The 60,948-nt window shown below is 52.5% G+C and overlaps 2 protein-coding genes across 6 annotated transcripts; one reads left to right on the top strand and one right to left on the bottom strand.

Moving 5' to 3' along the window:
- Positions 1-581: 581 nt before the first annotated feature.
- NOD2 (nucleotide binding oligomerization domain containing 2) lies at positions 582-35,683 on the bottom strand. Of its 5 annotated transcripts, none has more exons than XM_019794108.2 (12): positions 35,580-35,683; positions 29,176-29,642; positions 22,091-22,196; positions 17,780-19,595; positions 14,013-14,096; positions 13,713-13,796; positions 11,348-11,431; positions 9,372-9,455; positions 8,580-8,663; positions 6,932-7,015; positions 3,237-3,320; positions 582-1,746 (listed from the first exon to the last, which is right to left on the bottom strand). In XM_019794108.2, exons 2-12 carry the CDS (start codon positions 29,632-29,634, stop codon positions 1,674-1,676), a joined length of 3,042 nt encoding a protein of 1,013 aa, XP_019649667.2. In that variant the 5' UTR covers positions 29,635-29,642; positions 35,580-35,683; the 3' UTR covers positions 582-1,673. The 5 variants fall into 5 exon arrangements, with proteins under 5 accessions (XP_019649667.2, XP_034528419.1, XP_034528422.1 ...); XM_034672527.1 differs by lacking the exon at positions 582-1,746 and adding an exon at positions 1,761-2,575; XM_034672528.1 differs by lacking the exon at positions 29,176-29,642 and having other exon boundaries at positions 35,580-35,661.
- A 7,429-nt stretch (positions 35,684-43,112) lies between these two features.
- SNX20 (sorting nexin 20) lies at positions 43,113-51,386 on the top strand. Its single transcript, XM_019794107.2, has 4 exons — positions 43,113-43,270; positions 46,354-46,492; positions 47,958-48,109; positions 49,364-51,386. Exons 2-4 carry the CDS (start codon positions 46,363-46,365, stop codon positions 50,030-50,032), a joined length of 951 nt encoding a protein of 316 aa, XP_019649666.1. The 5' UTR covers positions 43,113-43,270; positions 46,354-46,362; the 3' UTR covers positions 50,033-51,386.
- The last annotated feature ends 9,562 nt before the right edge of the window (positions 51,387-60,948 follow it).

Raw genomic sequence — 60,948 nt, 5'->3', positions numbered from 1 at the left:
CACCACTGCTAACAGCCCACAGGCAAGCTCACACGTGGGAGCTCACGGAGACGCCGCAGCATTTCACGAGCCAGGCCCACACAGAACATTTCCAGGAAGCCTATCTCACTTCGGTGAGGAGCCACCTGAGCCCTTGCTCATTAAATGCAGCTGAGAATGATTTCAATAAGGCCTGCCCAGGAAGCTGCTCACGGAGGAGAGCTGTTCCCGAACCTTCTCTATCCTCCTCTTGCTAAAGACTCCTGGAGGCACTGGGAGAGAATCAAGGGAGGCCCAGGGGCCTCCTCCCATTCACCTTTCAGCCATGCAGGGTTAGACCTTTCTAAGCCGAAGCCCAGAGCGTTTTGTTTGCAAGCCTATTTTTAAGACTTGCTTTTGCCCTAAACAATAAATTTTCTGGTCAAAACATCATTCTTCCCCCTCCAAGTAGAAAACTGTGCTTTAATATCTGGCAACATTCAGGAATGTTTTTTAACTATTTGGTCACAAATAGCCCCATTGGGGGCTCTCCACAGTTTTCTTCTCTGTGACTATATACAGCATAAAATTCATGGTTGTGTTTTTTATAAAAACAAACTGGGGAGAATAAAACAAAGTGGTTTATAAATATTAACCAGTTTTCACAAATAATAATGTTTAAATAATAACACTTGCACAGCACCTGACAGTTGACGGAGGCTTCAACATGCATCGTTTGGGGGGAAAAAAATCCAGGAAAACATCTGCCTTATAAGGAAAAGTCTTTGATTTTGCCCTTGTAAACTTTTGATCCATAACTTCATATCACATAACACTGAACCATCTCTTATGAATATATTTTGGAAGTCTGCTGTCAAGAGTCCGGCTCCCAGGCATCAACCAGAGCCCTGGTGGGACTGCTCAAAATTCTGGCCCGGGCTGATTTTAAAAAGTCGCATTTGGGTGGGGAGTGGTTTCCGAAGGCTTAACTGAACACTCATTGACTCCACCAGAAATAAAAGTGTGCATGTGATACTGGCTGTAGCGTGGTCTTATTTTTCTTGAAAATCTAGAATGTCTGGGGGAACAAACGGCTGTCACATGTCCCCTTTCAATAATGTCTTAAGTATCAGGAAGGACAGCAAGTCATTTATAGCCCTTCCCACCCTGCGTGTGTGGGGGTGGGGGTCGGGGTGGGGGAGGCTATAAATATCGAAGCTGAGAGCACCAGTATTCTGAACCCTTCCCTGCAAAGGAAGTGCCACGTGCCAGGGTCCAGGGTGGGTGGAGGGACCAGACAGGGGGAGGGACAGCCTGGAGAGATGAGAACCCAGGAGTTCAAACACAGCAGGAAGTTGCTCCCTGAGGCCCCCTCTTCATTGTGAGGCGGGTGGGAAGGGGCCTCTCCTGTGGACCTAGGTCCCTACAGCAACGGGCACATAGTAACACAGTCACATCCACGGGGCCCAGTGGCCCGCGTCCAATCAGCTGGAGGAGGGGAGGAGCTGCCCCTCTGCTACATTCCACGGACTGAATCTTGGAAGAACTGGATGCCGAAACAGCCTGCGGAGAAGTCTACTCTGAAGGGTACCGCTGCTCCTTGCCCTGCCGGAACAAAGATGACCCTGGCAGGACACGGCTCTGTGTGAATGGGCTGCCGCCAGACATAAAGGCGGTTCGCCAACAAACAGAGATAAAACATAGGCCCCCAGGCTTCAGAGCAAGAGTCTGGTGTCCCTCTGGCCGAGCCTCTCAATTTCCTCCGGAGAAAAAGTGTTGCCTCGGAGCCTAAAAGGGTAAAGCGAAGAGAGGTTGGGATGAGCGCAAAGCCACGGCGGTGCTTTTCATCGGAGGCCACTACTTTCTAAACCTGGGCCTCAATGGCCTGACCCCTGGGCCCTGCTGCTGCCCTCCAATGCTGGTGTGAGCCTCGGTCCTCCAGGGCGGCTCATGAATCACGGAGTGTGATAAAGCCAGCCTCTGGGACTCCGCAGAGAAGATCCACACCGGCCCCTGCCGGCCCCGACTCTCCAAGGCCAGCGATTCTTTTTAAGGCAACAGCAGAATCCGTCAAGAATGCAATGAGCAAACCCTGATGCCTGCCCAAGCTCTGCCAACAGGAGGCAAATCACATCAGAACCCTTAAAATATCAACCTGATGCTGGCTTCCTTCCCCCCTCCCCCCACCCCGACGCAGAATGTGACACTTCCTATGACCGTGCAATGGTTTAAAACAAACACAAAAACAAAAACCCACACTCTGCCCAGGACCTGAGGACCTTCTGGCCTACAGGGATTACACAATCCTACAGAAAGGAAGACTCTTCCCAGGGCAGACTCCGACAAGTCTTTATTTTTAACTTCAATATCCAATACGTATTGTCGCTGCTGCCTTGATATGATTGTTGAGGGAGGGACTGGTCAGTCTGCATATGCGAAGCAGGGGTCACAAGCTCGCGGGGATGAGGCAGGTAACAGACGGCAGTCAAAGGGGCCTGGTCCAGGACTTGCTTGCTGCGTGTGCCGTCGCAAGAGCCCGTCGTCCAGCTCTGTGGGGTAAGCCTTACTCTACTCTGCTTACCTACTGGCATTTTCCGTGGGGACCCAGAGTTGGAAGCTTTGGGGAGAAAACTCAGCAATATAGATTTCCATGGGGGAATCTCCTAGTTTTAAAAGATTGGCTTGTAGCCCAGTGCCTGAAACACGTACAGTGGGACATTCACTCTTAACACGTCAAGCCAGGGGAAACCTTTGTACTGCCTCTCTGAGGGATAAATATGTCCCTGGAAAGAAGGAACATAAATCTCTGAAGCTGTGACTCAATGCTTTTTTCAAACACATGAAGGAACGTAGATTTTAATTATAAAGATCTGGAAACACTGTGCAACAGTACCTCCTTCCCTTCCTTCCCTGCCCCCGCCCCCCGCCCCGGCCAATGTCACCTCCACCCAGAGGCAATAGCCCTGACCTGGGAAGGCAGATGCAACGCCCCCAAGTTCTTGTGTCTGTGTCCGTCTTCCACCACATCCCCTCCTACACTGCTAACTGGAGCTGAAACATTCCTGAATACTCAGGGTTTAGAAATGAACCACTTGGTCCATGCTTGAAGACGTGAAAACATCTTCCCCAGAGAGAAATTAGATCCATTGCTTGCAGAATGTCGTGGAATGTCAGAGCCCAGAGGGAACATGCTCACATTTCCCCGCTCTCCTGGCCCCATTTTACAGATTAGAAAAGGGAGGCTCAGAGAGGTAATGAGGTCTGCCCAGGGGCCTTACCAGACTTCCAGGATGGTATCATTCCTTTCCAGGGCCCGCAGGAGGGCTTCTGCCCCAAGGTAGGTGATGTAGTTGTTGGACAGCCTGGAGAGGAAGATGAAAGGGTGAGCTTCAAGGATGCTTGGTTCTCTTCTTGGGCCTGTCCAATTAAAGGAGGCTTTGGGAGTTGGCAGCCCACCGAAGCCCACCGGCCCCCTTGACATGTCCCTCTCCTGTCTGAGATTCCCAACGAGCTCATCCACAGAGGCTCAAGGCCTAAAAGGAAATGCAGCCCTCTCTCTTCCGTTCTCCAGATTCGTGTATCTCGTTAAGTAGCTACTCCCTTAGGAATAGCTCCTTAGGAAGGGGCTATGGCATGGGGGTTATGGAGGTCCTTTTACTCCCTGGGTTCCAATCCAACTTACACCACTTCTTTGTTGATCTCAGGCACATTAATCCCAACTTCCCCATCTGTAAGACAGACCTAAGAGTGCACCACATCGTGGAGTCTGAGTTAAACAAAAGAATGGCATATTCTGTGATGCATTTGGCACCGTACTCAACTGATAGGAAATAATCAAGGAATAGTAATATTTTCATTTGGTGGGGGGAACGGGGAGCACAGGGACATGGATTTGAGAAAACACGAGGTTGGCAATTGGGAGGGGAGAAGGCACACTGTCAGGGACAGCAGGGGAAGAAGTGCCACCCCCGCTGTTCTTTTAGCTCATAGCTTGGCCTTTGAGACATCTCCAGGACGTGTCTGCCACCGCCACGATTTCAGGACCACCCAGGAAGCCGACCCTAAGCCAGTGCTGATCATAACGGCCAATATCTGCCGGACTCCTACTACTCTCCAGCTCATACCTCCATGACCTCAGTGACGTTCACAACCCTAAGAGCAGGGTCCAATTCTTTTTTTTTTTTTTTAAGATTTTATTCATTTATTTGACAGAGAGACAGCCAACGAGAGAGGCAACACAAGCAGGGGGACTGGGAGAGGAAGAAGCAGGCTCCCAGCGGAGGAGCCTGATGTGGGGCTTGATCCCAGGACTCTGGGACCACACCCTGAGCCGAAGGCAGACGCTTAACGACTGAGCCACCCAGGCGCCCCGCAGGGTCCAATTCTTAATCCCATTTCCGCTCAATGCTACTGAAGCACAAATCCAAGGAGGAACAGCGGATAATGGTGGAGCTGGGGTCCAAACCCAACCGGCCAGGTGCCAGAACCCACACACTTAGCCAACATTTGGCAGTCACTCTGCCTGGAGAAAGAAGGACGCAGGCTTTTTTTTTTTTTTTTAAGGTACATAAGCAGCTCATTTTTTTTTTAATTTTATTTATTCATTTGAGAGACAGAGAGAATACCAGCAGGGGGAAGGGGCAGAGGGACAAGCAGATTCCCCAATGCGCAGGGAGCCAGATGCGGGGCTCAACCCCAGGACCCCGAGATTGTGACCTGAGCCAAACTCAGATGCTTAACTGACTGAGCCACCCAGGCACCCCAAGAAGCTGATTTTAATGGGGAAACGGTGAGGGATGATGGAATTCAGTGGTGCTTAATTCTAAGACTCTTGACTAGGCAGTGTGGGACAAACCCTGCGGCTCTCCCCTGGCAGCTCTTGGGGTCGCCTCGGGCAAGTCTGTGACAGCAACAGAGGACAAACCTGCCATGTCCACATCTGATCAATACTAAACCAGGTATTGCCAGAGGTCCCCCCGTGTGCAAAGCCTGGTGTCCCCGCTTAGACAAGCCAGGCGTCCCCCAGGCCTCCCAGCCTGGTTTCACCCACGTGACGAGTGGAAGTGTTTTCCCCAAACATTTGGCAACGTCCTCGCCCCTGCAAAGCAACACAAACAAGTGTTGCCAGCGTGGATGGCGGGCTGGCAAGGGAGCAGACACTCTCCCAGATGCAGCTGTCTGCCCGCCTCTGAAGGCGAGCGTGTGCCACGGGCCACATTTGCCACAGCCAATGCCACCCTTCCTGTGGCGCAGGGAGCCGCCTGAGGATGCCCTGACGTCCCTCTCCACTGAGACCTCTGGCACCCCGGCAGGTGTGGCGCCAGCCTCGGAGAGCCCACGCACAAGCCCATGATGATCCCTAGCTGAGCTCCTCCTCACACCCGCTGTCCCTGTCGTCGTGGGGTGGGAACCTGCCCGCTGAGCACCAGGGGTCGCCACACTTCCGGCCAATGCTGCCGCCCTCCAGCCCTCTGGCTCCTGGACCCTCCGCAGGCCCTCCAACCAGCACCCACCCGCCTTCACCAGCCTTCTCCACCACCCCCAGTCTGATCCAAGTCTCCTTCATCTTCCTCCTGGAAGACAGCAGAGCTCCTGACTGGTCTCCCCGCTTCCATCTGACCCGTCTCCCCTCTGTTCTGCACAAAGCAGCAAGAATGATCTTGTTATGATGTAAATCAGATCATGTCAAGGCCCAGATTAAAATCCTCCAAAGGTTTCTCAAGGCCCTTAGAGTGAAGCCCTAAATCCTTCCCATGGCTCTGAGGCCTATCTGGCCTCTATGTGCTCCTTCCTCCCTCCATCCTCCCCTACATACAGTCCAACCACACAGGCCCTGCCTGCTGTTCCCAAAACCACCACGCTTGTTTCTGCCACAGGGCCTTTGCACTTGCTGTTCAGTCCACCTGGAGTGTGTGTTCCTGAGACCTCAGCATTATGAGAACAATAACGTTTCTTGTTATTCAGGTTTCAATTCCCATGCCACCTTCTCAGAGAGGCCTTCCCCAGACAGCTGCAACCCTGCCCCTCCAGACACTCCCTGACACATCTTTCCCTTGAATTCTCTTTAGAGCCTTTATTATAAATAATCTTGTGTATTTGCTTACTTGTTCATTATCTGCCTCTCCCACTAGAATCTAAGAGCTAGGGGGCTCTATTCTTTCCACCACTCTATCCTCAGGGTCTCTAGTAGTTCCTGGCACAGTGGGTGCTCCAGAAATATTTCTTGCATCAGTACATAAATGGATGAACGTAGGCATGGTGGCACAACAAAGAGATGAATGAACGTACACATGAATAAACGCAAGAATGCCTGCCTGCATAAGAGAAACCACCAGAGATGACGGAAGAAGACGTCTGCCCGAGCTAGAGATGGCTCCCGGAGAGGGGGTGGGCATGTCCTGTAAGCCCCATAGCAGATGCCATCCGCAACCCACCCATATGCCCTCAGCTCTCCCCTCTAACTCTGAGGGCTGCTTGCTGGCAAAACCTCCGCCCTCTGCCTGAGGCCTCCCTACAGACCCCCGGAGCGTGCTCAGCCATGCGCAGGGCAAACCGAAAGTACTGGAAAATCATATCCCCACAAACACAGCGATGAAGGACAGGCCGTTGGTGGATAGATACCCCTGCTGCCTCACCCCTCGGTTGGGTAGGGGCTCCTGGAGCTCCCCAGCGGGTCTGAGTCCCCGCTACCCTCGGTGATAAGTGGGGTGATAACTGCCTGATGACAGACTTGTCATCCCCCACCTCATTTCACTGGCCTCTCACCAGTGTGTCCTGGGACCACCTCCCCGGTAAACCACTTGCACTGGAATCCCCGTCTGTGTCGGGGGGAACCCTTACAGTATAAGCCGACTTCTGCCAGGTCAACCTGGGTGAGTTAGCCATGCGGGAAGCTGCCCAGATATACCCCCCGCCCCCGTCCCCCAACGAGGCCAGTCATTATCATCCCGGCTCCCGCTTACAGGTTCCTTACTTCAGAACTTTCAAACGTGAATTCCTCTCAAGTCCTTTGGCAAGAGAACACACGCCTTCATCCTGGAGATGGTTCTCCTCCAGGCTGGCAAGAACAAGAGAGAAAATTCGGTTGATAGGGTAACACTACGGAAGATAATGTCCATAAGGATTAACCCCCTTGCCCCCCCCAACCCCAGGTAGAAAATCCAACTTCTGAAAATCTATGTTAACAGATAGAGTGAGAACAGGGAGAATTGGGTGTGAGGGTTTTCAATCCCGGGGGTGTCTCTGGGAGAGAATTCACCCCAGGGTTCCTCATGTCCCAGTGACCTAATAGTCATCTTCTCTTTCCTACGAATGGAAGCCTCATTGCATTTAGGCAACCCTGTGCTTGATTTAANTTTAAAAAAAAAAAAAAAAAAAAAAAAAAGCTTCATTTCCCACTCTCCACTATGGCTGGGGTCAGCCAGTGACATCCACATGGCCATTAACACATAAGGGGACACTGGCAGAAGGGGCTCCTGGAAATGCTCTTTCAAAGAGAGAGACGTCACTGGCCTGTGCCTCCTGCCTTTCCTGGATATACAGACTGAATCTAGGAACATAGAAATAGTACTGCAGGTCCAACAGCAGCCATCTGGGGCTGTGAGGCACCCAACCTTGACACTGAAGCCACAACTGCGGGTGCGAAGGAACAAAGAGAGACAGAGTCCCCGCCCCCTGCTGGCCTGGTGGAGTCATTACACCAGCCCCATGCCGGCTGCCCCCAGACTGGTTGGTCATGAGAACAATAAATCCTTTACTTGTTCGAGCCACTGGACATGGAGTTTTTCCCTCACCTGCAGCCTAATCATGGAGTAATAACTGATACATCCAAGGGTGAAGCCTGCCTCTAACGAGAATTTCCAAGTGGTAAAGTCCAGTCGGGATATAATCAATGGGACGTCAGCAGGGAGCCCTGCCGGCGGCCAAGGCCACCACCATATCCTTTTTGTGACAACGATCATAGGTTTCAATGCCCTTCTGCTTCCTGCAGAAAGCAGAATTTGATCTCCCTGATATAATCCGGGACTGCCCAGAACATGTCATACAAAGACCAGACCAGAAAGGGTGTGAAACTCAGAATCAGTTTCAAGTCAACAATGTAAATACAATTTATGATTCACCTTTTAACTTGCTCCAAACCCCGCCCCCCCCTTCCAAGGCGACCCTCACTCTACTCTCTGGTATTCTTCGCCACTCGACTTAGAAATAACAAAACTTAGAAAAAAACAAAACAATATGAGTATAATAACATATGCCGTTGAAAGCAGTCATCCCCTCATTTTACAGGTGAGAAACCTGGGATGCAGAGATTATTAGGTGACTTGCCCGAGATCACAGCAGGCCTGGAAACTCAGCTGGCTGGATTCCAGAGTCTCCGCTCTCAACCATTATGCCACACGGAGGCAGTGTACAAACCCATAAATATAATTACATAAAAAGAATTCGTACCTACACGTCAGGTTCTCTATGCTTCATGCCACCCAGGACATAGAGAAAGACAAACCCAAAAGCCCAACCGCTCAATTACCCAGCTCTGTTTTAACCGCTTCCACGGAGGAGGCCTGGGAATGAAGAAAGGCTGTTATCTGCCTCCCCAGAGCAGGGGACCCCCCCCAACTCACCAGAGTTCTTCCAGCGCCACGTTCTTTTCCAACATTAATGCTAAGGCTTGAGCCCCCCTGCTGCCAATGTTGTTGCCCACCAGGCTGAATGGAATCAAGAAACAAAAATGTGTCAGGGCAGGGAGGGACCTCAGAGATAAAGCTAAGCCAAGAAGGGCAAAATGCAGGACACACGTGGCCCAGCTTCCTAGTCTGTTTCATTTCAGACATTACTGATTGATTACAGGGCTCTTTTTTATGAAGCCCAGAAGCAGCCTTAGACTCCTTCTCGACATGATGTCCTGGGCAGCCACTATTAATGGACTGGAGTTGGTCCCTGAGATATAGCTGATGCAGCCCCCAATCTTTAATTTATAGATAGGGAATCAAGACCCGTTTCAGAATTTTTTTTAAATTTTTTATCGAGAGAGACAGAGAGAAAGAGACAGAGAATGGGGAGGAGCAGAGGGAGAGGGAGAGGGAGAGAGAATCTTAAGCAGGCTCCACGCTCAGCACAGAGCTGGACGCAGGGCTCGAGTTCACGACCCTGAGATCATGACCTGAGCCGAAATCAAGAGTCGGATGCTTAACTGATTGAGCCACCTCGTTGTCCCTGGGAATCAAGACCCTTGAGAGGAGAAGGGACACTCCAAAGTCACCCTGACTCCAAATCCAAGAGTCTTTTTTTCTCAACCCACTGCCTAACATGGGGAGCTAAAAACAAAGTTCAAGCAAATGAAGGACTTTCCAAACTGGCCCAGGCTCCTCCCTCCTCATGCTGGCTCCCCACGGCCATGCAGCCCCGAAGCTTACCTGAGCCACCTCAAGCTCTGGTGATCCCTCAAGGCTTCAGCCAAGGCCTGGGCGCCCTCGTCACCCACCTTGTTGCCCCACAACCTAAAAAGGCCAACAGATTCTGTCAGTTGGTCAGTGAGCAACTGCTATGTGTTCTAGACATGCGTGAAGAATGCCCTTCCTCTCTATGTCCCTGGCCGGAGGAACGGGACCACCCCATTCTGGAAGGGTCTCCTAGATCCCAGCAGAGTGGGGCTCCTAGGACCCAGCAAAGTGGACCTGCCTCCACCTTTTTGGAGGGATGGCCAAACTGCACTCACATTTTTCAGTCGGATTTATAGAACAGTGGAGGCCCCCTAGCACATGCCCTCAGGGACAGGGAACTGACTCCCGGTGGCACTTCACAGGGTTGTGACATTTTTCCTGACCTTCAGGTCAAACCTGCTTCCCAGTGACTGCTACCCGCAGGTCCTCAACTACCCTCCAGGACCATCCAAAACAAGTCTCACTCTTTTCCCACAAGCCAGCTCTTTCTCTTGCTCCTCCCTAGCGTCCCCCGTTCCTTCATAGTGTCAACTCCTTGACCTCCAGGGTCATCCCCCTCGGACCTCCTGCAGTTTGGATGGATGTTTCCCTTTCCAAAGGTGGGGCCCAGCTCAGACATTGCAACTCGGCTGTTTTATACATGGGAAGTCAGCCCGGACCTGGATGGGCACATGTAAGCAAAGCTGGCTGAACTAAGACGTTCACTGCACTTTCATTCATCGGGTAAATATTTCCTGAGCCCTGGCTATGGACCAACACTGCTCTGTGTCCCGGGGAGATTGCAAAAAACCTGGAACGACCTCAGTGCATCTCAACAGGAGCCCGGTTAAATAGATTACGGCCATCCAGCCCTTCGAATACTAAGCAGCTTGTCGTTTAAAAATGAGGTCATTATGGCATGAAAGATACTATTAAGCAAGAAGAAAAAAACCAATATGCAGAACAGTTTGTATCAGAGGATTGCATCTGGAGCTTTGAGCTCAGTGCCGGGTTTAGACAGGTGCCTTAATAAACACGTGTTGAAAGAGAATGCCCCACATCCACTAGCTGTGACCCCGAGCAGGAGAGAGTTTGGTGGGACTAGGGCCGCGCTTGTGTTGGACTCTGTGAGGCTAGGCATGCAGCCTGGAAAGGTGCTGATCTCTCAAGCTTGGGGGCAGCGCGCCCGCCTATGAAATGGGTTGGACCTTAAGGTTTTAGTCTCTCTTCCTACAGCCTTGGTCCCTCAAACTCCCATTTCTCATCCAATGGACCCTAGCTCACACCAGGGGAGGTAGGACAGGAGGGGGGACTGCACTGATGCCATCCTGGGGCATGGTCACTTGGCCCAGGAACCAGAGGAAGCCCCCTCGCCCCTCCCCTGCCCCCCACCACACTCCCTGGGGACCTGTGGTCTGTGGGATCGCCCTCCCAGCCCACATCTGACTCCTCCGCCCTCCCTGGAAGGCCTGGCCTGGCCCACAGCAATACGCGCTCTGAAGGACCCAGTGAAGCCCCCTTCCATCCTGGGGTCAGTCTCCAGCCTTGCCCACATCCCTCTCTTTCCCTGCTTCTCATCGATGACCGCACATCCTCTGCCGAGCTTTTTAAAATGACAGATTCCTAAGCCCTGCACCTGGGCATTTCATTAGTCTAGGGTGGGGCCCAGGCAATGGCATTCTTCAGAAGCTCCCAAGTTGTTCTGATGGACACACGAAGACGAGAAGCACAGCCGGGCCCCAGCGAGGACAAGAGGGCTTCCCACTGCCACCGGCTCATGGGCACTGCCCCCCCACCCCAACATCCTGAACTTCCTGTTTATTGAGTGAAAGACAAGCACCAAAGCAGCCAAGGGCCGCCCCCTCTCTCCCACTGCCTCTGCGGCCTTCCTGCTGAACCCAGTCACCTACCTTTAAGTCCCCCAACTCCCCCCCCACACACGCGTCCCTCTGCCCCAGAATCCAACCTACCCCAAGAACTGCAAGGAGCCGTTGGCTCTGAGCCCCTCGGCTAGCACCTGGGCTCCTGCGGCAGTGATGTGGTTATTCCCCAGCCTGGAAGAGAAGGTAGGGAGGCTAAGAGAATGCGGGACAGGGGGACGGGAGTGCCCAGAAAGCCCGGGGCTGGTGGGGAAAGTGGATCCCAGACATAGAAACGTGGAGAAAAGCTTTGAGGACCTCTCTGCAGGACGCAGGAGCCTGTCCTCTCGCTCTTGCCCGCCCAACAGTGAGTGTATGTCCTTTTCTATTCCTGTTTGGGGAACTTAGGAACGACTCTCGGTACTTCATTTCCCGGCTGCAAAGGGAAAGAAATGGGGGAAACCCGTCTTGCAAAGCAGGGTGACAGGTACGGGCAGGAGGCACAATAGGCAGGTGTCCTAGGAGGTGGTTTCCCCAGGGGATGGAGGGTGACTCACTGTCACACCTTTTCCTCCTGTGTCAGCCACCGGCTGGTGCTAGACTCCATGCCCCCTGCAGCTTTCCTGGGGAACACTCACCTGTTCTGGAAAGAGGGCAGGCCCAAGCCCCGGGAGAGGGAAGGGGACCCCCTGAGCAGGGGCTGAAGCAGGGAGGCTTCAGCCACATCTAGATAGCGCAGAGAGTTTCAGGGAGGTCCCCAGAACTCTTACAACCCCACGTTTCCTAGAATTAATTATACGCTTTCTTCTTTTTAGAGAATTTTCAGACCCTTGAAGCTACTCTAGCTCACAGTGCCATAGGGTTGTGACCTAGAGTGGCTCACGTTCCCTTCGAGAAGGAGTGTGGTGGCCTCTCACACCTCTGACCACAGGCCCTGCAGCTGGCCTGGGAAACCCAAGGTCGCCTCTGTACTGAGGACTGCTTGCCACAGGCGGCTCTCAGCCAGTGACAGGGAGACACAAGACTCAGCTGGGCAAACTTGGCTGGAGGACTGGCCGCCGCCATCTGTCCTCTCAGACCCACGCTGAAGGCCATGATGCTTCCTCCCAGTCCTCTTTCCTTCCTCCTGCCCCTCACTCAGGGTCAGACCTGCCTTGGGGTGATCCCCTGACTCTCCCAGCCTCCCCCAGCGCCCTCCCCCACTGCCCCTCATTGGCATTTTCCCCAACGAATGTCTTGTGCGTCTAATCCCTCCTCAGAGGCCCGAACTACCATTGGACAAACATACTGAGAACTTTCTGATTATTCGCCATCTTTTAGGCACTGAGCTCACTACGTAAAGCACTGACTCTATTGTACCACCTTCCTACGTAGGCTAACTCATTTAATCATCGCAACAACCTATAAGGAAGCCGTAATTATTATCCACATTTTACAGAAGGGGAAACAGAGTCACAGAGACACTGAGTTGACCCAAGTTCACACAGCAAATGAAGATTCAAATCTCAGGGATCCTGGACCCAAATCTTGGTCAGTCTGATCCCAGAGCCAGCCCCATGCTCTCAACTATCCCGCTATTCTAGCCCCAAACCCAGGCCTCAGGTCATGAGTGTGGCTCCTTCCCACTACCCCATGGCCCTCCCTGGCCTCCGGCCACAGCCACTCTCAGGGTTCTGAGTCTGGAGGAGCAGGGGGTGGTGGCAGAAGAGCCCTTTGCACAGAAAGGCACCTCGGGGTTGGCCTCCGCAGCCCTGCCTGAGACTGACCAACTGGTCAGCAGTTTAAAAATGGAGCTCCCATCCCCAAACCCAGCCCAGCAGGTAGAAAGAATGGACGAAGGCAACTGTTCACTTTGCCTTCTTTCACCGCCACATAAATCCAGGAGGCCAGAGAGAGAGAGAGAGAGAGAGAAGCCAGGCCAAGCCAGGGGCCAGCAGGAGAGGTGATTTAAGGGTGTCAGGAGCGGCTCCAGGTGAGCCAGGATGGCCAAGAGCAGCAGAAACACAGCCTTCGCAGGGGGGATTACAGAGCCGGCACCCTCCAAGCGCTGAAAGGACCTTCTGAGAGCTTTTCAGCGACTGGCTGCCACCGCAGTGGGGACAGGGGACTGCTGCACGTCTCCGCCCGCAGCAAGTGCTCAACGTCCATCAGGGAGCTCAGTAACCCCAGAGAGCTCGGGACACTCTTAGACACGAGGAAGGAAAAGGTCCTGGAAACCCTCTTCAGCCCCGGGGCCTAAAGGTCAAAGGGCAAGAAGGCCTCAGCAGAGCCAGTCCGGAGTCTGCTGGGCCGGGGCGGGGGGGCGGGGGGGGGTCACAGCATTGGCCAAACCCTGCTCCAAGGAGACACTGGCCCTGTCTGCAGCCAGGAGATCACCAGCCCAGCAGACGCCGAGCCAGGGCCAAGACCAGACCAAGCCGACTCCAATGTGCAGAAGAAAGGCAGTTTCCAGGGCCTAGGAAAGCCCCGGGCTCACCTTAACGCCAAGAAGTTCCTCTTGCACGCGAGGAGCCTGGCCAGGGAGTGCGCACAGCCATCGGTCAGTTTGTTGTTGAAGAGCCTGGAAAGTTCCGAAAGAGAGGAGCCATGGAGACAAAGCACGGCAGTCGGGGACCACCCAAGCCCAGGGTAGCCGGCTGCCTCAGCACGGGAGCCGCCCGCACCCTCCGACCCAGCAGACACTCCCAGCCCCGCTCACAGCCGCCGCCACAGTGGCACGACCTGGAGCGTGGCGGGGGGCACAGGGCCCGACGTCCACGGCCCAAGCCCGGCTTACGCTAACTTCTGCAGCTGCTGGCAGTGTATTGCGTGCTCCACGAGCTTGCAGACGCCGCGGTCTGAGATGTTGTTATCTCGCAAGCTGACAAAAGGCAAGATAAACCAATTTGAAAACGGAGCTGATGAGAGAAAAATCACATAAACAAGATCCCCAAAGAGATTTTTCACTCACGCCCAAAGCGCCAGCCTCTGGGCTTCTGGGAAACACCGCAAGCACTGAGCACCCCAGAAAAGAGGACATGCCCCCATCCCTGGCCAGGGTGCTGACCTCATACCCTAGGTGGGGGACAGCTCAGCACACGGGGACCCAGAGCTCCTGCTGAAGAACACTGGAATCCTAGGGGGTCCCCGGCCTAGTCCGAGGCGCTGTTCCCAGCTTTGTAGCCCAGAAATGATCTTCCTAGCAGCCTCCCAGAAGGTTCTGAGGTGGGCCGATGTGGTGGGAACTAGCCAGCCCCCTCCCCCACAGGAGGTGTTGGTGGGCAGCGTCCCCCAAACTCACCTGCTCACCAGATCTTCAGAAAGTGTCTCTAGAATACAGACTCTCAGGTCCTTCCCCTGGAGCTGGTGATTCTGTCTGTGTGGGGTGGCGGGGCCCAGGGATCTGTGTACATTAACAACTGCACCCATGATCCCCATCTTCTGGCAGATGGGGGAGACCCTAACTTAAAGGTTAACAACGTGGGCTCTAGAATCCCTCAGTGGAAATTCTGATCCTTAGCAGCCGCTTACTAGCTATTTGCTGTTCCCTTCCAGCTATTTGCTGTTCCCTTCCTCCGTACAAAGGCGGGGATGGTATTCCCCACCCCCACCGGCTGGGGGAGAGTAAGATTTAAAGAGACAGTACACATAAAGCCCCATGAGCACGTGGCAGGCATAGAGGCTCCCAGTAATCACCACTGCTCGAGGAGCACCTGCACAGGAACTCACCCAAGCACTTCCCAAAAGCAAAGGTATTTAATCCTCACAAAAGCCTACCATGTAGGTACTATGATGATGTCTATTAAGGGGAAGGAAATTGAGGCACAGACAAGTGCAGTGACCGCGCCAAGGTTGCACAGCGCCTAAAGCCTCTGGGCCCAGGAGGTCCGGCTCCAAAGCCCAACCCTGAGCAGACATTGCCTGCCTCTCCCCCCAGGCCTTCTGAGGGTGCCTAGAGCCGTGATTTTCAACCTGCAGGCTATGACCCGTTGGTGGGTCATGAAATCAACTCTGAAGGTCCTAGCAGCATTTTTAAAAGGGAAAAAGAACAGAAGAGGGCAGAATGCATCCGAGTTTACACCGGAAAGTCATTTTGTGAAGTTTTTGTTTCAGTTTTGATGCCTGTGCGCCTGCTTGCACCTCCTCTCTCACAGTGGGTCACAGCCAAAAAGCTGTGAAAGCCAGCAGCCTGGAGTCAGAGCCAGGGTCTAAAGAAACCTAGATGGGGATACTTTGTAGACAGGTTTCCTGGAGGCTGAGCACTTTCTGTTGGCATGGAAACATTTCAAGTGGGAGAGAGGCAGTATGGCTCTGGGGGAGAGGAGGTCCCCCGCCATCCGGAGCCTCTGTCTCTGTCTCTGTCTATCTGTCTCTCTCTGTCTCTGTCTCTGTCTCTGTCTCTGTCTCTCTCTCTCACACACACACACACACACACACACACACAGGCAAAATGCCCAAGCAGCAACCTCAAGGTCCTTTCCCCTCCCACACAGCGCTGGCAATTTCGGTATAGAGAGAAAAGAGCAGTAGGACTTGGTCAAGGTCTTTTATGGGTCTTGGAAAAATCGAGCTGGTTCCCACAGACCACCCCACACCTAGGGAATGAGAATCGCTGGGCACAGGCCTGAGAATCTGCATTTCCACAAGCCCCTTTGCACCCACAGGCTGAGCACTGGAGCCAGACCATCCTCACCCTCCTCTGAAAATAGAAGCAGACCTCGAGCCTCCCCTCAGCCCTCTGACACATCCTGGGAGTGACATGGGCTTTCCCTAACTGAGGAGAAGGGAGCCACTCATTCTCAGGATGGACTGGTCTATCAGGATCATCCAGGCCAGAGGTTCCTACCTCTTGGGGCTTCAGGCCCCCCTTGAGGATGACAGGTCCACTATCCAGAAAAACGTTCATATTTGATCAGGAAACTGACTCCCATAGAGAGGTCTCAGACTTCCTGAGTGAAAATACGGGGATTCCTCCTTCTTGGGGAAATAGAGTATGGTGCTGGCCATCTTCCATTTGCCTGGCCAGATCCACTTTCCCCTGTCTACCTGGCTCTCGGTCCTGAGGGGCTGATGCCCACGGATGACAGCAGCGGGCACCCCCTGCTAGCTCCCGGTTGGGTGGTCAAGGCACGAGCAGGAAGGGGAGGAAGGGCCAGGGCCCCCACTCTCTCAGCTTTCTGTTGCCTCAGCTCCTATCAGGCAGCCTTCTCCACACCTGCCCCCCCAGCCCTGCCTCTCCAGGCCTGCAGAGGGTGATGGCCCCTTCCCCACCCCCACCCTCACAGTCACTGGCCCCAGGACCCTGCCCTGTCCCTTCTGGCTCTTCCTGACTGCTGTTCAAGCCTCTGTAAACAGTCCCTTTATTAAACTCTCTGCAAATCACCCAATTTAAATGTGTCAACTGTTTCTTCCTGATAAATTCATAACATATATGATCTATAATATACCTGGGCACTATATAAAATATGCTACATGTTGTGTTATTATTACATTGTATTTATAAACTTATGACCACAGACCCGATGTAAGGGATCACACAGGCCACCACAGCTTCTAATAGATCTGCATACATTTGCTCCAGAGAGAAAACACAAAAATCTTGCTGCTCTGGCCAGGAGAAGTTATGCCCTCCTAATATATTCAAGGAGAGGCTTGTCCCTTGCTTAGGGTCAAATAAGATCATCTGGGTCGGACCAAAAGCCCCAGAAAGCTGTGGGTAGGTATTAACATCAAGCTACCACTTCTGCCCCCTCGGAGGTTTTAAACAGGCAGCAGGACCTGCCCTTTCAAGGCAGGAAAGGAAGCTGGGGAGCCTGCTGCAGGCTGGCTGCCAGACCTGGGCATGCCTTCTGCTCTCACCTGGCCCAAGACATGGAGAGAGGCCCTGCAGGTGCTGGAACAGACGTTCCAAAGGGGGAAACCTCACACCTCCAGACGGGGGTCCGGAGCAGTACAGGTGACAGCAAAATCTCATGTGGCCTTAAGGGCAGGCGCAACTCTGCAGCCACTTTCCAGCTCTTGGATCCTGAAATCTGCATCTCACTGGGATTTTAAAATCTCTCATGGGGCCTAAGTCACCTCTGATTTGTGGGCAGTTCCTAATAACACACACATATGACACAAAACTTTGCATGTCACTTCAAGGTTCTCGCGGAGCCCCTGAAACCTCTCCGCGGACAGGCTGCTTGTGGGGAGCAAGGACTTGTCACGGGAAAGATGTGATCTGTTCTACCCCGCTCTGCCATTTCCTGTGTCGCTCTAGACCGGGGACTCTGCTTCTCTGGGCCTCAAACGGAGGATAACGGGGAGTCAGCCCGGGGTGTTCACAGAGATGAAAGGAATTAATTCCGGGAAGTGTGTAACACAGCGCCTGACACGCAGGACACTCCATGGACGTGGCTGTCGTCATCACCATGACACTAAGGCCCAGACCGCGGCAGGGGCCCGGCTGGGGTTGCACCGAAGGGGTGGCGGGCCTGGACTCCCGAGGGTCCCCGCGCTGAGCCCCCACAGTGCATCCCGCCCCCTGCCCCCCGCCAGCCAGCACCCCCCAGCAACACTCACTACAGAGCCTTGCAGACACTGAGACAAGGCAGCAGCTGCTCCACACCGACGTCCCCGACTGAGTTGTGGTCCAGCTGCAGGGCCATGGGCCGCCGCAGGTGCCGCAGCACAAACGCCAGGGCGGCACACTCCGCAGGGCCCACGCCGCAGAACGTCAGCTTCAGGTGCCCGACCTTCAGCCCCCGCACGGCCTCCCGGGCCAGCCGCTCCTCCTGCATCTCGTACAGGCTCCGGATGAGCCAGACGAACCCGGGCATGGCATGCACGCTCTTGGCCTCCCCTGGCACGGCCGCAGGGATGGAGTGGAAGTGCTCGTGGAGGCTGCGGGACAGACAGCCCCGGGCGCCGGCCTGGCGCTGGAGCAGGGCCCTCTCGGACACCTGGCACTCGGCCAGCAGGCCCCCGTGCTCCCGGGACAGCAGCCCCGCCAGGAAGGCGGCCGTGATCTGGAGGTTGTGCGGCTCAGCCTCCTGCAGCAGAGCCGCGTCGCCACCGTCCGGGCGCTCGGGGCGCGGCACGCACATGGGGGGCAGCAGCCGGGCCAGCAGCGAGCTGCGCGGCCCGTGACAGCTGAAGAGTTGTCGGAGCAAGGACGGCGACAGGTCGGCGCTGAGCACGAGGTACAAGGCTGCAAAGAAACACTGGAAGGTGATGTGCAGGAATTCCAGCGGGGCGGCGCCCCCCGGCACGACGCTCCTGGCATGCACCAGGAAGCCGAGAGAAATGTCCTCGGGGCCCACGTGCGCCGCCTGGAGCTGCTTGGCGGAGAACACGTAGCAGCACGTGCCCAGGCCGTGGACAGCCAGGCGGCCCAGGCGCAGGAGGCTGGGGAGCCTGCCTCGAAGCAGGCCGGACCCCAGGCCGCAGGGCACCGAGCCTGGCGGGGAGGCATGCAGCAGAAAATGCTGCAGGATCAGCAGGTATAGATCCGTGCTGGTCTTTGGGGACCCCCCGCCACGCCACAACAGCTCCTGGTGGCATCTGGACACCATCCACGAGACCACAGGAAGGTGGCACAGACCGTGCAGGGCCGAGGTCGCTTTGAGCAGGCGGATGAGGCGGTCGGCCACCCCCGGCTCCCGGTGGCACTTCCTCAGGTACAGCTCGATGCCCTCCTCTGAGAAGCCCTTCAGGCAGAGTTCCAAGCGCAGGCACTTCCTGAGGAGCGCGGACACAGCCGCGGGCCGGCTGGTCAGCACCTTGCGGGCGCTCTTGAGCAGGTTACCCTGCAGGAGGTTGCAGAGCAGAGTCTGGACAGAGGTGGGGTCGGTCGGAGAGCAGTGGCGCTCGCGGTCCGAGAACCTGAACCTGAACTCGTCAAAGCCATCGAAGGTTAAGAGGACACGGTTGGGGTGGTCAAGGAGGAACTGGAAGACGTCCTGTTGGCCAAGGTCAGGCCAACAGCAGTGTTCGAAGAGCAGCGTCCGCACAGACAGCGGCTTTGCCACACACTGCAGCTGCCGGCAGCTGAATGGGAAGACGAAGAGAAACTCCTGGAAGTTGCGCCCTGAGGCCCAGAGCAAGTGCAGCCGCTGCAGGAGCGTGCTCTTGCCGCTGCCCGCCTCGCCCACCACCAGCAGCGTGTCGGCGTCATCATTGAGGCGGCCACGGCTGCTGAAGAGCTCCTCCAGGCCCAGGGTTGCAGGGTTCTTCTGCAGGGGTTCGGCCAGGCCCGCCTCTGTCCGGATCTCCAGAACATTCTCTGTGTATATTTCCTCCAGGCAAAGATTCTCTGCCCCATCATAGGTGCTCAGGAAGCGAGACTGAGCGGATATCATGGACCTCAGCTTGGACATGTACTTCTTACACGCGGCATCTGGAAGACCAAAGTGGCAAATGAGGTAGGATGGGGGTGGTGGGATCTGACAGAGAGGGGGCTACATGGGGGGGGACGTAATGTGATGCATGGAGAGAAGAGCCAGCACGTGCCAGCCCTGGCTTCTCCACTTGCAAACTACGGGCTTTGATGACAGTCACGTAACCTTCCTAAGCCTGGGACTCTCCCTGCCTTGGGAGGTGGGAAAATGGTGGTCCCTACCTTATAGGGTTTACATGGAGCAATTAGGATAATTCATGTCAAGTGCTTCACTCAGCGTCCAACACGGGGCTCAAAAGATATTAGCTAGTGGTATTATTACTACTGACATCAGGAAGAGCTGTGAATGAGAAGGAGCCTTGGGCTGGGATCAGAAGGCCTGCATGCCGATGCCTGTCCTGCCATATTGATTACATGGCCTCTTCACCCCTCAACCTCGGCTGTGTCTTTCTAAAGAAAAACACAAGGTGTAAAAGCCTGGCAGCCCCGTTTCTGAAGTCAGATCCGCCTGGGTTTGAAAGCCGCCTCCATCATTACCTTGTACCAGCCACTCAACCTTTCCCACCTTGGTATATTTATCTCCAAAATTAAGGACAATCCACACCCTGAAGGATTGTCATAGGAGGAAATGAGAGAAGATAAAATTTAGAGGAAAGTCTGACATATGGTAAGCTCTCGAAAGATGGTATTTGTTATTGCGGTACTGAGGGCTCTGGGAGGCATAAGAGGAGCAGCGGGTCCCAATCCTCAGGGTCTGTGAAGAAGTTACCTTACTTGCAAAAAAGGGACTAGATAAATGTGATTCAACTACAGGGATAGGGACGTTATCCTGAATAATTCCCATGGACCTCGCCCTGTTTGGTCTCCGGGTCACTGGGGTGCCCGGGTCGAGCACTTGGACAAGAGCCCTTGATCAAGGTTCACTTCGGCATCCTCTTCACAGAACCCTCGGCAACCGTCTGGCGCATAGGGTGTGTCCACAAGGCAGCTGCTTTTCCTTTACCGTCCTAATAACCAATGTGGGCAGATTACTTGCTGTATCAGGGGTTAGTTCCCCTTTCAAGGAATGGGGAAGTGGTAGTCCAGAGCCCCCAGGGCGGGGGGACCTTCGAGCATCATGGCCTCGCTGCTCCCAACCAAAGACCGGCCCCCTTGTTCTCAACTCAAAAGCTAACAAGTAATGCTCACAGAGCACACTGAGCATACCAAGGCTCTCTGGTCAGGGTCATCCAGAGAAGTCGCGCTATGCTTGTGTTCCGTGTTCTGTCCCCAGAGCTGATGACCCTCATTGCTTTTAATGCCCCCCTGGCTATACCAGGAACACTCAGAGTAGACACCATAAAATATATACCTTCCTCTCTACTACCCTGAGTTCTAATGCAGGTTTTCCAGACACCACCAATATAAAATTCTCCTGAAAAGCAACCATCTCTCATTTTAAAAACAAACACAGGTCAAGCATCAACTTTGGATTGGTCACCCTGGGGAATCTGGCATCATGTCACAGAGTTATGATGCATGAAAGCCGGCTGTGCTTGATGATATCAACAGCCCACACTAACCAAAGCCCAACCCGAGCACCAAGCTCCGTAAGAACCAGCCCCTGTGGGACACTGATGTCTGTGCCCTATTCTCAGGGAGATGGTGCTCACCGAGGTGCCAAGCACTGGCTTCTAGCAGTCCCTCCAGCAGGCACGCTCGCTGCCCAGAGGGTAGAGCCCAGGGTGGTAAATCGATCTGCTAGCGCCACCCACAGCTCGGGGGCCCTCACAGCCAATGAGCAATCCCTATGGTGATATGGGAACAAGACATGCGAGCCTCTCGCCCTCTCTTTACAACTGACGATCTCTTCTCCCAAGAAAAGGAGAAGCACTGGTGGAGACGGTATAAAACCAGACCCATCCTCCCCACGTCGACCCCCGCCCTCCTTGCCCCAGTTTTCATATCCGTAAAGTGGAAAAGATGACACTGATTTCTCACGGTTGCCACAAAGCACAGATGCCATGAATAAAACACCTTGCAAGGACACCTGCCTGGTTCCAGCTATGGGATCCAAGCCCCTCCGGTCCCTGAGTTGGGCTGGTGGCCACATGCAATGAGAGAGATATCACGTTATCTAAATCCATTTGGTCCTGGAGTTTCTGATAGTGAGTAGTTAAATTGCAGAAATCGAGAGATAACAGCCCTATCTCAAAAGCGTATCCTTTCCAGCACAGATAATAAGAGTTTGGCTAGCGAGGAAGACCTGTCTTTGCTTCAGAGTGCAGTAAGCTCCAGTCATCACTGTGCAACTCAGGAAATAATAAAAGCTAACCCTAATATTACACACAGTGATCCTTTCAATCCTCCCAATAGCCCAGTGAGTCAGTAGTGGTTTAACCTTGACCTCGGGAAACTGAGTTACGGCCAGTAAGTGAAATTCGCTCTTAACCATGAATCCCTACAGCCTTTCCTTCCCTTTTGGATGAACTGAGAAGAACATAATATATATATACCTTCAAAAGGCAGGGCCAACGGGACTGGCAATTCTTGAACATGACGTAGAAGGAAGGCAGCCAACCCATTCGCCTTCACTGTGGCAAGATCGAGAAGCCTCCTTGCCTATGGGGAGAGCAAAAGTCAGTATCTTTCCAGAAAGGCAGATGGAGACAGAGTGGGAAGGTTTCTACCCATCACTACAATTTCATAGGCATCTCCCTTCCACCACAATAAAAGGCCAGAACAACACCCCAGAGCAAGAGGGGTCTGAAGAAGTCACTAGGTGTTGTGTGGTGAAGCGAACACTTGCGCATACGCACCCGATCTGGCTCCCACTAAAAGAGGGAATAATTTAAGGAGAAAATAACATAAATCTATCAACCTGCAAGGACAGGAAAAACAATTCTGGAAAGCTAGAAATCATTTGGAAGACAGGTGATTCCATGGGGCCCCGAGGCTTGGAAGACCATCCCTGAACACAACCCCCACATTTTCATCTCCAATCTGAACTGCTCCCCCGAACCTTGGACACGCACGCCCAGAACTGCGTGCCCACCATCTCCACTTCGATGTCCCCTAAACACCTCCGACTTAACATATCCAAAACCAAGCTCCTCGTCTACACCCACCCCCAAACCTGCAGCCTTCCTCCTTCCCACTAATGTCAACTCTACCCTTCCAGTTGCTCAGCCCCAACCTTCTAGAATCAGCCTGGAAGCCTCTCCTCTGCGATCTACCAACAAATCCTGTTGGCTTGAACACTATCCAGAACAGCCCAATAGAAGGAGAATCCTCCCTGCCCAGAGGGTAGACACAAATGCAAGACGTGTTTGTAATGTTGAGTCTTCTAGTAGCCTTTTTTAAAGTAAAAAGAAATGAAATCCATTTCAATCATATATTTTATTTAGCCCAATGTAGCCAGAATATTACCATTTCAACATGTAGTCAATATAAAAAAAATTACTGAGATAGTCTACATTGTTTCTTTCATATTGAGTCTTCAGAACAGAATCCCATTGTGGACCAGCCCCATTTCAAGTGCTGGATAGCCACATGTGGCCAGTGTCTACGCCGCTGGATGCACAGCTAGAGAGCCCTGCCCTTTCTTGTCCCCTCCTCTATGCCACCGCCCAAGCCACCATCATTGCTCACCTGGAAAACAGCAGAGGCTGCCCAACTGGTGTCCCTGCTTCTGTCTTTGTCCCCAGAATCTATTCTCAATGCTGCAGGCAGACTGTCATTCTTTAAAAATAAAAGCCAGATCATACCTCTCCCATTACAAATGTCCCAACACTTCCTTCATTTTCTCAGAGCAAAAGCCCAAGTTTAACAATAACCTACAAGGCTCCAAACAGACCGAAGTGCTGTCTGTGACCTTGAGGCTCCTGCTTCACTTCTCTCACTTCACCTCTTGCTGCTCTTCCCCCTGCTCATTCCACTCAGAACACCAGCCTCAGGTTTTCTGGAAACTCAGGCATGCTCCCACCCCTGGGCCTTTGCTGGGACTGTCCCCTCTGCCTGGGATGCCCTCTCTCCTGCTGTCCATGTGACCCCTTCCTTCACCTCCTTCAAGCCTTTGCTCAAATATCACCTTCTTGAGAACTCCCTCACCACTCTATTTAAAATTGGAATCACTACCTCCAGCCCCTGTAACTTTCAACCCCCAGACCCACTCTACTTATTTTCTACAGCACATCCATCACCTTCCAACGTTTCCTGTCATTTGTTCCTTTTGCTTATTGTCCATCTCTCTGCACTGGAACATGAGCGTCTCCAGGACAAGGATTTTTGTCTGTTTTGTTCACTGCTGTTTCCTCAACACCTAGAAGAGTGCCTGGCACAGAGCATGCATTCAAGGACTTGCCAAAGGAATGAACAGTAATAGACTTAGAAGAGCCCAGAAAGCTAGATCCTAGGCCAAAAGTGGCCAGATTGAAAACCACACAACATGCATTTTGGAATCTATAAACATCTCTGGAATTAAGAGCACCAGGTACCTCTAGAACTGAAGGAAATGACTGAATTAAGGAGGATTGAGTCAACGTGGCTTATAAAACAGATCTCTGGTTCCCCTAAACCACTCCGAGCCAACAGCAACTGTCCCCACCCTGCCACGGCAAAGTGTGGAGATTTATATTCTGGAAAGGCTAAAACAGGGTCCCTGGACTGGGAGGCACCAGGCACAATAAAGGAAGTGGGCATCATGCCCCAAAAGAAGGTTTAAATGACCATGTGCAAAATGAGTGCTGAACGCAGAGACCTCTCCCCACCACTATCAGTGCCCAGCCCTCTTACTCACTGGGCTCCCACAACTCTGGCAGTCAGACCTTGACCTCCAGGCTGGCAACTTGACCAACCTAGGAGGAAAGGTCTAAAGGTACAAATATCATCACTGCCCAAAATATCTACAGTGAAACTCGAGGCAGACAAGTTTCACCTGTAGGCTCTGAGTTTCCAGTAAGTGTTAAGGAGTCTGTTTCGGTCATGAGCAGCAAACTAAGGATCATCATATGCCCAAAGAAAGCATCTCATGTGGGAGGTTGAGGCCGAATAAGTGGGGAAGGGGAAAGCAACTTGTGGGGTAAAAAGGTTATGCAGGGTGGAAAAGCATCTGCCCCCCCGCCAAAAAAAAAAAAACAAAACAAAACCGAAAAACCAAAACCTGCTATATCAATTATGGTCCTTAAATAAGACAAGAAATTGCATCCATAAAACAAGAACAGGATGTTATAATAAGAGACATTTTATTTTTATTTTTTTAAAGATTTTGTATTTATTTATTTGACAGAGAGAGACAGCCAGCAAGAGAGGGAACAAAAGCAGGGGGAGTGGGAGAGGAAGAAGCAGGCTTCCCAGCGGAACAGGGAGCCCGATGCGGGGCTTGATCCCAAGACCCTAGGATCATGCCCTGGGCCGAAGGCAGATGCTTAACGACTGAGCCACCCAGGTGCCCCAATAAGAGACATTTTAAAATAGCTCTTGGAAATTCAAAGTGATAGCAAAAATGAAAAACACAAGGGTACAAGGGTTTAAAGGTTAAGTGGAAGATATTATAGAGGAAGTAATGCAAAGGACACAGAGAAAGAAAATGGACAAGAAAGAGAAGAAAATTAGGAGATCAGTCTAGGAGTCCTAAAATTCAAATAGTAGTTCCATAAACAGAGAAGAGAGAAAAGAGAAAGAAATCACCAATAAAGTAATCAAGAAAATCTTCCAGAACATAAAAGAATCTGAGTTTTTGGATTCAAAGCACCCCTTGAGCGCCCAGCACAACAGAAAAACACTAAGGCACATCACTGTGACGTTACAGAATGTTAGGGGGCCAAAAGAAAATTTCACATCCTTCCAGAAGTATAAAAGAGTTTTGGAATTCTAGGAATTCTTCTCTGGAAGAGAGCAGACAAGGGGGTAATAATCTCAAAATTCTGAAGTAAAATGATGACCAACCCCGAATTTTATACCCAGCTAAATTATTGATCAAATACGAGGCAAGTTTTAACTACAGAAGAGCATAAAATTTTAACTCCCATATACTCACTTTACAGTATGTGGGAGATATGATCTCCCAGAATAGAACAAACCAAGAAAAAGGAAGACATATTTCTCAGGATACAGGGAAACCAACACAAGGGGACTGTGAAGGGAAATCTCAGGATGATGGCTCTACCAGAAGCAGAGGGCCGCCAGCTGAGGCAGATTGGAGCAACGTGACTCAAGACTCACACACGTCCAAGGCAATTATTTCCTAGATGTCCAGGCAGGCCTGGCTCTAATCCTTATCTATATTTGGCTTGTCTACACTACAGGCTAATGTCATTCTTTCTTTCAACCCCTGTGGCCTGGGTCAGCTGAGGACACCCATTTCACCCCCAAAGGGTGTGGCCTGGCCCTATTCCTGGGAGCTGTAAGAGCCTCGGACAAGCTTACAACTGAGCACTTCCTCTGACTGTATTCCTGGACATCTGGCCCCTGACTCATACCTGCCCTACCAGATCTTCCAGCTGGAGTGAATGCTCTATTTCTCACTCAAGGACCTTGCTCACTGACTTCCCAGCAGGAGCGCTTATAAAGCCTCCAGAAGGTAAAGCCAAGACCAAGTCCCTGAGGCTCTGTTCAGTTTCCCTGCTCCTGGGAGCCCGCATCCAAGAAGGAGAGGCAGGACTACCTTTTCCTAACACTGCTATGCTTGGGCTTGCTAGAACTTTCCCAAAACAAAACACATGGTTTGGAGAATTATTGCATAAGGTATTAAAACTATGAAGAAAAGCAAAGAAATGATTTCACACAAAAGTCAGGCTAGGATAGCAATGGAGGAAAGAACTAGTAATATTCTATGTCTTTGTGTGGGTGAATGGAACATGTTTATACCACAACATATGAAATTATATGCTTTCTGCAGGCATGCTACATTTCCCAAGTTAGAGGTGTTGGAATTATTATTGTAAAAGAGTCAAGCACTTCAGTCTGACACAGACCCTAGCAATGTTAGCAGGTGCATAAGTCAGATGGAGAGCTGGTTTTATAGCCTCAGGTCTGCTAACAACTGTTATACCCGACTGCGTGAGGTCACCGCACGAAGCTCCATATGTCACGGCAGAAAGAGAAGATCATTCGCTCTGGGGACAATCATGCCTGGATTCGAACTCTAGCTGGGCCACTTCCCAGATGGGTGGTTTGGGCAGTTTCTTCATTGTTAAGAAACAATGGAGCCAACACTATACCCTTAGAAGGTTGTAGTGTGGCTTAGAGATCACAACCGTAGAGGGCTATGGACCCTGCCTGGCCTGTGGTAGTCACTCCCTAAATAGTAGCAGCGGGTCTTCTAGGGATCTAGTTCTTCAACTTGCATTTTGTTTCATTCCACGGCATTTTTCAGTCCCCAACCTGCAATCCATGACAACTGCCTCTTTCTAGGAAATTACAAGGTCAGTTGCTGAGAGTAAACGAGGTAGTCCTGGACCGGGGGGATATGTTAGTCGGACATTCCACAAGTTCCACCCACAATGAATCAGAAATTCAGCCACTGAAGGCAAGCCACCACGTTAAAGAACCATAGAATGCCAGAGCTCAAAAAAGGTTCAGAGAGCCTTTCCAAAAACTTAAACCTCAGGCCGTCCAGTCCCTTGGGAAACTCCCACGACCCCCAGATGTCTTGTCCACCACGTGCCCTGCGTAGTCCCAGCAATGGGTGCTTCTGCTGTCTACCCAGCCCTTACTTAAGGTGGATTCTTAGCTCATTAAAATGCAGCCTTTCTTCTTTCCTAATATTAGCATTTAAGGTGATATATTTCCCTCTATGTTCTGCTCTAACTGTACCCCATACATTTTTATAAATCAGATTCTCATTACTGTTTGGTTCTGAATTATTTTCTGATCTCCATTATTATTTCTTCTTTAGCCCATGAGTTACCCTATTTTCTTTTTTCATCCATCCAAATACCTCCTCTATGCATGCCCTGTCTTCTCTAGGCCCGGGGCTGCCTTCTGTAAACCGCTCAGAGCGTCCAGACCAGACCACCATGTTGACCACTTGATCAAAGATGACAAGACACAATCCTTTAACTTCCCAAATGGGCTGATTCGATCTCCACAACAGATCACAGAGGACACCAGTGTAGGTGCAACAACGAACATGTTGTCTGTAATCCCCGCAGGGCCAGGCTCAAGGACCTGGTGCTCAGGGTAGAATTGTTGGTTTCATGCGCACTAATGAGTAACAAGAGGGGCACACCACATGTGCTCTGTAAATATGCAGCCACCGTGAGCCAGCTTTAGAACAGCCTTGAGGACACACTGGCTTATCCCATCAGTCTCGACCTAGACTCACATAATCACCAAAGACATTTTTTTTAATAGATAAATAAAAACTAAAAAATCCCCCAGTTCAGCCCATTCCTAACACCGCCATTTAATTCCAATTCATTCATTCATTCATTCATTCATTCATTCATTCATACATTCAATAACTGAGGTGTTTCACCAACAAGTATTTACAGAGTGCCTATTTATTGAGCACAAGAAGCTTTAAGAGCCTGGCACAGAGTAAGCATCTAAATAGATTCTGGCCAACAGGGTGCCTGGGCGGCTCCATCAGCTAAGCGTCTACCTTGGGCTCAGGTCATGATCTCAGGGTCCTGGGATCGAGTCCCGCATCGGGCTCCCTGCTCAGAGGGGAAATCTGCTTCTCCCTCTCCCTCTGTCCCCCTCCACTTGTGCTCGCTCTCTCTCTTTCTCTGAAATAAATAAAATAAATCTTAAAAAAAAAATTCTGGCTGAATGAACAAATGTATAAATTAACAATGAATGAGCGAGTCAAGATACCAGGTCCAACATGGAACTTCCATGCCACCAAACCACTTTTCTGGGCATCAGTTCTCCAATATATAAGGTGGGATGTCAGTGACAGCTCTATCTCTATCACCAGAGCCCTGAGGGTCGCTGTTTGGGGTAAAATGAATAAAGAGTTTCAAAACTGCCCAACAGACACTTTTCTAGTCTCAGAGGGAGTTACACCCCAACTCTGAATGTCTAGGAGCTGAAGCAAGTTCGTATCAAAAAATCCAACGTAGACATGTGAACAACATTGGTCCATAGTGTGCTAATTATTAACAATTAGTCATTAAGTGTTAAATTATCTATTAAATACAATGTAATAATCGATTATGAAATAGAATAATGAATTTTGATGATCTATTGAGCTATTAATTTAAGACAGCCAAAAAGCATACAAGTACAGAATATCATTGATAACACAACAAATGGCGGCCAACGGGGATGTTAACGAGTGGTTTCTTTGTGCTAGACACAAAGGGTTCAGAAGGGTTGCACGAGTCAAATCATTGACTTCTCCCGAGAATGTTATTGATGTTTCTCAGGTGAGGAGAAGAGAAAGGGGAGACTAAGGAGGGAGAGTTTCCACAGAGAAGCCCCGAAGTCACAGAGAACAGGCCCTGAATGACTTTTACCTGCCTGGCGACCTTGTTAGGGGGAAGGCCAGCACCCCTGTCTCCCCACGGGGCTGACTCCCTAAAGACAGCTCCGTCCTGGTGACTAAGCACCCTTTTCCTGTGAATTCTGATTACCCAAGACAGAAGCGCCTTACCCGCTGGGAGGATGTGAAGATGGGCAACCTGATTTCGTCACATTCGTACTGGCTGATGAAACCGTGCTCCCACGCCAGATCCAGCACGCCCTCCACATGGCTGTAGAGTCTTCTGACGATGGCCGGCCGGTGACTCTGCAGGTCACGGGCTGGCTGGGGCGAGTGCGGGTCCCAGCAGCTGGAAAGCTCTGGAGCCTGGCAGTCGGTCTGGGCCTCCCGGACAGCTGCGACGAGCTGTTCACAGCCCCAAGCACCCTTATTCCAGACGGTATCCAGGAGGCGCCTGGCCAAGCGTGAGAGGGGCTGGCCCGGGAGGCTGAGGCCCTCGTAGTCTTCCCAGGAGAGGACTTCCCAGGAAAGCAGCCAGTCCAGGACGCTCTCGAAGCCCTCCAGGGACCCTGAGACCAGCAGCCCCACCAGCTGGCTCCTCTGAGCCTGGAAAGCATCCTGTGTGCACATTTCATAACCTGGGGAGGAGAGCGAGGTCAGTGCAGGACTCCTCTGAAAGCAGGCAGGGGGCAGTGGGCGGACGGTGCAACAAGTCAGCCCCACCCCAAGCCCGAGGAGGCCACGGGGGATCTACTGGGACATTACCCAATCCAACCTCCCCATTGTGCGGATAGACAGACTGAGGCCCAGAGAAGGCAAGAAATTGGCTCGAGGTCCCACAGAGAGTTTGAAGCAGCCAGGAGTTCAATCAAGGCTCCTGGTTTCCACATCTGCACATCATCCTTGGCTCAAGAAGGTTTAATGAGTCTTGTGCTGACAGTCGGAGCGATGACTCCCAAGGGATCTGGAAATTATCTCCCTTTGAGACCTTATGAGAGGGCTCTCCCCTGCTGGTTACTGCTCTCTCCAGTAGCAGCTGGTGTTTACCAAGCACATGCAAAGGGCTGCCAATCAGTCTAATGCTTCCACATGGGAACTCATTCAACCCTCCCAACTGCTCTGAATGGTGTTACGATCAGCCCATTTTACAGATGAAGAAACTGAGGCACAGAGAGACCAAGTGACTTGTATAAGGGTTCCCAGCCAGATGCAGTGGAGCTGCGGTTTGAACCCAGGCAGTGTGATTCCAGAATGCATGCCCTTAATTCCCACATTTGGGTTCCCTGACAGGGGTCCCGAGCCCATGCCTGCTAGGGTAACCCACTTCGACCCCAGGGGGCAGACCAGAACATTGCTATAAAGATCTCAGCCCAGGTGAAGCAAAAATCAAAGTGCAGGGGGGCCTGGGTGGCTCAGTCGTTAAGCGTCTGCCTTCGGCTCAGGGCGTGATCCCAGCGTTCTGGGATCGAGCCCCACATCAGGCTCCTCCGCTGGGAGTCTGCTTCTTCCTCTCTCACTTCCCCTGCTTGTGTTCCCTCTCTCGCTGGCTCTCTCTCTCTGTCAAATAAATAAAAAATCTTAAAAAAAAAATCAAAGTGCATACTAAGTCATTTCAAAGCTCAGGAGAGCACAGACCCCAGTTGTCACCCCCTCCTTCCCAACTGCCCCCAGGCCCTCACTTAACTCCCACTCTCTCACCACCACACATTATACACTGTCATCTCTATCAGTGGCTTACTCTGGGCTCAGCCTTCAGACTCTGGGCTCTGGGAATTTGAGGGGAATTGATCCCTGGGAGGGTCCCCAAGCAGCAGAGAAAATCTCTCAGTGGGGTCCATTCCACGACTGCCACAGGGACCAGGGACGTGGACGGGTGCAGTGCCCAGAGAAAGTGAAAGCAAAAGGGAAAAAGAAGAGGAACACCTTCTTTTTACAAAATGGGGATATTCAGAGAGACTCAAGGGAGCAGACGCCAAGGCGCTCAGAGATTTTGCATCTCTCCTATTTACTGTTTATGTGTCTCTCCCCATTCTTGGCCTAAGGAGAAGCCCGGGTCACACTCATTCTGGCATCCCCAAGCTTGGCACAGGGCTGAGCCTCAGGGAGGCACGGTGGGAATGCTCATGAATCAAAAATCCACCAAGGAAGGGGAGGGCCTGGAACATTCTGTGCCTGCCCTCATATGCCAGCCAAAGGAAGTGAAAGCAGACATCTCCAACTCAGACTGTTGCCAGCACTCAGGAGGGAAGCCTTGGGCTGGCCAGATGAGGAGACAAAGGCAAGGCAAAGTCGCCTGCATGTCTGGCAGCCTGTGAGGGCATCCCCAACGCAGAGGCCGCTCTAGGGCAGTTCTCTCTGGCCAAGCAGCCCTCCACCCTGTGCGCACTGCCAGGCAGAGGAGTCAGGAGGGTAGACATGGGGAGGGGGAAGAGGAGAGAACAGGACAAGTAAGAAGAGGCTCGGGCTTGGCCCTGGTGTGGCTCTCAGCTGCGGAAACCCCAGCCCCACTGCCACCCCAGCCAGGACCTGGGGGAAAGAAGCACCTGCCCCCTCCCTCTGGGAACAGCCCAAACATGGGGTGGGCACTCTCCCTCTGACCCCATGCCTGGAGGGCAAGTGTGCAACCAGGAATTAAAGACATTGCAAAGTTATCATGAGACCGGGCAACGACTTCTCCTCTTACCGAGAGGATGCCTGAGGGTGGACAGGGCCCCGTTCTCTGCATCGGGAGAACCTAGGCCACACTATCCCCCCGCAAAGATCATTAGGCTTGGTGGAGCAGGCATGGCCTTGAGCAGAAACACAAAGGCTGAGTAGCATGGGAGTGGCAGGTCTAGATTTACCCATAGACCCCACCTTCCCAGGGAATCCCAGAAGGATGGTCTAGAAGCCAGAGCTGGCCAAGCCACCGTGCAGAACTAGGTAATTCTCATCAGTTTTGGTGTAAAACCCTGTGTACCCACCATGACCTGCACCGAGAGACCCACAGTTGTGCTCACCCACAAGGGGACAAGCTGGGAGTAAGCAGGGGCCCTTCCCAAACACACCAAGTCTGGAGCAGCTGACAGATCTTTGAGCCACACAACCACCCAGCTAGTGACATCAGGGATCTGGGGACACCAGGAAGGAGAGGCAGGCCCGAGCCCTAAGGGTTGATGCTCTGTCCCCCCACCATCAGCTGGAAAGTCCCAACTCTTCCCTGGCCTCCTTCCAGAAACCTCAGAGCAGGAAGAATCCCCAAGGACCCATTTGGTCGGACCCCTGTCTCTGAACTGGCATTGTCTTTTCTTACTGCAAACATCCAGGGGAAGCACCTAGCCTTGCCGCAGTCCTTAAACAACCAGCTCAGAAAGTTCTTCATCATGTCTAACTTAAGTTTCTCCTGCTTTAACTTCAACTGGGAGTGAGAGAAAACAGATGACCAATCATCCTCTATTTCATGAAATTTGTCCCTAAAACCCTGCTTCTTGCCCCCGTATCACCTGTTCAGACTTCCCCTCTTCTGCCCAACTAAATGAGTCTATCTCCACTGCTTTTCTTCTCTACTCGAGTTACTACAACTTGGGCGTCCTTAACAGTCGTTCCTTGAGGAAGGTGAGGTCCAGGTCAAGAAAGAGGCATAAAATGGAGTCAGGTGGAAAGGACATCCCACGTGGGCGCCCCCTTACCCCTAAGCCCAGGTCCAGGCCCAAGCCAGACACCGCCTTCTTTCCTGAGACCACAGCCTGCAACGTTCTCTGGAGCTCTGGGCCAGCTGATTGGCTTAAGGGCCAAAATCTCAGCCCATTTGGCCCCTCAGTGGGCAGACAAGAGAGGGAGGGAGGCCCAGGGAAGCTTGGCTTCTCAACTGTCCTCTCAACAGGGGCCAAGCCTTCCTGGGGGGCACTGGAACCATCCCCACCCCTTCTGCGGCCCGTCTTCCATTCCACCGCCTTCCCTGAGCTTCTCTCTGGGAAGACCATTTCCCAGCGGCACCCAGACTGTAGTGTCTCCAGCAGGAGAGTAGACCCCCTCTTCCTCTGACAGCTCCAACCCCAATTCTCTGACGCCCTTCACAGCAGGACCCCCGTCTGTTGTCTGTACTGTGGGCCTCCATTTCTCCCCGCCCATCCCCTCCAGGTGTTCCCCCCCTGAGAACCCCCCAGACTGTTCTTGTCTCAGCTGGGTTCTCAGCCCTGAGAGAGGCACTATCAGAACGGCTCCCTCTCTCTTCTTGCAGCACTCTCCTCACTGCCGTCGGGGACACCCCAACTCTGACTTCTCCCAGCCCGCTGGCAGCTCCTTCTGTCTCCTTGGCTGGCTCCTGATGCTGGGAGCCCCAGAGCTCCCGGGTTGGGTCTCTTTCCTCCATACCACTCTCTCCCTAAATGAACTCACCTGCTCTTATGGCTCTAAATGCCAGCCCCGAATTTTATTTCCAGCTCCAACCCCCCCCCCAACTAAACTTTTCCAACTCCCTACTGGGCATCTTCCCATGGACGCCTAATGGGCATCTCAAACATAACAGGCACAGACCAACACCCCAGCTCTTCCCCCTAAACAGCTCCCATTTCAGAAGATGGCAGCTCCAAGCTTCCGGACTCTGAGGCCAAAAACCGAGTCATCCCTGACTCCACCTTTCGCTCACAGCCAAACCCTCCTGACCCCACCTTCACACTTTACCCCAAATCGGAAAATCTGATATTTTCCCACAGCCTCTCTGCCATGCATACAAGCCCCCAGGGTCTCTCCCCAGAATGGCAACAGTGGTCCCGTCACTGCTCTTCCCGCCAAACTTCTGCCCTCAGCCTGAGTCAGAGCAGGTGACTCCTCTCTTCGAAGCCCTCCAGGGGCTTTCACTGCACTCAGAGTAAAAGCCGAAGTCCTCACAGCGGCCTTCACGGCCCAAGGCAATGGACCCCCACTTCCCCACCCCGTACCTCTCCGCACTCATCTCCTACTAACCCCCCACGGGCTCCTCACCCACCCTGCTCCAGCCACACACACCTCCTCCTTGTTCCCAGAACAAGCTGGACCTGCTCCCACCAGGCATGCCTCTGCCTGAGGGCCTTTGCACGTGCTCTGTGCTCTTCCCTCCACAGGCGCATTGTCCTTCCCTTCAAATATTCACATAGCTCACCCTTCACATCCTTCAAGGCTTTGTTCGGTTGTCACCACCTCGGAGAGGCCCTCCCTGACTATGCTATGTAAAACTGCAACACACAAGCCCAGGCCTCGCCCCCCCCCCTTGCCAGCTTTGTTTTTCCCCACAGCACTTCTCACTGCCTGCAGATCATGCATGTACTTATTTAATTGCTGTCCTACTCTTTTCTAGAATACGAACTCCATTAAGGCAGGGAGTTTATTGCTAGAGCCGTGTCTCACCCAGTGTATCGATAAAGATCATTTGAATGAATAAAAGAGTGAATTGAAGCTGCATGGCTCCAGGAGGCTGAAGTGGAACGGAACGCTGGAAATCTGCAAGCCATCGATTTACTCAATGTAACGAGAGCTGCAGGACAATGAACACGCACCCCACATGTCATCATCACTGAGCATGCGCCGCGGAGGGATCCTGCACCAGGTGCGAGGTGAGTGGGCTAAATAGGGGTCCCGTCCAGCCTCAGAGCCCAAACTGGCAAAGGGGATCTGAGTAACCAACAAACTTAGGGCCAGAGCGATTGGAACAGGAGAGCAGACGCAATGGAACTGTCACTTTGGTCTTCACCAAGGGGACAGGCGACATGGCAGACCAGAACAGCCCATGGGGAGGAAGGAACAGCCCACACGAGGAAGACGCCTACAGGCTTAGAAAGAGGGAGAGAAGCAAGAGCAGACACACAGCCAGGGGTCCAGCTGTGGGAAGAAATTTGGAGAGGTTTTTTTGTTTGCTGGAAAGCAAGTAGGACCAGATGGCTGCTCCCAGACATGGGGACCAAAGGAGAGGGCAGAAGGCACCGAGGACGCCAGGCTGGGCAGGCCCTGCTGTGGGCCCCTGTGGGAAGAGTTGGCGATGAGAAGGCGTCTGCACACCCACCGAGGGAGGGAAGGAAGCAGGAGGCTCCCTAAGAGTTACAAGGCTACAGGCAGGGTTAGAGATCACCCAGGCACTTTCACCTATACCCTCCCATTCACCGGCAGGATGAAGACGGGGAAACTGAAGCCCAGAGACAGGAGGAGTCTCCACTGAGCATTGAGGAGGCTTCGTCTAAGAACTGAACTCTCTTTCCCAGGCCAGCCCTGTGCCTCGGGACTTCTCATTCTGCAGGCTCTCCCTCCCCACCCGTCAGGATCGCCATACACAGCCTCTCTCCAGACCTCAAAGCCTCAGGGGGCCCGGAAATTCTGTTTCCGCCCCCAAGCCTTCTCATTCTCTGAAGCCGCCGCCCGCCAAGGGGCTCCGCTCCCTCGAGACGCCCCCTTTCCTTCTACCTTCCACTTAGACCCCGGAACTCCCGAAGGGAAAACCAGGGCATCCCCTCCCCCAAGCCCGACGTCCGGGACGGCTCAAAAGCCAAGTGTCCGAGTCCCCGGGACAGCTCCCCTCGGCGCCCAGCCCGTCCCCGCGCTCCCGTGCTGGGTAGGGGAGCACTCACCGCACAGTCACCTGCGCCCCACTTCTTCCTCGAAGTCTAGGCGCAAAACTCAAGGCTCCGACTCCAACTCCGGCTCCTCTCAGGCCCCGCCCCTTCTGTCCGGGAGCTCCGCCCCCGAGCTCTGCCCGCCCACCCCGCACGGAGGGCCACACCCCTCCGGTCCGGGCGCTCCGCCCCGCGCTCTGCCCACCTACCACGCCCTGCGGGACACTCGGGAACGGCCCGGGCGCCCCGCCCCGCCCCGCGCTGGGCCCACCCATCCTGCCCGGCGGGGCGCACCCCCCTTCGTCCCCGTTCGGGCGCCTCTCCCCGCGCCCACCCCGGGGCTGCCCAGAAGTCTCCCGAGACTGGGCAGGAGGGCGAACAGGAACAGGCCTGGGCAGCCCGTCAACTGGACAGCGGCCAAGCGTGTCCCATTTAGCGAGCCACCTTTCTACTAGCGGGAACCAGAGGCCCGCTCCAGAGACACACACGCCCCAGACATCCTGTGGAAGGAAAAGCTAGGAAAGCCGTGGGAACCCGTATTAACGGACGCACTCTGACAGCCAGTAAGTCCAGAGTCATCTAAGGCCTTAATATCGTGAAGTCCCCGAACAGTGTCTTCCTGAGGGTGATGGGTTACATGTTAGGTGAGAGAGGACAGAGCTTTTAACGTTCCTCTTTTTTCCTTTTTCCTGCAAGCCTTCTGATTAAGTCGCAGCAAGCCCTCTCCGTTTGGAACTAATGGGGCTTGAGCCTCTCTCTCACACTGCCTGGTCTCCTTGGCTCTGCCACGACGTCTAACTAGAATTTAACGGCACTGTTTTATTTCCATTAAACTAAATTTATTTTATTTCATGGTTTCCAATTCTTCCAAGCAAGTGACACTGGTTTTCCATTGAAGGTATTAAATAAAAACGTTCCTCTTAAAACACTCGTATTTGGAAATTTTCTCATGTAAAGCAAAATACCTGACATTTTTACACGGTGCTTATTATGTGCCAGACTTTACCTACATTACCCAGTTAATCTCAGCTATGGGGTATTGGCTATCATTCTTTAAAATTTATAGATGAAGGAACTGAGGCACAGAAAGTTAATTAACCTATCTAAGTAGGGACAGCAGAGCCAAGATTTGCCCCCAGGCATCCAGCACCAAAATTCTGGCTCTGACCACTACCCCGAACTGCCTCCAGATAGATACCTGCACGGGTGACGAGCAGTGGCCTGGGTTGGGGAATGGGGAGTTAGAAGGACTGCCTCTACCCCAGGGAAATCATTCCAGATGGTACGCACATCTGTCTACAGGAATGTTCACCACCCTCTTATCTCTAACAATGAAAAGCCAGATAATAGCAGATTACTTAAGAACACTGGCAGATCAACTGACCCTCCAACTGAACTGACTCATCTTCTCTCCTACCCCATGTCCCACCTGGGAGCACGTTTTCCAGCTTGACCTTCAAAACAGATTCAAAATGCAACCACCACTTCTTACCCTATCCACCATGACCACCCGGGTTCAAATCACCATCGTCTCTCCCCTGGGTTATGGCAAGAGCTCCCAGCCATTGTCCATGATTCCAGCTTTGGTCTTTCTTCCACACAGCAGTTGCAGTGAGTTGGTTGGGAAAAAAAAATAAGAGTGAAATTATATCACTCTTCTGCTGAAACCCCTCCAATGAGTACCATCTCAGAGTAAAAACCAGTGGAGATCCTTACAATTGCTATTTGCACCCAGAGCCCTCTCTGAACTACCCCCTCATTCATTCTGCTCCAGCCACACTGGTCTCCTGGCTGTTCCTGGAACATGCCAGGCCTACTGCCACTGCTGGGCCTTTGCATTTGCTGTTCCTTCTGCCTGGGATGCTCTTCCTCTAGAAATCTACATGGCTCCCTCTTTCACCTCTTTCAGGACTTTGCTTAAATGTGACTGTCTCACTGAGGCCTTCCCTGACCAGCCTACGTACAATGGCAACCCCTCCCCCTGCATCCCTTTCCCTGCTTTATTTTATATTTTTCTTGAGCGCCCTTATCTGTATACAACATCCTGTATATATTTCCTTTTTTTACTGTCTTTGATGTTAGTCTCTCATCCAAAAGAACATGAGCTGAAAGGTAATAGAAATCTTTCTGTCTTGGTCCCTGTCTTATCTCAGGCCTAGAACAGGATCTGGCATGCAATAAATATTTAAGTGAATGTATCAAAAATGATGCTATATTCTAATAACCAAGGAAAGGGGTTGCTACTGTAGCCCACAAGAGTCAGAGCCTCATAAACATCGTTTTTGGTGAAAGAACCCAAATGCAAAAGCATAATACTGTCTGACATCATTTATATAAAGCTCACAAGCAGGAAAAACTAAGTTACAGTGATAGGAGCCAGGATAGAGGTTACAACGGGGGAAGAGATTGGAGGCAGTTACCAGGATGGGGGATAAAGGGGATTTCTGGGGTGCTAGCAATGTTCTATTTTTTTTTAATCTGAGTGGCAGTTACATGGGTGTGAATATCTTGTGAAAACTGATCAAGCTAGACACTTACGATATTTGCATTTTCCTTTACGCTTGTTGTATTTCAATAGAAATTTATTTTTAAAAGATGCTACAAAGGTATTCTTTTTAGCATGGTGAGACACCATAATATATGGCTAAATTTAAAAAGTAGGTTGCTTTTCAACAGGATCGCCCAGACAAGTGAAAGGGGGAAAGTAGTCTTTTCAACAAATGGTGCTGGGAAAATCGGATAGCCACATGCACAAGAATGAATTTGGTCCCCTCCTTCATATCTACAAAAATTAATTCCAAGTGGATCAAAGACTAAACGGAAGAGCTAAAATAAAAAACTCTTAGAAGTAAATATAGGTGTGAATCTTCGTGACCTGTTCTGTCTCAGGACAACCATTGCAATGCCCCCCCACCAGGCTGTGGCCCCAATTTAAAAATCCCACAGTATTGGGGTGCCTGGCTGGCTCAGTCCGAGGAGCACTGACTCTTGGTCATGAGTTCGAGCCCTACACTGAGTATAGAGATTACTAAAAAAAACTAAATGAACTTTAAAATTCCACAGTATTAAGCCCTTTCGAAGGGTTTTTTTTTCTGAAAAATAATTTTTTATAACAATATTAGATTCAGGTGTACAGCATAATGACAGTGTTTGTATATATATTATGAAATGATACATTATGATTGAAACAATGTATTATGAAATGACGGTAAGTCTAGTTATAGAACATAGTCAAAGAATTGTTTTTCTTGTGATGAGAACTTTTAAGATCTACTCTCTTAGCCACTTCCCAATATACGATACTGTATTATTAACAGCAGTCATCATGCCGTACTTTATATCCTCCTGACTTATTTATTTTATAACTGGAAGTTTGTACCTTTTGACCCCCATCACTGATTTCACATCCCCCCCACCAATCCGTTCTCTGTATCTATGAGCTTTTTTTTCTTGTTAATTCCACATATAAGAGATGGCCCAGTGTTCGCTTGATCTATTCCACATAGTATGTGTGAGGTCCACCCATGTTGTTGCAAATAGCAACAGTTCATTCTTTTTTGTCACTGAATAATATTGCATCGTATCTAGATACCACATTCTCTTTACCCGTTCATCCATCCATGCACACTTAGGTCATCTCCTGTTGTAAATACTGCTATAATGAACATGGGGTTGCAGCTCTTTTTCAAACTAGTGTTTTCATTGTCTTTAGATAAATACCCCATAGTGTAATTGCTGGATCACATGGTAGCAGAAGCTTTGAGAGGTTTTTTTTTAAGATTTTATGTATTTATTTATTTGTTTATTTAGAGAGCACGTGTGAACAGGGGGAGGGGCAGAAGGAGAGGGAGAGGGAGAATCTCAAGCAGACTCCGAGCTGAGTGCGGAGCCCGACACAGGGCTCGATCTCACGACCCTGAGATCATGACCTGAGCTGAAACCAAGAGTCAGATGTTCAACCGACTGAGCCACCCAGGCGCCCCAGAACCTTTGAGAATTTTAAAAGTTTTCTGTGTGTCCAACCAGCTGTGGAAAAACAAGATTGACATGACCAGATTTTGCATCACCTATGAACACCCATGGACACCTCATCAGTTTGGGTTTTCTTTCCCACACTTCTGGAGACACACCTTTATCAAAGGCGGTATGTCAGTGCTTGGAGTCTCAAGCTCGTCAGACACCCGGAGCGGGTGAGCGGTAATGGCCGGCATTCGGTTACTTGCCCAGTGGTGCTAGGAGGATCCTTCGTTTAGTCTCATGTTGCAATTAGGGAAAACAGATTCAGAGAGGGGCGGAGGCCTGCCGAGGTCACACAGTGAGTCACGGGTCCAATCGCCCCTTCTTTGCATGGACCCACTTACTCGTGCATCGCACAATTGCCAAACCCCCACTGTGTGGCAGGCACTGGGGGAGGCCCTGGGGACAGAACGCTGACACAGGCAAAGTCTCTGTCTTCATGGCATTTGAGACTGGCAATAAACCAGTAAACAAAGAAGGAAAACAATGGTAGGTCTTAACAGAGGGGTCAGGGAGGGCCGTGCCAAGGAGGGACAACCGAGCTGTAGCGTGAGCCAGTTGTGGAAAGAACCAAGAGAGGGCCGTTGCTGGCTGAAGGGACCGTGAGGGCAGGCCCCGAGGCAGGCTGAGGCAGAGAGAGTAGTCTGGGCTGGCTGGCGTGTGGCAATGCTGGGAGTGGCACAGGGCGAGGTCAGGAAGCAAGCAAGTGGCAGGTCAGGAGGCCTCCGGCGGCAGGCCCGACTTACTTTGCCTGTGGGAGGAAGTCACTGAAAGGTCCAAGCCATTTGAATTCTAGAAGAGACACCCAGACTCTGAGATGCCAGCATTTCCCTTTGGCTCCCACTCTTCAGGCTCTGGGGTCAGCCCGGCAGTGGGGGGACACCCAGTCTGTGCCCCACCCCCATGTCAGCCAGGCCTCGCGTGCCCTTGCCTGCTCTGTGCCACACAAAAGAGCCGACACCTGGCAAGTGGCCAACCATGGCCCCTCTGGTCCAGCTAGGTCCTTTCCACACCAGCCAGACACCCCTGCGTGTTCGGGGCTTTCCAAAGAGCACCTCCTGCACCCAGAAGAGGAAGCAGTAGCTTCCACACACCCCTCCCCCATTCGCTGGCTGCCGGGTGAGAGACTCGAAGACTCCAGGCCCAGGCAGATGGGAGAAGGACTTCCAGCCCTGCTCGAGAACAGAGGGCCCCCCCCCCCCCCCAGCCATGCCAGGCTCTCTGCGGGGCCATGTGAGGCAGAGATGAGTGAGGTACGGCCCCTGCACACCAGCTCCCGGGCTAGCAGGCCAGAGTCACACTGTTCAGACTACACCCCCTGAGCACCCCAGACCCTGACATATGCAGATACCCTTTTAACAGCGATGGCACTGCTGAGCTGTGGGACTGGATGGCCATTTCAATACACAAGGCTGGTAGGTAAACCTGGAGGGAAAAGCACTGAGCCTCCTACCTCACACCATACATGAAAATCTACTCCACGGGCACTAGAGAACCCAAATGAAAAAGGCAAGCTGGAAAGTGTTGAGAACAGCAGGAATTGCCAGCACCTTCTTCAGTGCTTGCTTGGGACCAGCACTGTTCCAAGTGCTTTGCACATCAAAACTCAGCGGAAGCCTTTCAGTGGCTTGCAAAGCTATTGCAGAAGCAACAAGAAGGGACAATAAAAGAGAAATCTCTCCATGGTTTTAAGGTATGACGTGGGCTGTGAAAGCCAAGGCTGATACGGTTGAATACTTTAAAGTTGGCAACTTCTATTCATCCAAAGATGCTATTTAGAGAGTACAATGCAAACCACAGGATAGGAAAGAATACCAAAAACCACACAGACTCAAATGAATGCATGAAAACACCTACAAACATGAAGAAAATAAGCAATGAGCAATTGGGGGGGGGGCTCAGTCGTTTAAGTGTCCAACTTGATTTCAGCTCAGGTCATGATCTCAGGGTTGTGAGATCGAGTCCCGTGTCAGGCTCTGCACACAACATGAAGCCTGCTTGATGTTCTCTCTCTTTCCCTCTCCCTGTGCCCCTCCCCCCCAAATTAATTAATTAAATCTTTTTTTAAAAAATGACCAAAGGGGGGTGCCTGGGTGGCACAGCAGTTAAGCATCTGCCTTCGGCTTAGGGCGTGATCCCGACATTATGGGATCGGGCCCCACATCAGGCTCCTCCGCTGGGAGCCTGCTTCTTCCTCTCCCACTCCCCCTGCTTGTGTTCCCTCTCTCACTGGCTGTCTCTATCTCTGTCGAATAAATAAATAAAATCTTTTTTAAAAAAAAATGACCAAAGGACTTGAACAGAGACAATAAGGATAGAAAATAAGCCCATGAAAAGATCCTCCACGTCACTCCTTATTAGGGAAATGCAACTTAAAACCATAACGAGACACCACTACACACCCACTAGAATGACTACAATAAGAAAACACTGACCACATCAAGTGTAGGTGGGGACACTGAGCACCTAGAACTCACAGGCCCTGCGGCGGTGGGTGGGAGCACAAAGAGACAAAGCCACGGGGGAAACATTTGCCATAATCCAGCACAGTTGAAAGCTATTCAGCCATTCGTTCTCTAAAACCCACAGATTTCACCTTACATAAGCCTGTGCACTCGGACAAATGTGGAAGGGTCTTCCCAGCAGCACCGATCACAATGGCCCAAACTAGAAACAACCCAAATGTGTATCACAGACCAAAAGAGAAAAAAAAAAATAGGAGAAATAATGAATGTATTCAAATAATGTATCAACACAACAAAAATGAAAAAACTCCAGCTACACACACACAAAAATCGATGAATCTTATACACAGAAATGTTGAACGAAGGAAGCAAGACGCCAAAGTGTACAAACACTATGGGTGGCTCAATGTATATAAAATTCCAAAATAGGTAAAGTTAAGCTCTATTGTTTTGGGGTCTATCACAGGTCATACATTTACAAAGAGCAAAGACGTGACCGCAGTCAGAATTCGGAGTGGGAGACACATGGTGGCCTTCTCGGGGGCTGACAAGCCTCTGTTTTTTTGTTTTGTCCCAGTCTCCTGCCCTCAAGGTCACAGATACTAGTGGCCATGAATCACATCACAGCCCAGAGGTCTGATTTCCCCAGTACTTTCTGTTGGGAGAGTTGGATGCGGTCTTACCCAGAGAAGGGCACCAAGTGCAGCCGTGAGTTGACCCCATGTCCCTTCCACCTCAGGTACTGGCTCTGCATCCCACCAGCTCTGTGCTCCAAACCTCAGTTTCCCCTCTTGTCAGTGGAGCATGAGGGCCCCCATCAGGCCTAGCTCAGAGGAGAGAATAATGAATGTTAAAGAGGGATGGGGGTTACTGTTTGAATGCCAGAGATTATCTGGGACTCTGAGGGACACCCAGGCTAGCTGCAAGGCTGTGTGGGGCCCCACTGGAGCCCTCAGAACTAGATCCTTCGGGGCTGGCCCTGCCTTGCCCCGTCCGGCCCTGCCCCTGCCGTGTGGGGCCGCCTGTCAGTGGGATTCAATATGCTGTCTGTCATCAGCCAATGGGCTGGGGCACCGAGAGCGGGTCACACAGCCTATTTCCTGTTTTCAAACGGGGAACTTCGAAGCGGCTGCTCACGGGCGCCTGGAGCAGAGCGGAGCTGAAGACGGCCATGTGATACGCCTCCCGGACCCCTGGACCCACACAGGACCAGAGAGGCTTCAGGTCAGTGTTTGATCCCAGCCTCGGAGGGGCTCTGCCCCCCCCCCTCCCGTGGCCTGAGCCCTCTCCTCCTGTGGCCCTCCCTCAGTACCTGTTGGGGGCAGGGCAGGGTAGAGAAGGGTTGGTGGCAGCCGCTATGTGTGGGGCTCTCCTTAGCTCGCTGGGGTAGAGCAGGAAGCAGCTACCTGACCCTCCATCGCCCCAATTCTTTTGAGATACTTCTACGCCCCCTCTTGAGGCTGCGGAATAAGTCACCACATCTGTGTTTCTCAAAAAGTGGTGCCAGGGAACCCCTGTGTCAACATAGCCTCGGGGGACTTGTGCAAAATGCAGAATCCAGAGCCCATTCCCAGACCTGCTGGGTGGGACTCTCTGATGTCAAGAGCCAGGAAACCTGCTTGTTACAAGTTCCCAGCACCCCCATCCCTCTGGGAGGTTCCCAGATGTGACTGTGCCCACCCACTATCCAATGGAAAGTCCTCTTCAGCCCCCTCATGAAGGTAGCATGGGCTCTGAAGATGGCACGGTGTAGCCATCAGAAGAAGGCCTGGCCATGAGGGGCAGCCCTCGGAGGAAGGCACGGTCCTCAGGGCCTGGGAAGGAAGGAGCAGAACGTCTGCACACACAGCTGGACGGAGAGGGGGCTGGGAAGCCACTCCGTCTCCTGGGCCAAGCACAGAATGGCCACCAAGAGCGCCAGCATTTGTAGGATCTTCACGTCGAATCTAGAACTCTTTGCTAAACAGGGTATGGAGAGGGGAGAGAAGTACCCACAGAACCCCACATGTGATCGCTTTTGGAGTGACAGGCTGTTTTCCCCATTTCACAGATGAGGAGACTGAGGCCTAGAGAGGAAGGGGAAGATGTCCAAAACTCCATGCATGCACCAATGCATGACTTTCTCCTTTCCACCCCCCTCATGGTGGCTCCCAGCCCACCCTGTAAGAGAAAACATAAGGGAACTGGCTTTGGCTGCTGAATTTGAACATTCACACTCAGCTTTCCCAGGTCTTTACTGTGCGTCCAGCCACGTCTCACAGGGTCTCTATGCCCTGCTTCTGACCTGGGAACAGGACAGCACAGCTGGGAGGGATGGGACAACTGAGGCTCGCTGTCACCCATTCTACAGATGAACAAACTGAGGCAGGGACTTAGGAGTGCCCACAGGAAACATCGGGCTTCCAAGAACCCTGGCCACCCAGAGTCCATTAGGTAATAGAGCATTATAGAACACTCACCACCTTGCCTGGGCGCCTACCAGGATATAGAGAACCCATCCCCCACCACGCAGTCTTGTCGGCAGGACAAAGCTTGCAGCCACATTTCTCAGGTAGGGACATTGAGGCCTGGAGATACCAAATAACTTGCATACAGACCCACAATTGGTCAGGATGGAAGGCCTGACTCCTTAAGGGGAGAAGCAGCAAAGGAGGTGTGCAGGCTTTAGCAGGCTCACGTGTGTGCAGTCCTGGGCCAGCCATGCCCTTGCTCTGTGCCTCAGTTTCCCACCTATATAAAGTAAGGTTGGATGGAGAGTCCGAGAGGGACACGCACTGGGCAACAGCACAGAACCACCTGGAGAATGGCCCAGGGGTCCTTTCAGCTGAGCCAGCAAGAGCTGTCCCCCGAAGGAGGCGCCCTGGCCCCAGCTGACCTCAGCTCTCCCCAGGCCAGGCCTGTCCAGGGGGCCCCTCAGGCCTGGAGTCGGGATGGACTCGGTCACGCCCAGGGACAGAGCTGGGACTCTTACAGCAGCAGTCATCCCACCCCCTCTAGGCCACAGTGAACAGAAGGGTTCAGACACGGGGTCAGGAATGCAGTCTCCCAGGCTGACAAGAGTTCGAGTCCCAGCTCTGCCCGTGTGTCCCTTGCAGCTCCCTCAGATCTGGCGAAGAAGGTGAGGTCACTTCTGATTTCAGATTTCTGTGCCAAAGGGGTGCCCCAGCCACTCACTCTATCTGAGCTGATATTCGCATCATCCCGTTGCTAATTTGTCTCAGACGTGTTAAATTATATTCCAATTTACACCTTCATTTAAAGTCCCTGATTCTCAAATATTTCTCCAAGTATTATCACGTGTCCAATATCAATCGCAGGTGCTATTATACAGCGCCTGGTAGGTGCGGAGCGCTGAGCAAGGTCTCCCCCACTTAACCCTCATGCCAGCCTTGTGAAGGCAGATTCCGTTCTTACCCCCATTTTATGGGAAACTGAGGCACAGAGAATTACGGGCACCAGGTCCTCTCGTTCACGGATCCGGGTCACAGACAGAGTTTACTGCATAAACTAGGCTCCGACACTCTTGCTAGCTGCCCTCCCCCTGGCCCGGAGGAGGGTTCCACCTGCGTCCTGCGTGTATCACCTACTAGCCTCCGGATCGTGGGCAGCTCCAAGTCTTGGTTCCTTTATCAAAAGAGGGAGGTAAAACTCCTTCGGCGCACAGAGTCAGTGAAGTGAGCAAGTGGGTGTTGAGGGCAGGGCATATGAACTGACACGTCACAGACATTCGGCTTTGCTCGTCGGGCAGGCCCACCAGCTACGTCACCTTGAGCTAAACCTCAGTTTCCTCTTCTGTGATTGGGAGTCACGAAATATTTTTGTGGGTGTGAAATAAGTGGAGGTGAAGAACCCAGGTGCCTATGAAGTGCGTTCCACAAGTTGTCAGTAAGTATGTGCTTAGAGAGGGGGAGAGAGATGCGGAGGCTATATCCCCGGACCCCTACTCTGGGCACTGAGGTTTTATTGACACGTGGAACTTCAATGGAGTTTTGGGGCATTCTTCAGGACAAGCCGGCATCTTTCTCCCAAGTAACCCCAAAAGCCACTACCTTGGCTTGCAATCACTGCATTTAAGATTCAGAGAACTTGATCAGAGAAGGATTGTAATAATCAGAGAAGGCCTTGGAGTGATCAGTCCAGCAAAGGGGCAGCAGACCCAAGCCTCTCATGTGGCAGCTGGACGGACAGCTAGGTGAGCAGTGGAGGGCTCAGCCATGGGGACTATGACCCAGAGCCTAGCACCCCAGGACCCACCAGGAACCCCAATGTGAGTGGAAACTCATTGTTGTCTCTTGTTCCCCTGGCAGCTTTGGAGCATGGCAAGCCCCGAGCACCCCGGAAGCCCTGGATGGACGGGACCCAAAGCCAAGTGCATGGCATGGACCAAGCAGGAAGCATCAGCCGATGGCCGAGACCACCCGTGTCCAGGACCTGAAGGGCACTTAGGTGGGCTTGGGGCTTGGTCAGAGATAGAGGTTTGAAGACATCTGAAATCCAAACATTGGGTACTTCAACAGGTGCCATGGGACAGGAGGCAGCTTTCTCAACTTGGCACAAGAATTTGGTGCCCATTGTTTTTCTGGGAGATGGTCCCAGGAACCATAGCAGGAGGAACCACATCGAGGAAAGGATCAAGGAAAGGAAGGGCAGGAAGCCAATATAAGGTGTTGATGACTGCTGCAGGCAGCTGGGCTCATTCCCAGCTGGGGTCCTCTGCAAGAGGATGGAACATATCTCAGAGTTGTCCCACCCAGGAGGCAAGGAGGCCAGGCTACTACCCACCAGCCCGCTAGTCCCATCTTTCATCCGCCAAGGAAAGCTCCAGAACAGGCTGCTTTAGCTCAAGAAAGCCCCCAGTGTGACAGCCGTAGATGCTTCCAGTAGGAAGCCAGTGGGACATTTCAGAGCAGTGAGTGCCAAGCAGCACGGCCGGGCACTGACAGTGTCCACCATAGGGCCATCTCCTGGAGCACATTTATTTACTTATTCATGCAGTCCTTCAATATGTGCCTCTGGAACGCCTGCCCTGTCCTTGGCCCCTGGGAAAGAGGAACCAATCCAACACTGCTGGCCCTCAAGTTTGGTGGGGAAATAGATCCGTGAAAAATAATTCGAGATGTCATAAAAAAGGTTGTAGGGACAAGGTGGGAGGCTCCTACGCTAATGCAAGGGGACAGTCGAAATGACATATGCCCTGGGTCTTGAAGGACACCGTGGAGAAAGGCCCCAGGGCCCCATATCCCTTGAAATAAAACGCACAATGATCGGTGAATTTAGGTGGCGAAGGATTCAGATTTTGCCAGAGATGATTAGCATGGCGCCAGGCGCACGTGAGGTCTAAGAAACACTGTGAGTTTTCCAGGTAGGGAAACAGGAGGGCTGCATTTAAGGCAGAAGGAGCAGCACGCGCAAGCAAAAGCAGGGAATGTGGCAAAGGAGATGCGAGAGAGGGGAGGGGCCCACCGGGCTGATCCTGGAGCGCAGCAGCCTCACTAGTTCCCTCCGCCGGTAGCTGATACCTGTGCTCAGCCCCCAGGGCGACGACACCGTGTCAGTGCCGCAGGGGGTACAGAGAGGGACAGGCCACCATCCCTGCACGTTGTCAGGAGCATGGGTCTCACAGAGGCCAATCTGCAGGCCGGAAGCGAATGGTGCAACACACACGTGTTGATTTCGCAATGGAAAAACCAGCTGGGGGACGCGGGGCTATTTCGGGTTGCCACTGGTGGGTGGGATGAATGCCGCTGGGTTTGGGGCGCAGGAGTCTGGGTGGGCGGGGCCGGGGAGGGGCATAGGCACGGCTCTTCCAGATTCGGGCTTCCCATCCCGGACAGACTCAGCCATCTCCCCAGACCCTTGTCCCCAAAGCGCACTGACCTGGTGCACGTGCTGACGGGTGCCGTCCCTCCAGACGCGCAAGGCAGCCCCAGCCCCAACTCCAGCATGACCACTGCGGAGCTGCAGGAGTACTGGCGGAAGGAGAAGCGCTGCTGGCGGCGTGTCAAGCTGCTCTTTGAGGTCGCGTCCGCGCGCATCGAGGAGAGAAACGTCTGCAAATTTGTGGTAAGCTGAGATCAGGCAGGGAGGGCGAGCCTTTCGCCACTTCTTTCCCCGCCCTGGGCAAGTCGGTGGGGCCTCAACTTGCCCCATTATGAAATGGGCGGATGCAGTTTGACTGACAGAGTTCTAACGGAGACAATGGTCAAAAAGCAAGATTTTGCTCTGGGCATTGTGTTAAGCACTGTGAGAATTGGAGACGAGTGAGTCACGGGCCCTGATCCTGAGAAGGGACTAGCTCAGATCAATTCCATTCCAGCCAGAACTAGCCATCTGTGTCCCTTCCCCACAGTTTTTGATATCCCCAATCATTTGTATTATTATTTAAAATTGTATGTTGCATAAAATCATGATAGGTAATAATAATTAACCTTTTTCTTTAAATCAGATCGCTTTTTAAAAACACGAAATCGAAATCTTTCAAAGGAAAACCGGTATCACATAGCATAAAGAAAAGGTAATCCTAAAAGTAAATTCAAGGAAAGCTAAGTGCTGTCCTTAGAGGCTAGCTGGTTGCCCCATGGCTGGTGGCAAGCTCTGGGCTTAGGGGCTGCTCTCTTCGTTAAACTGGGATTTGAGGCTGTGTCAGTGGCCGTCATGTTGAACACAGCCCCCCCATGGTTGCAGGGCATTCACTCATTCCATCCTCACCCAGTGAGGGAGGTACTATTACTATCCCCATTTCGTGGATGGGAAAACTGAGGCCACTCGTGGTTCAAGGAACTCCCTAAGACCACACAGCTAGACCGTGGAGGGCTGGAATGATAACCCAAGGAGCCTGTGCCCTTCATCAGTATTCTCTAACTGAAAGAGAACTGAAAAGCAATCATTTCCTTGCCATAGAACGTCACCGCCAGCATACCGCCCAAAACCACCTCTCAACGTGTGACTTGCTCGGGAAACACAGATCGAACCCAAGCTCCCTGGTTCAGGAACCCGAGGCCCAGTTTTGACGATGGAAAGGCCGGAACATCCCCAGGCTCCCTGCGCCACCTGCCCCGGCGCTCCCAGTCCCACAAGACGCCTCCGTGCCGCAGTGTTTATTATTCTCAGGTGGCCTCTTGTCTCAAATTGCTTTTCTAGCTCAGCAGATGCTGATGGCAATTGACAACAGAATTGCATAGAACCAGAACCCATTTTCGGGGTCCGCTTTAAATGATCATCATCATTATTTTTATTTGCCAGGGCTCAGTCAGTGAAAACCTTCCATTAGGATGTAGTCAAATGCGCGCTCTCTCTCTCTCTCTCTCTGCACCGCAGATGTACCAAATAGTCGTCATCCAGACAGGGAGTTTTGACAGCAACAAAGCCGTGCTGGAGCGGCGCTATTCAGACTTTGAGACGCTCCAGAAAAACCTCCTCAAGACGTTCAGGGAAGAGATCGAAGATGTCGCCTTCCCCAAGAAGCACCTGATGGGCAACTTCACCGAGGAGATGATCTCGGAGCGCAAGCTGGCCTTCAAGGAGTATCTGAGCCTGCTGTATGCCATCCGCTGCGTGCGGCGCTCCCGCGAGTTCATCGACTTCCTCACGCGCCCTGAGCTCCGCGAGGCGTTCGGCTGCCTGCGCGGGGGGCAGTACGGCCGCGCCCTGGACATCCTGGTGCGCGTGGTGCCGCTGCAGGAGAAGCTCACGGCCCACTGCCCGGTGATGGTGGTCCCGGCGCTGTGCGCCATGCTCGTGTGCCATCGCGACCTGGAGCGCCCCGCCGAGGCCTACGCGGCCGGGGAGCGGGCGCTCCAGTGCCTGCAGGCCCGGGAGGGCCACCGCTACTACGCGCCCCTGCTGGATGCCATGATCCGCCTGGCCTACGCGCTGGGCAAGGACTTCGTGTCGCTGCAGGAGAAGCTGCAGGAGAGCCAGCTCCGCAAGCCGAGCCCCTGGTGCTTCACGCTCAAGGAGCTCACCGTCCGGGAATATCTGTACTGAGCCCCTCCGGGGACCGGGCTGGAGATTGCGGATCACTGCGGCGAATTGGGGGCTGTTTGGGGGATTCGTGTTCAGTAGGGAGGCGCCACCTGGGGCTCTGACTTGCTGGGTGACTTGGACAAGCCCCTCCTCCGATCGTCCATATCCCCATCTGCGTGGATCAGAGGTGCTCGCCCCCTCCCCGGCGTCCTGGGAAGCTTCTGCTTGTGTCCTAGTTCCCTTTGATGCCAGGCTCACCTCATCTCGAAACCACAAACCCGGCTGCCAAAACACGGGAGAGTGAGATCCAGCTTTCTGATGCTTTGTGGGTCGCTGGAGGGGAGGTTTACATTGCACGCCATGGACAGAGCTTAACCCACTTCCCACAGACAGCTCTCGCTGGCTGTCCTGTCTTTCCTCTCTGCTCCTCCTCCCTCAAGAATGCCTGCAAAGATCCCCACCATTATCCTAACTATTCTAGCTCTTCCCTCTTAGCCTGTAGGCCTGGCCCAGCAAAACTGAAGCTCACCGCCAGCTCCTCGAGGCCAGCTTCGTCCCTGGGATGGGGTGTATGTCATCCTCTCAAGGGTGGGAGGACACCGGCCTAGAACATCATCCTATCATATGATTTCGTGAAACAAGGCGTTTTTAGGAAGGCAAGTTGCCAACAATTCTCTGGTTAGGATGCTATAACTCATTGTCCGGGTGGGTTTTCAATCATAAGGCACATAGCCCCAAAGGGAGGTGGGGGGCAATACCCAGTGGGGCCTCTGGGTAGAACAGATTGGATGCTTAACACCTCCCCATTTGAGGGACAAAGTTCTTGGAAACTTTCTGATGGGTTGGGATGCCCTGGACCAAAGTCTGCTGTCAGGAAAGGACACCAGGAGCCCAGAGTGGAGGGGACCCTGAACCCATAACCTAGGTTCAACACCAGGCCTGAAGCTGATGGTCCTGGCTGGTTCGGGGCAATATGTGTTTGAGGCTGGAAGTCCCTGAAGACCTAAGCCATCTGGCTGAGCTTATCAGAGTGAAATAAAGAGCCAAGTAACTTGGCATCTTCCTGTGGGGCATTAGTTTGACCCGCGCAGGGATCCGGCTCAGCAGAGAGATCACTGTAGCAGTGAACAGGCCTGCACCAAACTGCACCAGAATGTGTTCAACAGCGACACTGTGTGGCAGCAGCTGGAGTGGCCCAATCAGGCAAGAAACAGCCTGACACCCAGGGACAAAGAAAGACTCCCGCCTCTCGGTTTACTCCGGGGGAAGGATACTTTGAATGGGAGATGTTGGACCTCTTGAAAATCTGGGCATACAGAAAATTAAAGTGTTCAGTGGAAAAATAAAAGGCTGTGACTCTATTTGCAGTGGTAAAGAAGACCTTCCTGATTGTGTAAGTCATTTCATCAAACGTAAAATGCCATTGACTCTCAGGTGCCCCATATAGTCACTCAGAAGGAAAAAAAAATGCCCAACACGGGAAGTTGAATAGGAGTTTCCAGCAAGAAGCTGGGAGAGCAAAGAGGTCGCTCCCCATGTAAGGGTCAACGTGGAAGAAACCAGCTTCAGAGAAAGGGACAATCAGGAAATGTGGGTATCAAATTTGGCACAAGGTGGGGGGTGGGAGTCTTCTCCCCGAATTTGAACTGCAAGGTTTGGGGTCTGAACACACACAGTATGGTGCACAATACTTCAAACAGAGAGGGCGCGGTAAGGTGGCCTCCGATGCAGGTGTCCCGGGTAACTGGCACCTGAAAAGAGCTTCTCTCTAAGAGGAGTCAACACGGATTCAGGCCAGCGGGGAGTGTAAGTGCCATTGACTTCAGAGGCACAACAATGTGGGATGGGGGGACGTGGGCCTCAAAATCACATAGATGTGGGAGATATGTGTATAGTATAGGAGAGTTTTTAAAAAACCTGTAACATGGGGTAGAAGGAACCTACAAGATCATAAGCCCCACCTGTCTTCTCCCTGCCCAGGCCTCCTCCCATCCACAGGCCCTCGTCCAGGACCCAGGGAGCTCTGGGTGGGAGCACCATGCCAGCCTCACCCACACCCAGGAACCCCATTCTGGGCACTCCGGGCCCTAAGCCCGAGAGGGCTTGTTCCCATGAAGGCCTCCTGTCGTCTGGGATCAGGTTACCTGGTGAGCCCCTGTGCTTGGGATGCGGGTCTCTTGCCTTACCCCACACCAGGATGGGAGGACGGCCCTGCCAGAGGCTGCCTGTGCGTGAAAACCCAGAGCTCCCCAGCACTTTCGGTGCCCGGCCTGGGCTTTCCTCATCACTGCCGGTCCGGCTCTGCTCAGGAGATACTCTTGTCCCATCTCACCGGTGAGGACACAGACTCCCTGACCAGTGAAGTGACTTGCCCAAGGTCCCACAGCTCACAGTGGGTAGAGCAGGAAATTAAACTCAGACCAGTGTGACTCCCATCCTGTGCCTTTCCCATTGAGCCCGACTTTGGAGGGGTGAGGGGAGAGGAGGCGGTAGGGATGTGTCCCTACTCCTCTCATCCTTAAGGGCCCTTAAAGATCATTTATTTACTCATCTCTGTTTCTAGATGGGAAGCAGGCCTGGAGAAGGAACTCCCTCAAGGTCACATGGGAGACAGAGACAGCTCCAGGACAGACCTGGGGTGTCCACATCCAAGGCACACGGTCTGGCAGGCAGGGCAGACAGAATGATCTGGGGCTGGAATTCCAAGAGGACATTGGGAGTCACCCAGCCGGACCTGGGGGCACAGGGTCAGTCTGGAGTCTTGGGCCAGGGCTGGCTAGCCAGGAGTCTCAGTTCAGGGTAGGCTCTGGGTGTTCCCTTGGCTGTAACCCTGCCCCCCACCCCAGCTGCAAAACCAGTTGCAATCCCACCTGCTGGTGGGGGAGGGGTGCCTGCTCCGGAGCTCTCCAGATGCTTCCTGTCCCTTCCGCAGCAACTCAGCGAAGCGCTGCCTTCCCAGCATCCTCCCCCTCAGCCACACGCCCCCTCCCCTCGGGGCCCCACAATGCGGCCACCTGCTCTATCATCCACTTGCCATTTTCCTTTCAGCAGTCCCCCTTACACTTATGTAAATTTCTTTGAAAAAGAAACTTCCGATTACCACTCTAAATGGAAAATCAGAATCACTTGCTATAATCAGAAAAGTAGCTCTAAAAATCAACACAGTGAAACCTATAACCATTAGTACACCTCACAGGCCTTTGTCTGCAACAGGCCTTGAATGTGAGGCTTCCAGAGTTTCTCTGTTAAAAGAGACACAGAGACAGGTGTTAGGGACCCGTCATCACCAAGTTGAGACTTGTCTTTGATTTACTCAGAAGGACTGGAAAATACTGCAAGAGCAAAGAAGTTTCTGACCACGTGGACTGGATCATTCGATGCGGTCTGTGCATTATCCCCTACCATCTGGGTCTTGCTCCCCTGCTGCTGGACCCATGGCCCTGGTCCCCCACCCCAGCCCTGTGTTCAGCCCTGCTGGTTCTCCAGCTCCTCAGTCGTGGGCCTGGTTTTGACTTTGGTTGACATCCTCGGCTTTCTTTTTTTTCTTTCTTTCTTTTTTTAAGATTTTATTTATTTATTTGACACAGAGAGAGAGAGCACAAACAGGGGGAGCAGCAGAGGGAGAGGGAGAAACAGGCTCTCCTCTAAGCAGGGAGCCTGATGCAGGGCTCAATCCCAGGACCCTGGATCATGACCTGAGCCGAAGGCAGACACTTCACTGACTGAGCCACCCAGGCGCCCCAACATCCTCAGCTTTCAACACCCCACTTGGGAGGTGATACTTAGGCTCCAGCTCCTGGCTTCATGATTTCAGGTCAGAGCCCCCCAGTTGGAAGGAAGATTCTAGCTGAAAATTCAAAACCTGAACCTGCAATATGTCCTCTGGTTGGTGTCACTGTGCGCCCGTGGTATGAGCAATACTGCTCCCCAAAGAGGCCCTGCACAGAGCCCTGCCCTCATGGTCTGCACCCAGAATAGGCTCTTGCCAGCCTTATCCATCTTCCTGTGTGTATTCTCATTTTCTCCCTAAATAGTGATGGACGACACTCCCATTATTTTGCCAGACCTGCCAAGAGCTGGGGACACAGGGGTGAACGGCACAGTCCCAGTGCTGACCTCACCAAGGTGGGAAGGGAGTCACTCACAGAGCAAACAGAAGCTGAGACAAAATGGTCTCCCTCAGCCAGGTAGTCAGGGAGGGGTTCTCGGAGGAGGAGGTGTTTAAGGGAACCACAGGGAAGGCTAAGGAAGCGGCCACTGTAACATGGGAGGAGATAATTTAAGGCAGAAGGAAAGCAAAACACCCCCCCTCCCCGAGGCAGGGGCCTCCTCCATCCCTGGAGACCCTTATTTGAGGCCTGAGGCCCAGAAAGGGGGCGGTCCCAGGATGCCCCTTCCCCGATGTGCCAGGCTAACGGTGCCCACTGTGAGGAAGGGTTCCAAGTGCTGCCAAACACGCCTAGCAAGCCGCATGGGTGCCGTCATCCGTCTCCAGTGACTCGCTCGTTGCAAAATGAGCAAGCTGGGGGCTTGTGTTTAGGGGGCACAGACCCTTTTGGTTACAAGAAACAGAAACCCAGGGGAGGAATTTATTATCGGAAAAGTCTAGGAATAGACAAGCTTCAAGCCAAGTTGGATCCAAAGAATCAAACCTTGTCATCTGGCCTCTAACTTTCACTTTCTGTCTTTCTGCGTTCTGCTTCCCTGCTTTGCCTCTTTCTCTCGACAAGCTCTCCTCCTGGTGACAAGACGGCTGTAGCAACACCAGGCTGCTAGGCTCCCTTCTCGGCAACCCCAATGTCTCCCCCTCCAGGACCTAGTGAAGCCCCTCGTCTGCAGGATATATACCAAACACCCCCACGTCCTTTCCTGGGGGGCCAGGCAGGGTGGATCCAGCCCCCCAGTGCGGCGACCACAGTGAGCTTGCCCAGGCTTCAACAGAAATAAGTCTTAGCATATTGTTTTTTAAGCTGCTTTTCAAATTTTTAAAATAGACTTTGTGGTGGTTGTTTTTGTTTTTTTGTTTTTAAGATCGGTTTTCAGTTCACAGCAAAGTTGAGTGGAAGGTATGGAGATTTCCCACATAGCCCCTGTCCTCGCACACGCATAGCCTCCCCCATGATCACATCCTTCACCAGTGCGATACATTTGTTACAATTGATGAACCCTCACAGACATGTCATTAGCATCCAGAGTCCATAGTTTCCATTAGGGCTCGCTCTTGGTGTTGCGCTTTCTATGGGTTTGGACGAATGTAATCCCCACTGCCATGTTCCCACCATTGTAGTATCGTACCGCGTACAATAAAATTAAAGGATGATTAGAGTATGATTAAATTTTATTTATATATCATGAGCACTTTCTTATAATAGATAACATTTTCCATGTTACTCTTAATTTATTTTAACCACCTTGTAATGTTCCACATTTTCCTCGTTACAGGCAACACTGCAGCAAACGCCTAGATCCAGTGTCTTTTTGTCTTTGTACCCTCTCGAGGCAACGTCTAACTGTGGTGTCTCTGCACCATAAACACTTTCCATGGTTTTGATAATATTAATTTCTCTCCAGAGAGTCTGTGCTAACTCACTGCCAGCTGAGCGTGAGAGATGCCCATTTCCGTGAACTTCCTTCCACAGCGAAGGGATGTTAGCACTTTTACACTCTCTCCAGTGTGAAAGATGAGAAGTGACATCCACGGCGTAATGTACATTTTACTGTTGTTAGTGAGTATGAACATCTGTCATAGGCTTATTGGTCACTCTTGTTGTACCGCAGGTTATTGAAATGTTCTTTTCCTCCCTTGGCATCGGGCACTTCTGGAAGGAGGCGGGACCGAGGAGGGATCTCATCCCGCAATTTAAGAAGCGGCCAGCAGACGGCGCTGCCACACCGGCGGCTCCGGGAGCTTGCGCGCAGAGCTGGAAAAGACGACGCGCGAAACCGGAGGGAAACTGAGCATTTCTCCAAAAAGAAAAAAAGGAAGAAAAAAAAAGACTTTGAAAAACTGTTCGAAGGGGTTTGAAGTAATACTAAGAATAAAGTTTTGCTGGGAAGGCACTGACGTTTTGCTGCCTCCTTTTCTGCCACCCGTCCCCCTCGCCCCCCCAGCAGGGTTGCTTGGGGGTCCCCGGGCGACCCCCCATTTGGGGTTCAGGACCTCACTTCCCTTCTCTGCTCCCATATCCTCTTCCCGCAGCACACAGACCCAAAGGGGCGGAAGAAGGCCTCCTTGTGGACCCCCCCCCCCACCTCCAGGGGCTATCAGAAGGAAGCGAGCTAGACCGCAAATAAGCAAATAAGGTGCCTACAAATACAGGGCGGCCACCCCTGCTGGCTCCTGGGGGCGGGGGCTGGAGTAAGCCTCCCTCCGTATGGGGGCAGGGCCCTTTCTCAAGTACAGGGGTGGTGTTGGGCAGAGCCCTGCCACATGGCTTCCCAGAAGGGAGGGTTTGGGTGCTGCCTCCGACCTTTTGAGGCCCGGGGTGGTGCAGAGGGGTTCTCATCCATCTGCCTACTGAATCGGGGGAGAAGAGGAGCCATACACTTGGACTTCTTTTCACCATGAGATACCTACCCAGGGCAGCGTCCAGAGGCTGTTGGTAACCCGTGGCTTGAATGGCTGGATACAGGAATGGAAGGAAGGAAGAGGGAGATAGAGTGGGAGGAGAAAGAAAAGAGAAATCTACCTTGCTAGTTAGAGTGGCAATGGGTACGACTGCACAGGAAAACCATCTGCTAAGCTGACCATAAGCTATTACATGAGGACCCATTAATTGCGCTCTGAGGAGGATGCCCTACAGATAGGCAAGCATGTGCGCCAGAAGGCATGGACCAGAGCCTCCGAGCAGGACCACTCCCAATCATATCCCCCAACTAGAAACAACCCAAGTGTCCACGAACAGTGAAACAGTTCAGTAGATGATGGTGTATTTATATTTATATTCGTGAGTTGGAATATTACAAAGCCAGGCAAACAGACTACACTTACACGCAGTGAAGCGGTCAGATCTCACAAGCAGGGCCAAGTGGGAGCAGTCGGACACAAAAGAATAAAGCCTGTAGGAGTCCACTGAATGAAGTTCAAGAAGAGGAGAAACGAAACGATGGTTATTAAGGATGCTTACTTAGAGTGCAAAACCCCTAAAGGAAAAAAAGGCAAGAAGGGGTTAATATGAAAGTCGAGAGAGTGGTTATGTTTTTTTAAAGATTTTATTTATTTATTTGACAGAGAGACAGCCAGCGAGAGAGGGAACACAGCAGGGGAGTGGNGCGGGGGGGGGGGGGGGGGGGGGGGCATGGGGAGGACAGTGAGGATTTCGGCCTGTGGGTAGTGTTCCCTTCTTGGTCTCGTGTAGTGGTTACAAGGATATTTGCTTTGTAATAATTTGTTAAGCTGTGAACTTTTATTTATGGGCTGTTTGCGTTATATTACACAATAAAAAGATTTCAATAAAGGAATGGCTGGAAGCAGCAAATATGAATTCAGTCTTTATTCTGCATCAAGTAGGGCAGCACGCGGGGCTGGAATGTGAACCCCAGGCTTCCGCCCCCGGCCTGGGCTAAACCACTGGGCATGGGGTGGGGGTGGGGTGATTGCATGGACTTCGGGCTTAGACCAGTGAACAACGCAAACGAAGACACTTCACACCCACCCAGCTAACGTGGTGCTCTGACTTTAAGTCCACGCTTGTCCTAAGCCACAGGAAGGAATCGTGAGAGGTGGGCACTCGAGAATAGAGAATAGCATTCAGCCAGTGGGGTGGAGAGATCCCTGCAGGCGTCTCATTAAAATAATTGTGTGCCGAGGATGGGGGTGGGGGATGGCCCCGGTTCTCCCCCGCTCCCTATCTCTAGGCCATTACCATGTGACTCGGCAGCTTGGCAGCTCCTCTCACATCAGAGGCAGGGTCAGTTTCCCCACCCCTTGAGCCTGGGCTGTCTTGGGCACCTGCTTTGATCAGTACGACGTGGCACCAGGGACAGCGGGTCAGTTCCCCAAGCCTTGGCTTCAAGAGACCTTGCGTGTTTCATTTGTGCTCTTGGGCTTCTGCCCCTGTCATGAGAAAAACATGCTCAGCGGATCTTACTAGAGAATGAGACTCTCCAGATGAAGGCCAAGGGCAGCTGAGACCAAATGACCGTCAGCTACTCCCAGACGTGGGGGCAAACTCCGTCAAGGTCAGCCACCCCCCAACCATGTGATTTATGAACTTGACTAGTAAATTGTTTTAAACCACCGAATTTGGGTGCTGTTTGTTACATAGAAATAGCTAACTAAGACACTGTACATAGCTGTGGGGTCTGGGGGACTTGCTGGAAGAGGGTCCTGAAAGGAGATGCCCAGGCTGGGAAGGGATCAATGCCAGTCCGCCCATCACCCCCACCTTCTCGGGCTTCCCTTCCAGCTCCAAGCAGCCTCCATGTCACCATCGTCACTGAGGCTCCTGGTGCCTGGAACGCAGACGGCACTCACACCAGGCCCTTGGTTTAGCACCTTACACTCCTATCCCACTTAAGCCTTACAACAGCCCTATGGGGTAGCCGCTGTTACCACCCCCACTTTACAGGTAGGAAGGCTGAGACTGAGAGGTTAGCTGGCCAGCCCAGGGTCACATGGCCTGTAAGCGGGAGCTGCCATCTGACCTCAGAGTCTACGCTTTACTCACCTGAGCCATTCTCTTCCCCATCCCGGCCCACTCCCCTATGAGCGCTTCCCCAGTTGCAGGAGGCCAAACCTCTGGGCTCGCAGGAGACCACCCGCCCCCCTCTGTTTGCCTTCTCCTCGTCCTCAGGGCCACCCTGTTCCCCAGCAGGAAGACTGTGCTCTGCAGCCATCCTGTCCCAGAAGAACATGGCTCCTTTGGATAAACAAGGCTCCAGCTCACAGGAAACGGCAGAAAGGGTGCTTTGCAATAACCCGTCAACAGGATGAAGGGTATAGGAACAGAGTTTGTCCTCCTGACAAGGAATCTTGGAGTATTTGGGTTGGAGGGAACTCCGGAGCTAACCCGGTTCAGGTTTCAGAGACTTTTTTTTAAGCCACAGAGTCTTTTTCAAATGAAATTTGATACAGAAACCCAATACATGAGAAAGACCAAAGCCAAGCTCTCCGGGCTGGGAGGCCGGGGGGCTCTACCTCAGCCCCTGCGGTACCCCTGGGGCCCTGCGGAACACCATCTGAGAACCACTCTGGTGTACCAGTCAGGTCATTTTGCTGATGGGAAAGAATCTCAAGGTCACAGAGCGCTAGCGTGGAAGAGCCAAGACTAGAACTCAGATCTCCTGCCTTGCATTCCTGGGCTTGCTCTTCTGTTCCAAGCATTCAAGAATACAAAAACAACTCATTCCAAAAAGAAAGGCATAAATCCGATGTTTTTTTAACAGCCATTTTTCAAAATGGTGCACTCGGCTTCTCACCTAGTCACTAGGATAGAATTGTTCAGTCATCCAATTTCAAGACCCTGATTATCACTTTGTCGTGTTTAGCTGGGGGTCCACTGGGACCCTGGACTCTTTTCGCTAGGATCATCTCCCTTGACTCTCATCCTCGTACTTTACGGCACAGTCCTTGTGTATCCAGCTCCCCGCAGAGCAGCTTTTCCCTGGTGTCTTCACAACCACAAGACAGGCTGCAGGTGTCTGCCAATGTGAGAAGATACTCCAGAACATTCCCCAGGTCCAGAGGGAGCCAGAGAGGCCAAGGGAGGAGCTGGGAGTCAGGCATTTGGTGTCTCGGGGTTTCGCCTGCCTGGGTCCTTCTGGAAACAGCAGCTGGTTACTCTCCTCTGGGGACCTACTCCTCCCTGACTGCAGTCCGTGTAGTTTGGGGGGGCTAGAGCCCCGGCTGTCCTTGAGCCAGCCCCTCTGTTTACTGGGCTTCAGTTTCTCTGCTTGTAAGTTGTATTCGTTTCCTCGGCTGCCGTAACAAATCGCTATACACCGGCGGTTGAAACCGCAGAAACGTATCTCTCACAGCTCTGAAGGCTGGAATTCTGAATGCAACGTGTCAGCAGGACCACATTCCCTCCGAGGTTCTAGGGAGGAACCAGTGCAATGCCCGGCTCCTGGCTTCCACTGGCAATCCTTGGGCTTCCTTGGTTTCTAGATACATCGCTCCCATCTCTGCCTCCATCTGGCCTTGTCCCTTCTGTGTGCATTTGTGTCCAAATTCCCTTCATCTCAAAGGACACCAGTCATTGGATTAGGACGCATCCCAATCCAGTAAGACCTCATCTTGACCTGATCACATCTGCAAAGACCCAATTTCCAAACAAGGTCACATTCCCAGGTACCAGGGGTTAGGACGTGAACAGATCTTTGCAGGGGACGCGATTCAACCCCCGACATAAGTGGGTTATGTGTGCACTGGGTAATGGCGTCCCAAGATTTTGTGAAATAAATGCGTCAAGGACCGAACAAATGACAGCTTACCAGCGTCATGCCCTCTAGGTCCATCACGGGACCCCACAGCACCCTGCGTGGGCCCCCATGAAAGCAGGTGTCTAGCCCTTTGTGCTATTCTCTTCGGTGGGGAGGGGTCTGTCTCCTCCACCTGGGGCCACTCCTGGGAGGTGAGCAAGCAAAGGACAGGCCTTGAATCCATCTGGGAATCCCTTCAGCTTGCCCTCCATATAGGCCCTAGACCCCACCCCTTCTCTGCCCTCACAGTTCCTGCCTGGCCCCAGCTCCCCTTGACAACAACTCTGGAGCCTCCTGGCTTTCTCACGCCCTCCTCCCGTGCTCTCTCCACACTGCCATCAGAGAGAACTTTCCAAACAGAAATGGATCGTCTCACTCCCTGGCTCAAAGCCCGCCTCTCTGTCTTGAGACCCCGACAATCTTCCACTTATTTCTTTAACAGCCCAGATTCCCATGGGACCTCATCTTGGGGGCTGCTCACTGTCTCTCTCTCCACTGGGAGGGAGTCCCTCTGG

The sequence above is a fragment of the Ailuropoda melanoleuca genome, chromosome 12 (genome assembly GCF_002007445.2).
Source record: "Ailuropoda melanoleuca isolate Jingjing chromosome 12, ASM200744v2, whole genome shotgun sequence".
NCBI classification, from domain to species: Eukaryota; Metazoa; Chordata; class Mammalia; order Carnivora; family Ursidae; genus Ailuropoda; species Ailuropoda melanoleuca.
Note: the sequence above shows the minus strand (reverse complement) of the source record. Positions and strands in the feature narration are given on the sequence as shown.

Coding starts and splice junctions, on each gene's coding strand:
- NOD2 (XM_019794108.2), bottom strand. CDS start 29,634: ATGTGCACACAGGATGCTTTCCAGGCTCAGAGGAGCCAGCTGGTGGGG. Junction 13,797..14,012: donor CAGCAGCTGCAGAAGTTAGC/GTAAGCCGGGCT, acceptor GGAACTTTCCAG/GCTCTTCAACAACAAACTGA. Junction 1,747..3,236: donor GATACCATCCTGGAAGTCTG/GTAAGGCCCCTG, acceptor TTACCCTTTTAG/GCTCCGAGGCAACACTTTTT.
- SNX20 (XM_019794107.2), top strand. CDS start 46,363: ATGGCAAGCCCCGAGCACCCCGGAAGCCCTGGATGGACGGGACCCAAA. Junction 46,493..47,957: donor AGGACCTGAAGGGCACTTAG/GTGGGCTTGGGG, acceptor CCGTCCCTCCAG/ACGCGCAAGGCAGCCCCAGC. Junction 48,110..49,363: donor GAAACGTCTGCAAATTTGTG/GTAAGCTGAGAT, acceptor TCTGCACCGCAG/ATGTACCAAATAGTCGTCAT.